Source organism: Lactuca virosa, chromosome 2 (assembly GCF_052849685.1).
Source record: "Lactuca virosa cultivar CGN04683 chromosome 2, Lactuca_virosa_CGN04683_v6, whole genome shotgun sequence".
Lineage (NCBI taxonomy): Eukaryota > Viridiplantae > Streptophyta > Magnoliopsida > Asterales > Asteraceae > Lactuca > Lactuca virosa.
This window is the reverse complement of record NC_136427.1, coordinates 212,423,331-212,495,419: the sequence shown is the minus strand read 5'-3', so window position 1 is coordinate 212,495,419 and position 72,089 is coordinate 212,423,331. Positions and strand designations below refer to the sequence as shown.

Below are 72,089 nucleotides of genomic sequence, written 5' to 3'. Positions count from 1 at the left end.
AGTAGGCCTGCCAGAGTGAAACCCTAATTTTTAGGGTTTGCATCCTATTTAAACACCTTAACACCCCCACTATGGCCTCCCTCACCGCCTCCCTTAGTCCAGAAAACCCTAAGTCGAAACCCTAACCCATTTTGAGTGTTCTTGAGCCATTTTTGTGTGTTTTTGGTGGTTTTGAGCTTGAGAAGGAAGAAGAAGCTTGGGAGTTCAAGAGGAAGCAAGTATATCCAGAGGGTGTGTTCCATTTTCATCTCTTTTGAGGTATAAAGTCTATACCTTGACTATTCATTTGTTAGATCTCTTCATGGAGTAGTTTAGGGCTTTAAGGAACTATTTTTGGAACCATTCATGGATGCAAGCATGTTTGGGATTAAGACTTCAGATTTGGAACCTTTGAGGGACTCCATGGCATAAAGGTGCCAACTTTATGGCCATAGGAGTCCCATGCACCTTGTGGACCTCATTTTAAGGCCTTTTGAGCTAGATAACCCATGCATGAACGTAAAGTTTGTAACTTTATGTGTGATATCGACCCTAGGAGGCCCGATCTATGTTTTTGATGTGTTAAGCCCGACTGAAATCGACTATATAGTCTTAGGATCAAGGAGGACTCGACGAGTTGCTCATAGGACTCGGCGAGTCGGGTCGTGGTTCCCCAACCTTCTCTGTTACTTAGCAACTTGTTGAGTCTTGAAGATGACTCAGCCAGTTAGACGTGTTTTGGACTTAAGTTCAAGGACTTGACGAGTCCAAGGATAAACTCGTCGAGTCAGTGAACAAATGTCCCAACTGTATGAAGGAGAACTCGACGAGTCCAAGGAAGGACTCGACGAGTTCAAAAGAAAAGTCTCGATTCTATTATAAGGAGAAACTCGGCGAGTTAGAGGGTAACTAGAAGAGTCAGATCACGAATTTGAGATTTCTGAATTCTGAAACTCGACGAGTTGATGGACCAACTCGGGGAGTTGAGTCAACCAGGATGTTGACTTTGACCAGGACGTTGACTTTAACTTTAACTTTGACCTTTATCCAAGATTAACCCTTAAAGGGGATATGAATATGAAGGAGTAACTAAAGGAGACTGATACGTGTAGGAGTTTGAGGGGAGTTGATCCCAGCACCGAGGACGGTTCAGTTGCTGCACGACATTGATGTGAGTTACCTTCCAGTAGAAGTGGGTCTACAGCCACAATACCGGCCCACTAATATGAGTTGTTTGATTAGATGATTGTCTTTGTGATAGTTATCTAGGTTTGCTACTACTTGATATGTTTTATGTGCTAGCTTGATATAATGTTATGTGATAGTGGTAGTAGGGGGAATAGTCCCCGTGTCACGGTTGTAAGGACCGAAGGGTAGGTCGGGCACCCAAGAACTGTCTGGCAGTATATTTATGCTATGATATTATATGGTAGTAGTAGGGGGTGAAATAGTCCCCGTAGCCGGTTGGGATAAACCGGAGAGTAGGTCGAGCACCCCAGAATGGTCTGGCAGGGTAGGTCGGGCACCCCAGAATTGCCCGACAGTATGTTTGTTATATGGTATGACGTATGATGGGGGAACTCACTAAGATTTGTGCTTACGGTTTACAGTTTTTGTTTCAGGTCCTTCTTCTTCAAAGGGAAAGGAGCCAGCACGGTAGCAGCGCATCACACCACTATCTGTCGCACTATGATGTTCTTGGGATTGTACTCTGACATTGTTATTTGATTATGACATGCTTTTTGAGAATTATGATCCATGGAATTGATGATATGAAATAACTTGATGATGTTTTCTCGAAAATGTTTTATGAATCGTTATACTAAAATGAAATTTTTGGTCTTGAAATTTGGGATGTTACATAGTTCGTGTGATGACGATTCCATGGATATAAAGTTTGCTGAAAACGGAGTCCGTATCAGAAAGTTATGGCTATTTGAAGTTGAGATGAAAGTAGGATGCTATTGTGAGAAAGTCAACGGAAGTCAAGTCAAAGGTCAACCTTTGACCACCACGACGTGAATCATGAGTGTCACGACGTGACATTTGACTCTCACGACGTGAGCAAGTGATTCTCACGACGTGAGATGCGATGAATTGACAAGACACGTGGCGGGAGAGTGCGACGCGTGACATGACCAGGTCTAGAAACTGCTCAAGACGTGAGCTTATAATGCTCACGACGTGAGAGCTTGCAGAGTATAAAAATGAGTGTTTGGGTGTCATTTGGAGGATTTTGACACATTTGTGCGGAGATGCTGCCCAGGAGTCGTTTACGTGATATTATATCGGTGGAGTTATACCAATATACGTGTGATACGGGCCGAGTCATGAGACCGTGAAGGTATAATTTACTTTGTTATTATGTAACTGTTTTATACAACATTATTGTTGGGATTGAATAGATTTGAGTATAGGATGTACATATACTTGTGTTTGTGATATGGTGTTGTTACTGTTGGATTAGTGTCTAAGCCCGTAACTATATTTGGTATGTACTTGACCCGGTTGTGCATGGTCCTTTTGGGTTGCCTTCACCAAAGCAACTTGACAAGGTAATTTAAAGAAAGAGAGAGGATATTATGGTTTATTAATATATTATAAGAATAATATATTGAAGGAGAAATCATATTTATTTAATTAGTATTAGTCATAAATTAATTAGGAATTAATTTGGTGACTAAAAAAGATTAATTAAATAAAGGGGCTTAAACTGTCAAGTGTGTGATAGTTGAGTTTTGGGCTGGGAAACCTAATGGACTAAGGGGGAACGAAATTATGATGAAGGATCATCATATTTTCGTCCAAGGCCCTATTCCAGAAGGTTCCTTGGGTTGCTTGGTCATTAAGCTGTCCATTAGGGTTTAGACTGAAACCCTAGCAGCCTACAGTATAAATAAGACCCATAGGCTTCAATTTTCGGCCACTTGCTTCCCAAGAGAAACCCTAGGCCGAAATTAAGCATCCTCCCTCCTCTCTCATAGTTGCCTTCTTGCTTGTGGTGTTTGTAAGCCATTAGAGGAGTTGCACTTGTGACTCTAAGCTCCAAGAAAGAAGATTTAAGCTTCCATTGAAGAGGTAAACATCTAGATCTGATGTCATATGTTAATTTCGAAATTATGTATGCTAGATTAGGGTTTATAAGTCTTGGATTCATTGCATGTTCAATAGAGAAACCTAGATCCAAGCATTAGGGTTTGTATGAGCACATAAGATTGTTCTTATGCATAAAACCCATCAGTGGTATCAGAGCCTTGATTGGTTTCTGTTGTATGTGATGTAATTGTCGAATCCTTGCTGAAAATCATTTTTCTTGCCTCTGCCCGACCCAACTCGGCGAGTCAGTATCTGGACTCGGCGAGTTGGCCCAACTCGGCGAGTCCAGTGAGTGACTCGGCGAGTCGGAGCATCAGACAGAGGGATTTTCGGATTTACTTGTTGTTTTGATGAAGGATAATTGCCTTAAATGTTTTTAACTGATAAAATTCGATTTTATTGTTATTGAAAGATTATCCTTGCCAAAACACAAGATAATTACCAATTGATTAGATAATAAATTCCTTATATGATTAAAATTGATTATTTGAATTAATTGGGTAACTTATCTTGCAAGAAAATTGAATTAGGTCAAATATAGATAATAACTAAATTAATTGTTTGATTTATATTATTTGTTATTTGATCCCTTGTGTTTTGAAAAGTTCAAAACTTGCCCTCAAGTTTTGAAATTTAATTTTTGATTAAAAGTTTAATTTTGAAAAATTTTAAATTTCAACCCTTAGAATTTTACAAGTTTAAAAATCAATCTTATACTTTAACTATTACAAGATTAATATATATATATATATGTATATATATATATATATATATATATATATATATATATATATATATATGTATATATATATATATATATATATATATATATATATATATATATATATATATAAGAATAAGCTAGTATTATCGCTAGTAGGCCTCATTCACGAAGCCAATCTATAAGGTGGGTATAAGGTTGCTGCCTATAAAATGGCGCTTAATGGGTGTACACTCACACCCACCGCTTGCTTGACTGGTGGAGGGTCGTTAGCCGAACGGATAGGATAGGGCACTTAATTCCTCATTATAAGTATAATGGAAATATTAAAGTAACTACATTGTTTTATAAATTCCCAATCTTAGTTACTTTAGGGTAAAATGTGAAAATGATGGTATTCCATGTAATTACACTTTGTACCCCTGTCAAACGTTAGTGGAGCATGCGTGGCTAACCGGCACACTAGTTTGGGATTGACATTGGTGACAAAGGGTGGCTCGATGTTTATCATAGATCAATGGAGCGTGCGTGGCTAACCGACACATTGATTATGTGATAGAGACATTGGGTGCACCATGTTGATTCGCATGGTTATTCACAACTTGTTTGCGATCCTCGGCATCCCAGTCGCAAATTTGAAGTGCATATCGAGATTTAAACATGTCATTGAAATGTTCCATGAATCTCAAAAGAAATCTAGGAATTTTCAAATACATTTAAAACTTAATCTCTTTTCATTTTTCATGGTGAAAATTAGTGAATCGTCATTCACTTACCTTCAAATTATTTACTTTTAGATTATGTCATCCCTTTTCTAAGTTGTAAATAATGTTGTTGGATCCTAGCCCTAATTTCTCATTTGGGTGTTTAATTGGGGATTCATTTCTAATCAAACTTTGTTTCTTTCTATTTCAGATGTCTAACGCAAACGCAAACGCAAACAACAACACTTCTGGGTCATTCTCGTTGATGAACCTGTGTCAAAAGGTGACATTTGATGGGTCGAACTTCAACGAGTGGATGAGATACATTCGCATGATAACTCGCTATGAGGACAAATAATATGTCCTCGATGAGAAACTAGAAAAGATCAACCCAGAAGATGCTACTCCTGAAGAGATGGTCGCCTTTGAGGCCCACGAGCGTGATGCTATGAAAGTTCATTGCATCATGCTGGCCACCATGAACCTCGAACTCCAAAAGTACTATGAGGACATGTATCCATATGAGATGCATCAAGATTTGCTGGACAGGTACCACCAAAGCGCGAGGCAAGAGCGCTATGAGATCATTACAAACATGATCACCGCTAGGATGGGGAGTGGAGAATCCCTAACCACTCATTTGCAAAGAATGCAAAGGTATGTTGATCGTCTTCTCAAACTTAATGTTAAGTTTGATGAGGATTTGGCTATCGACATCATCCTCCACTCCTTGCCTTCCTGCTACAACCAGTTCAGAATGACCTACCATATGAACAAGGAAGAGGTCACCCTGAGTAAACTTCAAGGGCTCCTGAGGACAGCTGAGAGCAACCTCAAGGACAAATCTATTGCATCATCCTCTACTGTAGCTGCTCCTGTGTTGGCAATCAGCCAAGGAAAGGGTAAGAAGAGGAAGGCTCCTTCTAAGAGCCACCAAAAGGGTAAGACCCAAGATGGTTCCTCTTCTAGTGGGACCAAAGCAGGTTATGTTAAGCCCTCTTCTGACCGCAAGGAAGCAGAGTGCTTCTATTGCCACCAGAAGGGCCACTGGAAACGAAGCTTCCCTAAATATCTGCAGGATATTAAGGATGGGAAGATAAAGCCCACCTTTGCAGGTATGTATTTAATTAAATCTAATAACTCATCACTTGCTACTTCATGGGTCCTTGATACTGGATGTGGTTACCACATTTGTTCTGATTTGCAGGGGCTAAGAGAAAGTAGGGAAGTGGAGCATGGAAGGATAAACTTGATCATGGGAAACAAGAAGTCTTCACCAGTCACCAAGATCAGAGTTTATTCCTCAGTGTTGAGTAGTGGGTTAGGGCTAGATTTAAATAATTGTTGCTATTCGCCAGATATGGCAAGGAACATCATTTCTTTTCATGGATTGTTTAGACAAGGTTTCAGATATTCGTTTGATAATAGTAATGGTTCTATTAATGCTTATTTGAATGGTGTTTTTTATTTCAATGCATTACCTTGTAATGGGATTTATGAATCTGTGTTAATTATAGATAATTTAGGAAATGGTGTTTTGAATATTGATTCGTCCACAAGTTTGGACAAAGCATGCTTGTGGCATTGTCGCCTTGGCCATGTTAACAAGAAACACATAGCCCAACTCCAAAAGGATGGAGTCTTGGAGTCATTCGACCTTAGGGACGATGACGTGTGTGAGTCTTGTTTACTTGGGAAGATGACCAAGTCACCCTTTACTGGCACATGTGAAAGGGGTGAGGGTGTATTGGATCTCATACATACTGATGTATGTGGACCCTTTAGATCCACCACAAGGGACGCTTGTCGCTTCTACGTGACTTTTACAGATGATTATAGCAGATATGGATATATCTACTTAATCAAGCAGAAGTCAGAAACCTTTGAAAAGTTCAAAGAGTTTAAGAATGAAGTAGAGAATCAGTTGGGCAGGAAAATCAAGATGCTTCGATCTGATCGAGGAGGAGAGTACCTAAGTCTTGAGTTTCACGACTATCTAAAAGAATGTGGAATAGTTTCGCAATTGACGCCTCCTAGAACGCCACAATTGAATGGTGTGGCTGAGAGACGTAATCGAACCTTGTTGGACATGGTTCGTTCTATGATGAGTCGTGCTTCGTTATCAATCTCATTCTGGGGGTATGCCTTAGAGACTGCCACCCATATCCTTAACTTAGTTCCCACCAAGAAGGTTGCCAAAACACCTCACGAGATGTGGACAGGGAAAGCTCCCTCGTTAGCACATATCAAGGTTTGGGGTTGTGAAGCTTTCGTAAGACGAGAGACTCACGACAAGCTAGAACCTCGTAGTGAGAAGTGTTATTTCATCGGCTATCCACAGAAGTCTTTTGGCTATCTCTTCTATAGACCAAGTGACAATGTTGTCTTTGTTGCTAGGAGAGGGGTTTTCAGAGAGAGAGAACTCATAAGTCAAGGAGACAGTGGGAGTCAGATTGACCTTGAAGAGCTTCAAGAGTCAGGAGATGAAGGAACCTCTGACACTGGCATTCAACCTGGGGAGGAAACTCCTGTTGAACCAATTGACCAGTCCTTACCTCTTAGACGTTCGAATAGAGTTAATGTTCCACCCTAGTTTTATGGTTTCCATATTACTACCGACGGGGATACGTTTATTAGTGATAGTACACTAATAAATCTGGATGAACCTAATAGCTACAAGGAAGCCATGGCAGGCCCAGAGTCTGCTAAATGGAAAGAGGCAATGGACAGCAAGATTCAGTCCATGTATGACAACCAAGTTTGGAACTTGGTTGATAATGTACCAGGTCGTAAGACAGTAGGGTGTAAGTGGATCTTCAAGAAGAAGACATACATGGATGGGAAAGTGCACACTTATAAAGCGCGATTGGTCGCGAAGGGTTTTACTCAAACTCCTGGAGTTGACTATGATGAGACCTTCTCGCCATTTGCCAAAATAAAGTCTATTAGGGTAATGCTCGCAATAGCTGCGTTTCATGACTATGAAATTTGGCAGATGGACGTAAAAACCGCTTTCCTAAATGGGAAGTTGGCTGAGGATGTTTACATGAATCAGCCAGAGGGTTTTGTCGATGCGAAGCACCCAAGTAGAGTGTGCAAGCTTGAGAAATCCATTTATGGATTAAAGCAAGCATCTCGCAGATGGAATCTTTGTTTTGATGAGAAAGTCAAAGAGTTTGGTTTTCTGCGAAGCGAAGATGAGTCATGTGTGTATGTCAAGGCCAGTGGGAGTATAGTAAGCTTCCTAGTATTGTATGTCGATGACATACTGCTCATAGGAAACGACATCCCAACCTTGCAGGAGGTCAAGTCCTGGCTTGGGAAGTGTTTCGCTATGAAGGACCTCGGAGAGGCTGCGTATATTCTGGGAATAAGGATAGTGAGAGACAGAAGTAAGAGACTGATAGGACTCAGTCAGGATACATACTTGGAAAAGGTACTAAAACGTTTTAGTATGGAAAATTCCAAGAAAGGGGAGTTGGTAATTCAATGCAATACCAAACTGAGTAAGACTCAGAGCCCGAGTACAGAGGCAGAGATAGCTGATATGAGCCGAGTACCTTACGCTTCCGCAGTTGGCTCGATTATGTATGCTATGACCTGTACTCGTCCTGATGTGGCCTTCGCTTTGAGCATGGTCAGCAGATATCAAGGGAACCCTGGTAGAGCACATTGGATTGCTGTCAAGAATATTCTTAAGTGCCTACGAAGGACCAAGGAATGGTTTCTAGTCCTCGGTGGGAGTGATGACTTAAGGGTGCGAGGGTACAGTGACGCTACTTTTCAGACGGATCGGGATAATTACCGATCGCAGTCGGGCTGGGTCTTTACCCTGAACGGAGGAGCAGTGACTTGGAAAAGTTCCAAGCAAGAGACCGTAGTTGATTCAACATGCGAATCAGAGTACATTGCAACAAGCGAGGCGTCAAAGGAGGCTATATGGTTGAAGAACTTCATAGGAGACCTTGGAGTTGTGCCATCCATAAAGGAGCCCATGGAAATTTTCTGTGATAATGAAGGAGCGGTTGCCTTGACCAAGGAACCAAGGGATCATGGCAGATCTCGACATATCGACAGGAAATACCATTTTATTAGACATCGGGTAGAAGAGGGACTCCTCGTTGTGAAGAGGGTATCGTCAGAAGATAACCCAGCAGATCCCCTTACGAAGGGACTGAGTAGGGTCAAGCATTTGAACCATGCTAGGAGCGTTGGGCTAAAGGACGATATTAGTTTAGATTAGATAGATAGGAAACTTGTAATGGATAATTTTGTATTCAACATTTGATGATTAAATAAAGGTGTGTTATTTATAAGAAAGGTTACTACCTTGTGTTGATTATTTATCTATTGTTTCAATTTTGCATGTTTTGACTTCCTGAATAATAAGATTGTTCGAACAGTCCACAATCGCTCATATGTTGGAAGTAGATATGAAAGAAGATTGTCATAAATTTGTTTGTAGATTGTCTAAAATGTTTTAGGCATAGCAAAGGTTTGCTACAAAGTTTATGAGTGCTTATGAATAATGTTTTGAGCATTGGAATAAACTCGCACTTGCTGGTATCACTTCATGAAAGTTATCATAAGTGATCGCAAGATGATAATATCATATAATCTTTAAACCTAGAGATATGGTTATTGTTTGCTAGTTGATTATGCATTGATAATACGAAAACACATCAGTAACTTGATGTTATAAAACGTATTATTGTGTGTAACTTAGCTAGTAGATAATAAAAGCATATAAGTCGAAGTTTTTATGTTCCTTTTATTCTAAGAGAATAAAAGCGATATCTAGGCCACTCGATGATTTGGTTTGACTTATGTGTCGGGCCCGGTCAGGATGAAGTTGATGTGTTCAACTAAATTCTATGCCGAGCAAATCAGAGATCGAGAAACAAAATGCTGGTCAATAAGTATCGTCGGCATGATATCTAGAACAGAGGATTATACGATCCCTTATCTGAAGGACAGGATTTTGATCAGAGTTGACAGAAGCGTATAAGAGCTACGATTGCCAACCGGATCCTGAAGTCGTATGTGAGATATAGTTACTAGACTTATCCAAGTGGGAGACTATTGGATTAGTGTCTAAGCCCGTAACTATATTTGGTATGTCCTTGACCCGGTTGTGCATGGTCCTTTTGGGTTGCCTTCACCAAAGCAACTTGACTAGGTAATTTAAAGAAAGAGAGAGGATATTATGGTTTATTAATATATTATAAGAATATATATTGAAGGAGAAATCATATTTATTTAATTAGTATTAGTCATAAATTAATTAGGAATTAATTTGGTGACTAAAAAAGATTAATTAAATAAAGGGGCTTAAACTGTCAAGTGTGTGATAGTTGAGTTTTGGGCTGGGAAACCTAATGGACTAAGGGGGAACGAAATTATGATGAAGGATCATCATATTTTCGTCCAAGGCCCTATTCCAGAAGGTTCCTTGGGCTGCTTGGTCATTAAGCTGTCCATTAGGGTTTAGACTGAAACCCTAGCAGCCTACAGTATAAATAAGACCCATAGGCTTCAATTTTCGGCCACTTGCTTCCCAAGAGAAACCCTAGGCCGAAATTAAGCATCCTCCCTCCTCTCTCATAGTTGCCTTCTTGCTTGTGGTGTTTGTAAGCCATTAGAGGAGTTGCACTTGTGACTCTAAGCTCCAAGAAAGAAGATTCAAGCTTCCATTGAAGAGGTAAACATCTAGATCTGATGTTATATGTTAATTTCGAAATTATGTATGCTAGATTAGGGTTTATAAGTCTTGGATTCATTAATGTTCAATAGAGAAACCTAGATCCAAGCATTAGGGTTTGTATGAGCACATAGGATTGTTCTTATGCATAAAACCCATCAGTTACAGACCTGTTGGTGAGATTTGTAAGTAAATCTCACGGTAAGATAGTTAGTTGGGATTGTCAGGGTTATAAACGCTAATCTACTGAAATGACCCGATATGGTAGATTTGGTTATTGGCTTATGGGGTTAAGCCTAGTATTGATATACTATTGTATTTAATGAGATTGGTGACAAGTAGTCACAGGGTGTAGTTAAGGGTAAATTATAACAGATTCTAAGGAACTTGGAAATTTTTGGTTAGGTACCGGTTTGTGACGGACGGGAAAGGTGTATAGGTCAAGGACCGAAGTAGTGTGTCAACCAAGTGATCAGGTGAGTAACACTACTCTAACATCCGTTGTTGTTGGTACCTGCACATTTTGGTATATGTGTATTGGTGATTATTATGACATTATATGGTACCTCAGGATGGTATAATTATTTGAATATGTTATCTCGGATTGGAGATATGGTACTTGATTAGTTAAATTTATTATAATGAAATATTGATATATTGGTTTATATTTATCTTGGATTGGAGATGAAATATTGATATATATTGGGTTATATTTATCTCGGATTGGAGATAGTATCATTTGACAGGTTTGGGCTTAGTGCTTTACTAAGCATGGGATTATTATGCAAAAAAAAAGTTTATGTTAGATCTCTTAGGAGATATTGTGAATATATCTGCCTAATGGATTATTTTTTATTTGGATTATGTGTTTATGTTATTTTGGTTGTGATTCACTAAGTCGCGAGGCTTACGTTGTTTGTTTGTAAAATGTTTTGCAGGTTAAAGATTGTAGCGTCCGGCTCGATCATATGCTTGCTGCCAGCACGATCCTTGTGATAGCTTCTTGTGCTCCAGTATGCCAGTATATACCAAAATTTTTTGTAAACATTTTTATAATTATGGAATGTATTTTGGGGTATAACTGGTGAGATAAATTTGGGCGTTACATATAAGGTGAAGTTCGTTGGTGGTGGTTTGAAGAAGGAGTTGGCTCGAGTGTAAAACAGGTAAAGAGGAGGTGGTGTTTGGCTCGTTTTAAAGTGGAAGGTAGTCGGTGGTTCTTGTTTTGATATCCGGTGGACTGAGAAAGTGGTGATGGAGGTGATGGGTGATTAGAAAGATGATGAACAGGGGAACAGATATTGGTTTATCAGATCTGACATAAACACACACACACACACACACCTGCAAATATATGCTTGTGTTTTACATCCATGATAGGATCCTTGAAATGAGTTCTCGATTTTATTCTCTATTTTCTAGATATGCAAAAAGAGAATCGAGACCATCCCCCTTTCTTCCATGGGTGAACCTTCATCAACTTCGAGTTGAGTTTCTTCAAACAACTTCAATTTTCACCGTAAAATTAATATTTTTACCGGAAAACTCATATAGTCACTGGAAAATTCATATATTGGCCGGAAAATTCAACTTGATCAGCTAAACCTACAATAGTCGGTCATAATGGTTTATGTGACCATAAAAAACAAGTTCAATGATAAGTAGTTATATGTACATTTTATGCACCTATTTTGCACATCTATTTCTATCTTTTCATTACATTTTACTTCATAATTCTTGCATTTAGTTAATTATTTGGGCACTTTCATGTTTTATTTGGAAGGCCTGGTATTTCATTATTTTTGATTAATTTTGTAGGCATTACGGAGCTTGGAGCATTGGAAGCATGGACGCGAGCTTGGAGCTTGGAGCATTGGAGCATAAAGAGCAGATGAACCGGTCATGCCATTAAAGAAAACATAAATACATAACCCGAGTCGTTGCACATCATCATAGCAAAGGACTACGTTTGAAATACGGTTCGTACACCAACACAGGTCGTGTTTGTCCTTTTTCATCTTATATTTGAGCAACATGACTCCAGGTAAAGCTAGACCGAAGACGGAGCAATAAGTTTGAAGACTTATTGGTGTTCTTGCAAAACACATGGCCATGCTAAAAAAACATGGTCAAAACACATGGCCATGCTAAAAACACATGGGAAAAAAAGGCATGGTCATGCTAAAAATGCATGGCCTTGAGTTAGGCACGTGAACAGTTATTAAAAAAAGAGGGAAGTTGCCATTTTTCACCGGGACGGTTTCTGGAGCAATCTTTGGCGATTTTGGGAGATTTCTTGGAGCTCTTGAAGACTATTAATAATTGCAAACACTTTTGATTTCCATTTTGTAAGCATTAAACATTTCAATTCCATCTTTATTCTTGTTTGATTTGTTCTTAGCCATGTGTGGCTAAGAAACCCTAATTTCTAGTTCTTGTTCAAAACATGTTGATTGCTTGACTTGAAGCATATGGCTTGATACTTGATTTATGATTCTACTTTAGTGATTATGCTCTTGTTTAAACTAGAATCCTTGAATTTGATTTATGTTTGATTGGCTACTTATATGAATTGAATTCTTGTGTAGTTAATTAACTTATAGGGCACCTAATCGTTCTATAAAGTTTATGATTGGTAACAAACAATTGTTTCTCTTTTTGTAGAACATATATCACATGTTTTCAAACTTTTGAGCGTATGAGAAAAAATGAACATTGTTGGGAAGCTTGTACAAAACTTAATGCACTTTTTGAATACAATTTAAGAGTGTGTTTAGATTGAATTAGTAAAGCTAGGTCTAGTCCAAGAGCATGTTTTGGTTAGATGATTTGGCAAGAGAGAGGTATTAGAGTGTGTTAATATCTTTCAGTACCAACTTAGAATACCAATCATGAATTACATCAATTCATAATCAAGTTAAACGACAACATTGAGAACTAGAACTAGAACCATTCCAACAAATTGTTTACAACCCTAATTCATTTTATGTATGTTCTTAAAGTAGATTGTTATTTCATTATTTAACTTTTGCAAACAAAACCCCCTTTGTGACCAAAGTTTCTTGCGCAAAGAGGTATAGACTTTTATCTCATTTCTTTGTGGTTCAAACCTGTTTTCTTTGTACTACTTTTTAGTGCATTAAAGCAGTGTATTTGGAGTCTATTGTACCCCTATCATTTGTTAGGTTTGACACCCTTAACAAATTGGCGTCGTTGTCGTGGACACGATGTTACTAATTGTTTATGCCTATATCTTTCTGTACATGTACACCATTGCCAATTGACACTGAGATAGAGAAGACTGCAAAGAGGTTACGGAAGTAAGCCAAGCTTCGTACGAGGCAATCGGGTTCCGAGACTTCTTCATCGTGTACCCCTCCAGTCATTAACATTTGGGAGGACATAGCCTTCTCAAGTGTGTTAGAAACCAAAACAGAAACCCTTTCACTCTCACCTCAACCATCCTCATCCAGAAATACCACTCCACCCTCTTCACCTACTCACAACATCCCATACTATATACCCACAAAAACCTCAATTCTTACTGCTACCATGGGATACCATGGAGGAAACGGAGGTAAAAACAACAAGAACACCCGCTGTCCACCAAACCCACCCGAACAAACCCTTCGCCAATGGGCGAGGCAAGAGGTTACTCAACAACCTCTTTGCATCACCTATCCGACAACCACAATTCTTGAACTAAAATCTGACCTAATCCACATCCTCCCAACCATCAGGCGCCTTGAAAATGAAGAGCTCCACAATTTCCTCACAGAGTTCTATGTTGTGTGTGTTGGCATGAAACCACATAATGTCACTGATGATCAAATCAAGCTTAGGGCATTCCCCTTTGTAGTGCAAGACTCAACAAAAGATTGCCTCTATGACCTTCCACTAGGGACGGTCAATACATGGGTGGACCTTGCACACCTCTTCTTAGATAAATATTTCCCATAAATGAAAGCCTCAGCCCTAAGAATATAGATAATTGGGATCAAACAACACAAGAGATAAGCCTTTCATACATATTGGGAGAGGTTCAAAAAGCTTTGTTCTCGTTGCCTAAAGCATGGTATTAGTGAGTATCAAATTCTCCAATGCTTCATTAAAGGCATGACTCCTTGGGAAAGAAGACTTATTAATGCTTCAAGTGGAGGATCCTTGACCGATAATACCCCTACCGAGATTCGGGATCTCATAAGAAACATGACGGAGGATTCAAAGCATATGAGGTGTAAAAGAGGTGCACACTCCTCAAATTGAAGCTCAATTATCCGAGTTGACTAAGGTTGTAATGATGCTTGATAAGGAAAAAGGTGTGCAATCCACACCTCGTCCTTGTGGTATTTGCACTCAAGTGGGACACCCAACCGATATGTGTCCTCAATTTCAAGAAGAAGAATATGAAGAAACAAATGTTATGGGAGGCTATTCTGGGCACAATCAAAGAACTTATGATCAACCCCAACGAAATAAAGGGTGGAACAACAACAAAAACATGGGATATCAACAAAGACAACCACCCCATTACCAATCAAGGACGCCATTTCTGCAACAAAATTACCAACCAAGGCAACCACAACCTCTTCCTCAACAAGTCGGATCCTCAAGCATGTCCTTAGAATTGTCAAAATATTATGAAAAGTCTTGCCACTAACACTCAAAGTTTTCAGCAAGAAACCAAGGAAAGCGTCATGAATCTTAAGCAAAAAATGACACAACTTGCTCAATCGGTGAGCAAAATGGAGAATTAAGGAAAGCTACCTCCTCAAACTGAGACAAACCCAAGGCACAACGTATGTGCCATCACATTGAGAAGTGGAAAGAGTTATGATGGCCCATTAATACTAATTGATCAAGAAAATAAAGAAGAGGAGATAGTGGTGAAGAAGCCGAGTAATGAGGAGGAAAATAAAGAAAAATCCAACAAAAAGAAGCCTGCCATCACCGAAGTCAAATATACTCCAGTCGCTCCATTTCCCGAAAGATTGGTGAGCACAAAGAAAGAATGATAGGGGAGTGAGATCATGCAAATATTCTGGAAATTTCATGTCAATATCCCACTCCTTGATGCCATTAAATAGGTACCTAGATATGCTAAGTTCTTAAAAGAACTTTGAACATCTAAAAAGAAACTCAAGGGTAATGAAACGGTAAAGGTTGGTGAGAACATTTTAGCGGTTTTGCAAAAGAGGATGCCCCTGAAGTGCAAGGATCCCGGTGTCTTTACCGTGCCTTGCAAATTGGGGAATCTTCATGTACCTCGAGCTATGCTTGACTTGGGTGCATCTATAAATGTACTACCATACTTTGTTTACAAATCAATTGGTGTAGGAACATTGAGCAAAACCGGTGTAATCATTCAACTTGCTGACCGGTCGATAGTACACCATAAAGGTGTACTAGAGGACGTGTTAGTTCAAGTCAATGAACTTGTTTTCTTGTCTGATTCTTATGTTCTAGATATAGGAGATGATAACTCCCCAAATTCTGGTTCCATACTTTTGGGTAGACCTTTTCTTAAAACAACAAAAACCATAACTGATGTCTACAATGGAAATTTATCGATGGAATTTGATGGGGGAAAGTCATTAACTTCAATATTTTTGAAGAAAAGAGGTGCCCAAGTGATGTTCACTCTTTAAATTTTGTGGATATTGTTCAGCCTTTGACTGAAGAATGTTTTGAGTTGACTAACCATGAATTTTTAGAGTTTGTTTTGAGTAGGAACTTTGATAAAAATTCAGTCAAGGAGATTGCAGAAAAATTCAAGCTAGATCATGAGTTGCTGAAAATTGTGGAGTTTATGGATGGCAAGAAGAACATCAGGTTCAATGAAATGGGTATTCTCCGGAAGGTAAAGTTCCATGAGTTGGAAGAGATCATAAATGAAGCATTCGAGAGCTCACACCTCTACAAGGACAAGACGAAAGCATTCCATGATAAGTACCTTTTCTGTAAGACCTTTGAGATTGGTCCGAAGGTATTACTCTATAATTCTCATCTTAAATGGTTTTTCGGTAAGTCACGGTCCCAGTGGGTGGGCCCATTCATAGTTACTGACGTATATGATCATGGTGCAGTCGAGATTAAAAGTAACAAAACAGGAAAAGTGTTCAAAGTTAATGGTCACACGTTAAAGGTCTTTTATGAAGGTTTCCAAGAGAATGACATGAATGTTGATAGCTTGGAACGCTCGGACTACATCGAGTAAAATCTAACGACAAGGTCGATCCAAAGACTTGAAACAATGGCAGCTATCCGAGAGGCAACTCGGGAGTATTTTCTTTCCATTCTTCTTTTATTTACTTTATTTTGTTGTGTTGCAATGTTTTTGAGTCTTTTTTGAGAGTTTCTTGCAAAACAATTTTTATATCTAAAAGATTCAGAGGGAGTCATGTTAAAAAAACGTTTTTTGTGAGGGTAACAGAAGAAAAACGCATAGGTGTGTACAAAAATGCATGGGTTAGGATTGAAAACGCATGGCCTGATTTTAGACCATGCAAGGCTATCGAGGTTTCAAAGAAAAAAAATTTCGCATGGGCTACACTCTATAACGCACAAGCAAAGGCAAAAAGGCATGGGCAAAGGTTAAAAACGCATGGGCTATGCATAGGCGACGCAACTCTCAAATTAAAAAAAAACACATGGGGCATGCTTGAAACGCACGACCTATTGTTGAAAACGGACGGGCTAGGTCAAAAACTCACGACCATTTATAAAAAAAATGCATGGTCTCGACTTGAAATCTCACGGTCACTGGATGGGTCGTGCTTAAGCATCGCAACTTCCAATTTTTCTAGAAAAATGCACGACTATTGTTGAAAACGCACGACCTTAGCCAAACCGTGCATTTCTGGGGCTGATAAAAAAAGGTGTTTCTTTTCTTTGTTCTCACTCTCACACAACTCTCTTGATCGTGCGTTCCCCTCTCCAATTCTCTTCATCGTTGATTCCTCCAAAACCCTAACAAAAATTTTGATTTTTTTGATTAATCTGAGATTCAAGCTCCAAGGTATGCTGTTTTAAATTCCTAACTCCATCTTCTTCATCATCTAGGTCGAATTCCCCCATAAAAGTGTAAAATTGAATTTTCATTTTGAAACCCTAGTTTTTTCTTTTTTGAATTTTGACTTGATTGTTGTATTACGTTAGAAGATTCTTGCAAAGGGTTTCAAGAGCAAGCTTGGGGAGGTGTTTTGGAAGGAAGATTGGAAGCTTTCACCTCTAGTTGTGCATTTCACCATTAAAGAGTTCAAGCTTTTCTTGAGGTTGAAGATAAAGTAAAAAAGTCAAGCACACATCATAAATTCAAGCATTTGACTGATACATTCCTTTCATATCTCAAGTTTGATGCATGAATCCTAAGATTGTTTGAATAGAATTGTTGATAATCAGTTCATATGCTCTATATAGTTATACATCTGTGTCTCAGTAGGTTGCCCTACCCTCTCCGAGCATCGAGGACGATGCTTAATCTTAAGCGTGGGGAAGGATCTTTGTATAGTAGGTTCTAGTTTCCTCATCCAAAACATTTCAAAAATTCAAAAAAAAAATTGCTTTTCTTATTTTCAAAAATCCAAAAAGATTTTCATTCTATTCTAATTTTTAAGTTTTTGCATCTCATTTTATGCATTGCATTAAAGAAAATTGAAAAATCTCAAAAATATTTCTTTTTTCTATTTTGTTTCCGATCCAATCCAAAGGAACCTAATCTTCTTGAATCAGTTGAGTTGGTAAATGAGTCGTGCCTCGAGATTATAACTTGTTCGTTTTTCATTAAAAAATTTTAAAGCAATCTAATCACACACGAACACGTCTCCCGAAGCTACTCGTGCAAAACTGGAAAATGATGAGGTTGTCAACACCGAAGCATAATAACAAATATAGGTTAGCCTTTGGAATGCACGATCGGTCTTATTGTTCGTAATGCTCAATTATAACAAAATCTCAAATTCAAGAAAAATATAAAATAAATATATAGTTCCAGTGACACGAACCTTCCAGCGCTCTAAAAACTCCTTTCTACCTATTCCCTTTTAAGTACCCTGCTTGGGGACATAGTTTCTAACTATACTTACTGGTCTTTGCGTGTTTACATCAGTCCCTCGAAAAATGTCTTAGAAGTATCTCATGGTAATAGACCGTGAGATGTCCCAACAATAGAAAAAGTCAAAGACAAAAATATAAAGAATTAAGCAAAAAAAAAACACAAAAAAATATATTGAGTTATCGAGTCAATAAGTGGACATTTCCACATCAACTTGAGTTGCATAAATAAATATATTAGGAAAAAAATTGGTTGCCAAAAGATCCCATTGGACTTGGACTTGAACTTATGACATTGAGATTGATTGTTAACTACTTTGACTGGTGTAAGTGGTGTGAAACATGTAACCAATCTGGGTAAATCCTAGGGAATTTTAAGAAAAGATTTAAAAAAAAAGATTGTTGTTGATGAAAAAATAGCTGGATTCGGTCATTGTTATGATTTTCAAAATCAAGATGATTGAACATATTTTTTTATTACATATGTTTTCATAAAAGTAAGACCATAATTTGTTCCATGTGCTAGCTCAATACCGGTAAAAGTGAATAAGTGTTGTGACTTTTGATTTTGTTGAGTTATGTTAGGGGTGGCTAAAAGTCTTGTTTTTAATGTTATATATCTTTGTGGGGTTAATGCCAAGTTATCTCAAGGCAACGACAGGTACATCTTTGACTCTGTGACACAATAAGGTTAATCGGATTGAATCACGTTTGTTTTCTTTTGTTTATTGCATTGATGTTTGAAAAAAATATCTTTGAAGCTTTGTTAATCTTTTTGTACATATGTTATTTTCATTAGTTTTTATTTTACTACATGCATTCACCATTTATGTCCTTTTCATTCTTTCCGTTCTTTTCATCTTAATTTCTTTTTAGTCATATATCGTCTTCTCTAGTGCGATTCTTCATTTTGTTCTTTCTTGAGTACAAGAAAGGTTTAAGCTTGGGGAGGTTTGATAGGTGCATTTTATGCACCTATTTTGCATGTCTATTTCTGTCTTTTAATTGCATTTTACTTCATAATTCTTGCATTTAGTTAATTATTTGGGCACTTTCATGTTTTATTCAGAATGCCTGATATTTCACTATTTTTTACTAATTTGTAGGCATTATGGAGCTTGGAGCATTGGAACTATGGAGGCGAGCTTGGAATTTGGAGCATTGGAGCATGAAGAAAAGATGAACCGGTCATGCCATGGAAGAAAACATGAAGACATAACCCGAGTCGTTGCACATCATCATAGCAAAGGACTACGTTTGAAACACGGGTCGTGTTTGTCCTTTTCATCTTATATTTGAACAACATGACTCCGGGTGAAGCTAGACCGAAGACAAAGCAATAAGTTTGGACACTTATTGGAGTTCTTGCAAAACACATGGTCATGCTAAAAACAAATGGTCAAAACACATGGTCATGCTAAAAACACCTAGGCAAAAAGGCATGGCCATGCTAAAAACACATGGCCTTGAGTTAGGCACGTGAACAATTATTAAAAAAAAAGGGGATGTCACCATTTTTTCATCAGGATCGTTTCTGGTGCAAGATTTGGCGATTTTGGGAGATTTCTTGGAGCTCTTGAACACTATTAATCATTGCAAACACTTTTGATTTCCATTTTGTAAGCATTAAACATTTCAATTCCATCTTTATTCTTGTTAGATTTGTTCTTAGCCATGTGTGGCTAAGAAACCCTAATTTCTAGTTCTTGTTCAAAACATGTTGATTGCTTGACTTGAGGCATATGGCTTGATACTTGAATTACAATTATATTCTAGTGATTATGTTCTTGTTTAAACTAGAATCCTTGAATTTGATTTATGTTTGATTGGCCACTTATATGAATTGAATTCTTGTGTAGTTAATTAACTTTTAGGGCACCTAATCGTTCTATAAAGTTTATGATTGGCAACAAACAAGGGCGAAGTTACGTTCAACGTAGGTGGGTCCTATGACCCACCTTATTCTTTAAGGCCTATTGTGAACTAAGATGGAAAAAATTTAAGAACCACCTTAAAAAGATTATAGGACCTACCTTTATAGCCTTGGACCAAAATGGATGACCAACTTTTAGTACTTGGTTAATTTATAACTTTAACTATACTTATCCCACATCGATATCGGAGTAAAACATATGTGGTATTTGTTACTTATAAAAAGAAAAGGTTATGGGAACTTATTATGGATTGTTCAAGTAATCAAACTTCCTAGCTTCCACTCCAAATTTGTTAAGTGAAGTTATTGACTAAATGTTAATGGTTAAAATCCAATACTTTGTTTACTTCAAGTTTAAACTAATTTTAGTTATTTAAATATTATTTTTGCATGTTGAACCACTTTATTGGTTTAACGTTGCTCTAGTTGAAAGAATGCCTAGTTTTTTTAGGTTAAATCGATTTGAGTTTGGTCAAGTTTTAAAAAATCCGAATTTATTAATCGAGTAGGCAGAACTTGCTTCAGTATAGAGTCGAGTCCAACTAACTTGTCTATCTCTCATCCGAGTTGTCATAGTTTTACAACACTGCATATGACGGACCCACCACTAGTATTTTTACATTTTCATTTTTATCAATTTCACTGAAATAGGGAGCCATGTGGTTGTATGCCCTAGACTCGCCGCTGGTAACAAACAATAGTTTTTTTAATTGTAGAACATATATCACATGTTTTCACACTTCCGAACGTATGAGAAGAAATGAACATTGCTGGGAAGCTTGTACAAAACTTCATGCAGTTTTTCAATACAATCTAAGAGCGTGTTTAGATTGAATTAGTAAAGTTAGGTCTAGTCAAAGAGCGTGTTTTAGTTAGATAATTTGGCAAGCGAGAGAGTAGGGGTGCAAACGAGCGAAGCTACTCGGGATCGGATCGTTAAAAGCTCGACTCGAAACCGATTTTAAACGAGCCCAAGCCGAGCTCAAGCTTATTATTAAGCTCATTTATTAAACGAGCTCGAGCTCGAGCCTATGTCACTAAGCTCGATTAGGCTCGCGAGCCTAAACGAGCCTTTATAAAAAATAATTTATTATTATTTTTATATATTAAAATAAAAATATATTTGGGGATTAGGGATTTAGGGTATTAGTAAACGAGCTTTTTAATGAGCTCGAGCCGAACTTAAGCTTATTTAGGCACGTCAGACAAAAAACGAGCCGAGCTCGAGCCCGAGTCGAGCTTGTATAATTATTTATGAGCTCGAGCCGAGCTTAGTACAAGAAGCTCGAATCGAGTCGAGCTCGAGCTCGAGCCTCGTATAACTTAAACGAGCCCGAGCCGAGCCTGACAAGGCTCGGGCTTGGCTCGGCTCGTTTGCACCCCTAAGCGAGAGGTATTAGAGCGTGTTAATATCTTTCAGTACCAACTTAGAATAACAATCATGAATTACATCAAGTCATAATCAAGTTAAATGACAACATTGAGAACTATAACTAGAACCATTCCAACAAATTGTTTACAAACCTAATTCATTTATGTATGTTCTTAAAGTAAATTGTGATTTTCATTATTTAACTTTTGCAAACAAAACCCCATTTGTAACCAAAGAACCTTGTGCAAAGAGATATAGACTTTTATCCCGTATCTCTGTGGTTCGACTCTGCTTGTCTTGTACTACTTTTTAGTGTATTAAACAGTATATTTGGAGTCTATTCTACCCTTATCATTTGTTGGGTTTGACACCCTAACAAATAGTGTACAAAAAAAATTGACCAAATATGAACAAAAACGATAGTTTGTTACCATCCTGGATCATTTTCTCTAATATAAAGGACAATATTCATATGTCAATATATTTTAATTTTTATCCGTTAGTTATTAAATATTTTTTGTTTAATAAAAACTATTTGATTTTCAAATTTAAAATTTTTATAAGGACTTGTTATTTATGGTTTAGCATGTATAAAAGTTGACATGATTTCTTTTTAACTTACATAACATTACATGTGATTTTCAAAATAACATTTAATTTTCTAAAATGATTTCTAATTTATCTATTTAGCTTGTATGTATAGCGGACAACTAGAAAATCATTTTAAGAAGGGTAAATTACACCGTTGGTCCCTCGTGCACATGCTAGAAAGCGTGTTTAGTCCCTATTTCCAAAATTTAACTCGGGCAGTCCCTCGTTGTTATTTATCTTGCACGGTTAGTCCCTATGCACGTTAACCGTTAAATGTTTCCGTTTAAGCTACCCACGTGCCTTGCACGCAGGGGCATTTTCATCTTTTCAGGGTTTGTATACATGAACCATTATGGCGCGACTTCGATAACCGATCATTTCTCATTTCATCCTCCGTCGACCCTTAGCTTTGCACAAGAAAACCCTAGTTTTCTACGATGGTGAACTGGAGGATTAGGCAAGAATGGGAGGAATACGATCTCCAAAGCTCATACGGTAAAATTTTCTACATTTTCAATTGATCATCCATTATACGTTCCTAAAAGGTAAAAAATTTTATTTTATTTTTTATTTTTTGGGTTCGCAGCTGATTATCCATCTATGTTCTCGATACGATTGAACTATGGTGGAGTTTTTACGAAGTTTCCAGGCCGCAAATACATAAAGGGGAAGATGAAATATATTGATGGCATTGATAGTGACTTGTTCTCGGTGCATGATATGGATGAGATAATGGAATTGCTTGATTGTGTGGAACCAGGTAAAAGTATTTACTACCATTTCAAACGACCAACCTGGGATTTAGATTTTGGGTTGTATGCTTTGGGCTGTGACGAAGATATAAACCACTTTAGGTCATACGTTTATGAACACAAGGTGATAGAAGTGTATACAGAGTTTTGGGAAACCAAGCAGCATACAACATACATATCAAATGTCCCCAAACCCTGCAAAGATAAAGATACACGAAATTCCTGAGTCCCTTTGTCGTAAAAGGTTGTTATTGACATGGTCAAATTCAGGGGATGGTCCTAGTGAAGAAGCCCCTGTTTTTGAGAATGTAGAAACTATGGACCAACTCCCTAGTACATTACCTGAAACAACCTTGGAACAACCCCCTGTTACATTGAGTGAAACAGTTGAGTCAACCCCTGCCTATATACCAAGAATTGAAAGCCCTTTGACTGAACCAATGATGGGAAGCACATGTCCTAATGTTGATGGGTGGGATGATACATTTGAATCGTGTGAACCTTTTGGTGGGACTCCTATGGAACAAGATGAACCAAATATTGAAAAAGCAGGTGAAGACAGTCAAGCTAGTAAAGACAGTCATGATAGTGAAGACAATGAAGATAGTGAAGACGGTCAAGATAGTGATTACATAGTTGATGAAGATAATTTTTTAGATGATCCAGAGGTTGATATGAAGAACTTTCACCTCAACATTGACAAAGAGGTGGAGTGGGTTGGAAGTTTTCCTGATGATCGAGATGAAGCAGTAAAAGGTGATGAAGAATTAGAGGTTATAGACACTGAAGAATTAGTATCTGCATCTTCATCAGATGAGGGTGAAGATAGTAAAAAAGGAAGAAGATAAGAGATTTACAAAGAGCACATAAGAATGAAGCAGCTGTTGTCAAAGATCCATTTTACATCCACCAGACTTTTAGCACAGCCAAGGAAGTTAAACAACAAATTTATCTTCATTCCATATAGAGTAGAAGGGAGTTAGACTTCGTCAAGAATGACAAAAACAGGATTAGAGTGGTTTGTAAAGGGACAATACCAAACCTTGGGATATTAGAAATAGGTGGGACCAGCAAAAGTAATGACAAAGTGGTACCAAGTCAAAAGAAAAAGAAAGTCAAAGATGGTTCTATTCATAAATTACCACGGGTCCTACTAGTGAGTAAGTGGAAAAAAGACATTAACTGGACTGTTAAGACCTATGAAAAGCAACATACATGTCTTCAAATAAGGAAAATTAGGGCATGCAACTACAAGTTTCTCTTTGAAAAGATTATTGACACAATGGAGTCAAAACCAGAAATACCACTTAGAGCATTACGTGAGATGCTTGAGAAGACATACCAAGTTGGATTGTCAGACATGAAAGTTCATAGGGCGAAAACAAAAGCCCTGGAATCAATTAGGGGAGATTTTGCTGCTCAGTACTCGTGTCTAAGAGACTACTTACAGGAGGTGCAGAGTAGAAATCCAAACACCACAGTCAAACTTCAAGTGCAAAGTGAACCATGTTATGCATCTGAGACTAGGGTATTTGAACGAGTATACATTTGTCTTGGTCCACTGAAAAGTGGCTTTGCAGCAGGGAAAAAAGATTTACTAGGGCTTGATGGTGCATTCATGAAGGGTCCATACCATGGTATGATCCTGACAGCAGTGGTATGTGCATAATCATATTTGATTAATGTTTGACCATAGTTAACTGTTTGCTTATTACTATGTTTGACATGATAATTTAGGGTTTAGATGGGAACAATTGCACATACCCTTTGGCATATGCAGTTGTTGAAGCAGAGAACTTTAATTCATGGACCTCGTTTTTAACTAACTTAGGAGATGATCTTGGTTTGTATGCAAACTCCAACTTCACTTTCATATCAGACAGACAGAAGGTAAATAAAGTTCTCCATTCATTTTCACCTGCATGTTTTACAATTCAATAAGCAACTTCACTCTTTTGATGATTTAGGGGTTATTGCCTGCACTTGAGAAACTTTTCCCAGCAGCAGAGCATAGATATTGCCTAAGGCATCTTCATGAGAACATGAAACGTAAATGGAGGGGCAAGGAATTCAAGGATTGTCTTTGGAATTGTGCAACATGTACCACCATACCACAATTCAACAGTGCCATGGAAGAACTAAAGAAACTTAACAGTGAAGCATATGACTGGCTTAATTCTATTCCATCTAAGCACTGGTCCAAATCCCACTTCTCAGGTATATAATATTATGTTGATAAGTGTATAATTTTTAAATATAATCTAATACAGTTATGTTATATCAGGGAGGGCACATTGTGATGCTTTGTTGAATAATATGTGTGAGAGTTTGAATAGCAAGATAGTGAAGGGTCGTGATAAGCCAATTATCAGTTGCTTGGAGTTTATTAGGGAGTATATCATGAGGAAAATTGTCATGGTTCAAAAAGAAATTGACAAAGCTAATGGCCCATTAACTCCTACAGCCACTAAGACCCTTCAAAAAACTAAAGAAAGGGCAGTACAGTGTAGGGCAGTGTTATGTGGCAATGGGAAGTACTAGGTTACAAGTGAAGGTACTAATCAGTATGTGGTTAATATGGAACAACAAACTTGTTCATGAAACAGGTGGGAACTGACAGGCATACCCTGCAAACATAATATAGCAGCTATATGGGATATGAGGCTCAACAATGAAAATGTTGGAATACCTGAGACATGGGTTCACCCAACATATTGGCTCAAGACTTGAAAAGAAATGTATGTCTTCAAAGTTGAACCTATTAATGGGAAAAAAGCACATGTCCTACCAAGTTGATACCACCAAAGTATCGTGTCCCTATTGGCAGACCAAAAAAAAAAAAGAAGAAGATCTGCAACAGAAGATGATGGAGTGTCCACAAAATGGAAATCTGTAACATGCACAAAATGTGGAAATGTGGGACATAATGGAAGGACCTGCAAGGGACAATCACAGACTGGGAATGGAACAGGAGAAGGTGCAGCAGGGAATACAACAGGAGAAGGTGCAGCAAGTTGCAATGTAGGAGTTAACAAGAGTGTAGCAGGTAGCAGTGGTGGTGTAAATAAAGGAGTTGGGAAGAAGGGAAAAAGCCCCATGCTTTGAGAATTTGTAGTTTGGTATCATGATCATGAAGGATAACTATGTTTTTATTAGGCATTTATTGCCATATTACTTTGTTGTTATGTTTTGTATTTTGATACTTTGTTGCTATCTAGGATAACTATATGTATGACATAACACTATGTTGCTATTTTGGATGTCCGTTTATGTTAATGGTAAATGGTTATCTTAGATATTTTAAGTTTTGTCCTTTTTTATTGTTATATTGGATGCTACATGTATTGAATGGTATATTGCATATGTTGCAAATACCACATTTTCATTAAATTTGAACACCAACTGATAACACCACATTATGATTACACAACATATTGTAACTGTAATTGAAGGTTTTTTCATAATACAAATAACAATACAAAATACACATAACAAAATACTAACAACTTCATTACTAAACCTACACTTTATATATAAGGACTGAAACAAAAAAAAACCCAGCTAATAACTAGGTAAAACTTCAATTTGCGATTTTGCTCTTCAAGTTTCATCCTAAACGCCATACAATCACAGTCCTGATCATAATCATTCACCCATCCTATGAACTTGCATAATGGTCCCTGAACCAATTAAAATAGATGAAGAATTAGGGCAAAATTAGAGAAGATGAAGAACAAAATTAAAATCATTAACCTTACATTTACTGTACAAGCATAGTAGAGTTTCCCAGGGTTTCTTTTGCTATAAGATGTGCGAATCACTGCCGTGGCTCCACAATTGCATTTAATATCGATCATTGTTATCTATTTGGAAGAAATCGATCGAACGAGGGGAGGAGACGAAGGAGAGGATAGCAGAGGAAAAGAGGGTTGTAGTGTTTTATAAGATTTTAAGGTGCAACGGCATTAAGAATGGACACAAACCCTGAAAAGACGAAAATGCCCTGCGTGCAAGGCACGTGGGTAGCTTAAACGGAAGCATTTAGCGGTTAACGTGCATAGGGACTAACCGTGCAAGATAAATAACAACGAGGGACTGCCCAAGTTAAATTTTGGAAATAGGGACTAAACACGCTTTCTGGCATGTACACGAGGGACCAACGGTGTAATTTACCCTTTTAAGAAACAAAATAACTTTTCATTGCATACATATGCTACACTGATAAATAAATGAAAAAATTATGTTAGTTTTAGGCTTTTAGCACATATTAAACGGACAAGGAAAATAAAAGGTTGCATTGGTTGTATCTGAAATTATTTTTAAAAAAAAAAAAACAGATGGTTTTTATTGAGTGGAATAGAATATAATAATTAAAATTAAAATGTTTTTGTGTAAGATCCCTAAAAATGAAATAATATTGTTTACTAGTTTATTATACATTTGATCCTTCATCGGAATTGAACCCCTAGATTCGAACCCTAATAACTTGCAAAACCCAAAATAATACAAAACCGTCGTTGTTGAACTTCAGGGTAACTGTCATAGTTATCTTCAGGTGTTCGATGATTCACATGCCATTGTAATAATCGCTTGCCTGCCTCCTGTAATTCGTTATTCGCGATCAGTTTGTGCATAGAAACCAGGTATATGTTCCTTTTAAATCTCAAATCCATTACCTTACATAAAACTAAATTCCTTTCGCTGCAAGATATGTCGATGTCTTACTTACAGTCTCTTCCTTCTCCTTCTGTTAGTATGAAGCTCCAGATCAGTTTTTTCTTATCCTTTTTTACAGGTAATTGATGAATTAGTAGTTATTTACTCGTCTCTGTAAGAATTAAGAAACAAAGTGTTGAATGTACATCAGTTTTGTTCTTTTTTTGAATGACAACTTCGTTTTCTTGTTTCATTTCCAGCTTTCCTCTATCAAACAGGCATCGTTGGTTCTGTGGTTGTACCTGCAACCAGTTGCTATGCTCTTGACAATTCTAGCCACATTCATGATTTTGTATCCTCCTCAAGTGACTGCAATTTGGAATTAAATTCTGTATTACTTGGTGACAAAAAAGTTTGTTTTCTCTAACATATTATACAGAGTAGCTGGTTTGGACACCCTATTGAGTATGATGGAGTGGTAATTTCCTTTAGTACATATTGATCTTGATCCCATTCTAGTTGTTCTAATTTGCGATAGTTTCTTTTGTACATATTGATCTTGATTTCATTGTATTTAGGGTACTGATTATGCAATTCGATTCTGTAAAGATGTGGAAACAAGATCACAACCGGTGACTCATCATACTTTCTTTAATGATTAAAATGTATTATACTTATTATCAGCATGATGGCAAAATTGTAAATGTGTGAGCTTACTGCAGGGGTATGTTGCTTTTGGCAGATTTGATGACTTCAATTATTTTGTTGCTGGTTCAGGACGTTATGATTTTGTTCAAGTAAGCTGAATTTGAGATTCTTTATATCTCATTCATGAAAATTTGTTCTTCAATATGTTTGATTAATAATAGTTGTTTTTATGCATTAGGAATTTTATAATGGTGACCTTCAACACTGTGAAGCAAGTCTTGACAAAAGGGGGCGTACAGCTCAAGTAAACATCATATGTGGTGATTGCCCAAATGGGCGTTGCAAAGGTATGTGAGTTTTTTTGGATCTTTTTTTATTTTTCTCTGAATATAAAGCTTTTTAAATGTTCCAAAGATATTTGCATGTTTTTTTATTAAAAAATTGTACCCAATTCTCAGGTGGACTTGAATGTGTATGCAATGTGACACTTGAGTCAGATTGCAGGTTTTCTCTAGCAAAACTTGTGTTTTTCATTGGCACTGATTTTTTCAATTCTACATGCTAATAATTTTTTTTTTTGAAATTATTTCTAATATTTGAATGCAGAATTATTGTTGAACTTGCAATTCCATGTGAGAAACCAGGTTTACGAGTGTTTGAAGGATTCACAGTGGGTTTTCATTCAAGATCATGGGAAATTGTAAGATATTATATTATATTTTAATATTTTATAAATCATCTGTAATTTGAAATTATGTTGGAAAATTACTGTTTTACCCTTGACTCACTGCTTAACTCCTCATAGGTTTACAATGGCATGACTCAAATCGGTTACGAAAAGGCTTATAAGGATTACAGGTGTGAGAAGAAGATGTACTTCCATTTTTTGGTTCTTAAATTAATGTTTTTCTAGAAAATTACTATTTTACCCTTTGTTTATTTTATTGCAGGTTTGATACAGACCAGAGTTATGTATCACTCTATATGACAGCAATTGCATCCCTTTCACATTTAGTAAAAAAACCATCCATAAAGGTATATATACTCATATCTACCCACTTTCTTTTGTTTCCATTGATTGGATTCTATTTTAATTTAATTTTTTAATTGTTTGTAAATTTTAAGGTTTCTCCAGAAACCGGTTTGGAGGTTACTTTGTCTGGTTCAGGGGCAACCGGGACTCCACCTACAACTTTGTCTCCAACATTGTTGAACATCGATTGGAGATGTACAATTATTTTATATATCTATTATTCTATATATCATCATGACTCGATTTTTTTTTAAATTTATAAAATTTCAGGTGAAAAAACCAGTGAGAATCCATATGAGGTTCATATAACTATCCCAGTGGAGGGTTATGATTCCATTCAGTTTACTCTTACAAAAATGTGCGGTAATACTCAATTTCTTATCTTCCTTCTGTTTGACCAAAGTGTTTGACTATTAATAAAAAATGTCTAAAATGCCCCTCAATATGAAAAATAATGGCATCATCTGATGCATGATTTTTCATAACATTGCAGAATCTAAGCAAAATAAAGGAGGGGATTCTACTAAAGGATGGGCTCTATTTGGAATTTTTTCCTGCGTGTATGTTAATTTAATTATCTCTATTTACAGAGCCTTTAATAAATTGCATATTTCAAAGGGTAAATTACTTTTTTAGTTTTATTAATGCAAAACACATTGTAAATGGAGCAGATTCGTTGTCATTTCAATACTATTCTGCTGTGGTGGCTTTGTTTACAAGACTCGAGTACAAAAACAGGTAGGATATATCATATGTGTCTAATTTCGTCTTTTATAAAAATATAAACATTATTTTGTTTATTTTTCTGATGAAAATTTATAAACTTTTGTTGATAAATGCAGCATGGGATTGATGCGTTGCCGGGCATGACAATTTTATCTGCATGTTTGGAGACTGTAAGTGAATATTTTTATACATAAAAAAAAAAGTTTTATAATTTTTGACACAAAATAAAATTCAAAAATCAGGTGAGTGGTGTTGGAGGGGGGTCAGGGTCAGGGTACCTACGGGTGGATGATCCTAATGATGTTTTTACAAGTCAAGCTTCATGGACACGTGAGCCTACTGAAGTGGCTTCAGGATCTTCAAGAACAAGTGAGAGAAAATATGGGACGTAATTACCCTTTTGGCCTATTCATGGTGATATACAATGGAAGGCATTTCTTTTTCCTATTTTGCCCTCCAACCAGATTCTAGTGTTCCCCACGAGAGTACAACCATTGAATCCACGTGTTTCTTGACTGTATTTGTTGTGACAAAATTACATTTATATTGTTTGGGAATAATCCTATGTGGGATCCTGTTCATGGAGTTTGAACTTATAGAGTTATAGTGCTTTATGTTGTTTACATATCAAAGAAGCAACCAGGTTTGTTGAGATTGTATTCTTTCTTAGTTTATAAAAAATTGGTTTGATTAGAAAAAAAAATTAACAAAGAGAAACTAAATACAAAAATGTGGTTTCAAGTTGGGTTAATGACTTATAAATTATAAGAATAATAAACTTTATCACGTGGCACATATTTAGTCATTTATATATTTTTTACACGTTTAATTTTTTTTTTCGCACACATGATAATTAACCTTGATTTTTTGTACACAAATAACTATTAAACTTTTTTCTTTATTCAAAGATGACCATTAGACTAGACGTTATTAAACTTTTTTCTTTATTCAAAGATGACCATTAGACTAGATGTTCATATGTGTACAAAAAAAAATAATAAAATAAAATAAAATAAAAACTTAAAGTAACAAAATGTGTACAATTTCTTTTTAATGGTCATGTGTACAAAAAAAACTTAAATATATGAATACAAACAAACTTAAATGAAGATAAAGTTTATTAGTCTTATAAGTCATTAACCATTTCAAGTTAGAACATAAACCGAAGACAAAGATGAAAAGATGTGGTTCCGGTGTAGATGTTGGTTTTCGGTTCCAAACTGGTCTACCAACCCCATTTAATCATTTTCAGCCCACTAAGTCATTTTGGCCTTACCGATTTGGTCCTGTGGAATCAGAATTGCTAGAACCGAGAACAATATTAAGCTATTTGATGTAATCGAAAACCGTACCATATAATGTAGGATCGGTCTGTTTTGGTTTGGTCTAGCTGGTCCATTTACTCATCCCCAAGTAAATTTATTGATAACTGGATTGAAAATATAAAATTACATAAAAATACATTTAAAGTTATAATTATAAAAGAGTTTACACCAAATTTGTCAAAAAAAATTATCTCAAATATCTATAAAAATCAATTTATATATTTATTACATCAAGAAGTAGTCGATCTTTAAAATTGTAGTTAATTATTCTCTTATTTTTCTTCATATGTATTTTTTTAAACGACCTTTTTATGATTTATACCTTTTTTTTAAATTACGTTTTTGACAAAAAGAAATTTACAAAAAATAATTACTACTAGTTTATATTTACAAATTTGTAAATCGAATATATAAAAAAAAATGATTTTTACATGTTTATAATCTTACAATCTTAAAAATAAATATATAAAGTAATTTAGAAAATGAATTTGAAAACAAAATACTAATTTGTACAAATTAAAAATCTTTAAGTTATAAAAACCGAATATGTAAAACGGCATTGTGAATAATGGCAAAATTGATTCAAAAAGTTGTAAAAAAACTAAGATCATGTTTGATAGTTTCTGTCTGGAAAAGTAATGTCTGGGAAAGTTTTCTGACTGGGAAAGAAACCATGTTGTTTGATTGTACATCTGATTGATTGTGTTGAATGATGAAAAAAAGTAATAATTCAATAAAAAATAAATTTAAAAAAATTAATAATCCAATAAAGAAAGAAAGAGGCGGGGTTTGGTGTATAATTGTCTTTCCAGCCCATTCAGCCAGAAAGATATGATTTTGGGGCTTTCTGGGAAAGACATATCTTACCGGGAAAGACCCCTTCTTTTGTGCAAATCAAACAGTCTTTCCGGTCCATTCAGCCAGAAATATCTGTTTGGATCTGGAAAGATGCGTATCAAACGGGGCCTAAGTTTTATTAAAACATAAAATTATAAAAAAAAATTGAAAATTTTGAACATATTATAAAAATTATTAATAAATTATATAACAATTTTTCTTTAAAAAACTACATTACAATAAACTCAAAAAACAAATTAACTTATAAATGTCATACATAAATATTACGCGGGATGTTGATGGTTCAACCGTTCAAGTTTCATTTGAGATATAGTGATATTAGGAGTAAAATAGAAGCGTGTTTGACACAACTTTTGAAAGCTTCTAACAGTGTTTAACAAAAAAAAATCTTTTATAATTTTGCAAATTGATTTATTTTTTTTTTAAATCAAATGGCATGTTTTAGATAAGTCGGTTTATATAATTTTAGATGTTTTAAAAATATCCAACTATATGTAAATAAAAACTATAAAGGTCTTTAAAAAAATAATAACAAACAAGAGATCAAAAAGTAACCAGAGACCCCCTGCTTTTTATCAGAAATACAAAGTGCCCCTATAACTTTTATATTCCCTAAAACCTCCTGCTGGTGCAAATCTTGAAAACCTATCGCCGTCGGACTGTAAAATCTTGTCTAAAACCCTGCATTCCTGGTTTTTCATTTTTGCCATCAATATTTTCCATGATCACGCAAGAATAAGGCTATTAACATGAAGAAATACTGCTACCAACGACTTTCCCAATCCCTCTCACGTCACCAATTTCGTTTATTAGGGTTTCGAAGCTCCATTTTGATTGAATCTCAACCCCCACAATGTACCAATTTGCATACCATCCGAGGATTCTGCGCTTCTCCACAACAATCAAATTCAAACCCTTCAACGCCGTCCAGTCGCGTCTCGGACATCGTTAACGAGCTAATGAATTTAACGTTGCTCGAATCCGCAGACTTGACTGAGGTTATGAGGAAGAAAATGGGTATAAATGAGATGCCGGTAATGGCGGTGATGATGCCCGGCATGGGGCTGAAGACCGGAATGAAAGGAGGCGCCGGCGGTGCGGTGAAAGGTGGGGAAGAGAAGGCGGCGGAGAAGACAGCGTTTGATTTGAAACTTGAAGGTGGATTTGATGCTGGGTCGAAGATTAAGATCATTAAGGAAGTGAGAACATTTACTGATCTGGGTTTGAAGGAGGCTAAAGAATTAGTGGAGAAAGCTCCTACCTTGTTGAAGAAAGGAGTACCAAAAGAGGAAGCTGAGAAGATTATTGAGAAAATGAAGGCAATTGGGGCTAAAGTCATTATGGAATGAGGTAATTGTATTTGAAATCCTTTAGAGTATCAGATTAATTAGTTGATATCCTGTTCTTTCATATGTATGATCTTGAACTGATGTTTAAGATATCAGAAGTGTTTTTGAACCTTTGAGTTAAACTTCCATTTTGAAGATACTAATCCTGAATTAAATGTTAAGTTGCAACTCGTTTATTTGATTTTGAATCACATGAACATATGGTTTTTCATGTTTTAGATCAGAGTTATTTTCAATTTATGTACTTTATTTCTGTACACGCTGTTTAGTTCAATACTACTGGTTTAATTTCATTTTGGTTGAATGGAGTCGACTCATGATGTACATGTACTTATATTTGACATAGCTAAAATCGACTTCCCCATAACATTTACTTTAATTTGGTTTACACAAATAATGTAAAATGGCCATTAGCAAAGGATTAGTTTCTTGATACATTAAGCCATGCATTAAGCCAGGTTTTAGAGGAAAAAAGAAGAATGGCAAATTGGCAAAGGATCAGTGTCTTGATACGTTAAGCCAGGTTTTTGTCTTAACTCATTATGTCATTGTGTCCAGATTAAGTCAAAAAGAAACAACCATGTATAGCTGAATCCAGATTAAATGCTTAACCCACTAAGCCACTTAAGTTAAAAAGAAACAGCCCCTTAATCCGATAAGTTATATATGAGTGCATCTTTTTGAATTTATGCAGAAAGAACAATTTAATAGAATTTTTTTGGAAATATGAGACTTTCCCCATAAAATACCAACCTTTTACAAACTTTCCCTGATTTTATTTTTTCCTTCCATTTTCCCAAGTGTGCCATTATTTTCTCAAATATTATTAATAATCCTTTATCCAAACAACACTTTATCCAGATAGCACTTAATAGGGAAAAAAGAGCAGGTTTCTCAAATGCTACTATCTATATCTATATGTTGATAACTAGCAATCATTCTTTACTTTTTTTTTTTTTTTTTTTTTTTTCTTTTTTTTTTTTTTCGCATGAGTAACAAGAAATCATAATCTTTTGCCCTTTTCTCATATTCAGGTAACTTTGGAGATCTTGGCAGAGTTTCTTAACCTCATACGCATACTTATGTTCTTTGTAGAAGTGTTCATTCATATTTCTATGCCAAAAAAGCAACCATTTAAGCTTTTAAGTTTTGGTACACTGGTATCATAGGAACTGAAGCTTTTTAGAAGATCATTTACCTTCTCTTTTTAATATTTTTCATCACAAAATAATTGTAACAGAGAGTTGTGATCCAGATTTTGAACAATTTGTGCATCATCATCGCATGTGCTAGTAAAATAGTCTTCATTTCTCACCTGGAAAAAACAATCCCGATTGATCTCCTCAAGCTTGTTTTTGTGTTTTTATTTAATAAAATTTGTTTTAAGTAAAATATCATGCAAAACATGAAAACAAGTTGTATATTACATTTTTTACATAAATAAAATCAAATGAAATTTAAGTGATGAAACCTCCAAGTACAAAATTTGAAGAGTTGGTCCAAAAACGATCAAAAGAGGTAAGTATGTAATAATATAACACAAAATAACAATTTTTTCAACATATTTTTATCACAATGACCAAATATATTTTGCAAAATTGTTTTTTCTTGTATCATAATTTTTCCAGAAATAACCCGAAACCAATTTTACTATACAGAATTTTATTTACATATCAAAAAAATATTGAATTATATCATTTGCTAAATAAACACGAGTTAGCAAAATATTATGTTTTGGGTTTGTTTGATATGTTTTTTATTGGGTCTCTTATTAAGAGAGTGGGTTTAGATCAATAATATTATGACAATTTGATACTACTATAACATATGATGTACCTCTTGCTAGCATGAGACAAGCTTTGACTCAATTAACCATTATCAAAAAACCTTAAAATGTTATTTTAGGAATCAATGGAATTCTATTATAAATATATAATTATTTTAAGATAAATATTTACTATAAATATAAAAATCGTTTCGTTTTACACAGTTTTCTCATTTTTTTTTTATCAACTCAAATTTGAAATTCCATTACCAAAAGTGGATCCGTATAGACGGGATCTTGTATGCTCTTCAAACAAACAGGTCGGTGTAACATTACGTACTGTCATTTCTTCTCCCTCCATAAACACCTAAAGTTGCATACTACTAACGCTAACTGTCGTCGGCAAAACTAAATTATGACTCAGTCGACGGATTGGCGATGGGAGAACGCCACCGCGGGATCCGTTGCCGGTCTTGCTACCGTCACGTTTTCTCATCCGCTCGATGTTGTCCGGACTAGATTCCAAGGTGCGTAAATGTTGATTTACTCAGATTGATCGTGTCTAGTTTCATACTCTAATAACAAATTTATTCTCTATATATATTTTCGTTGATTTCATTCGATTTAACAGTTAATGATGGTCGGAACCCTAACCTTCCGACCTACAAGCACACTCCTCATGCTCTCTTCACCATTGGTCGATCAGAGGTGCGTTTATTCAACACTATTCGTTGTTGCTAAATTTCAATTTCTCCTGTTCATGCAACGGGCGTTTTATAGCTCATTTATTGTAAACTTACAACTAGGAAAGGAATTTGATAATTCTATTGCGTTCTTGTTTCGTGCATATGGTGATTTGATACAATTTAGTGTTTCAAAAGCGAACTTAATGATTTTTAATTATTGTTGGTCTCAGTTCCAGATACAGATTAAAGCAATATGAAGGAAGCATGATGTATGATTGGTACGATAGGGTTTGGTTTTTACATACTACTTTGTATGAAAGTCCATTCTCTAATCTCTAGTGCCGATGACCCCATAGCTAACATGATTATTTCTCATGTTAATAAGCATTTATACAGATCGAGTCAACCCCGGCTTAACTTCTAATTTAATTTAATTTGGTACTAACAGATCAAGTACCATAAGCAGTGTTCTACATCCAACTCCATTGATTTTTTTATTAGTATTATCAAGATATGCTTAACTACTCACGTCTGGAATCATTTAACTCAACATAAAATCTCCTACCAATATAAACATCTCGTTATGTTGCCCTGTTGAGTATTTATGCTGCTGTAATTACTGAATTGAATTACTCCTATAACTAGATATGATATTGATTATTGACATATTGTATTCATCATTCCAACTAGAATTTTATTACATATCCCATGACACCTTTGGAAGTTGTTCACATGTTCTGTTTAATGTTGTCTTTTATGCTAGTAATTATATGGTTACCATTTTTTCAGGGTCTCAGAGGGCTTTATTCTGGCTTTTGCCCTGCAGTGCTAGGCTCAACTATTTCATGGGGTCTATACTTCTTTTTGTAAGTGAAGTATTGAGCCCTGCAGTACTTAAGCTATACTTAATTATTCTATTGAAGGTTTTATAATAGGGCACCATAGTGCATACGTTTCCATGCTTAGAGAGTTGTATTAGTTTCTCTTTTATTGAATATTGTTGAACCTGAGGGTATTTTAGAATCATGCATATCCAACTTCTTGACCTATATACCCTTTTGTTGAATAGCTATAACAGAGCCAAACAAAGGTACCTGAAAAATCAACAGGAAACAACCGTTCATATTCATCTTGCATCAGCTGCAGAAGCTGGAGGATTGGTGAGTTTCTTTCACTTTTTTTTTTTTTTTTTTTTTGGTTTATTATATCATTTCATAGATCTAATATGTAGGTTGTTATTAATATTATTGTTACTTTTTCAGGTATGTCTTTTCACGAATCCTATCTGGCTTGTGAAAACACGATTACAACTTCAAACTCCTCAAAACACCCGCGCATATACTGGCTTAGCTGGTATGTTCAATTCCCATTCTTCCATTCCTTTTTTAATAACTAAAAAGACAAAATTACCCTCACTGTGTTTCTTGTTGTTTCCTTGTTTAGATGCTTTGAAAACAATACTGAAAGATGAAGGATGGAGGGCGTTGTACAAAGGGCTTTTACCGGGTCTTTTTCTGGTTAGATTTGGTACTGTTATCTCTGTTGTTCAAATAAAATGTTAGACTAGAACATAATTGTTGGTTTTGAATATTAGAAAATAATATTATTATTAAAAAAAAAAAAAATACAGGTGACGCATGGTGCTATTCAGTTTACAGCATATGAGGAGCTTCGTAAGCTTTTGGTTGATCGAAGGGATAAACAAATGGCCTCCATTACTACTGCTGCTGATTTATTAGCAAGTTTTCGTAAGAAATTGCGCGACTTTAGGGATAAACAAAGAGGCTTGAGTTCTTACACTCCCGAGTCATTGGTAATTTCATAATTCATGATATTATTATTTAATTTAGGTGATTTATTAGTAAATTTTGATAATAATGATAATAATTTTGTGACAGACGACAGTTGATTACGCAGTTTTAGGAGCTTCCTCGAAACTGGCTGCCAGCCTGGCGACATATCCGTTTCAGGTCATTCGTTCTCGCTTGCAGGTAGGTTTTATAGCATCATTAAATTTTGAATTTTGAAGCGAAATATAGCAATGAAGTTTTTATTTATTTATTTACAAATGATTTTGACTTTTTGCAGCAACGGCCCATGGATGGGGTTCCAAGATACATGGACAGCTGGCATGCCGTGAAGGAAACTGCCCGGTCAGTTTTATCTTTATCCTTTTCCTTTTTTGAAAAATCTTAATTTTATAAATTAATTATGGGTGGGTTGCTGCAGGTTAGAAGGCGTAAGAGGTTTTTACAGAGGGATAACAGCAAACCTTTTGAAAAACCTGCCTGCAGCTTCCATAACTTTCATTGTGTATGAAAACGTTCTGCATGTTCTAAAACTTGCAAAGACAACAAGCGAAAGGGCAAACAACTGACTGACACACATGTATTTCTTTTATGGTACCACTTTTGGGATAAAAACAACAATTCATTCAATGCGCTTACTTTCTTCATCATTTTTTTTTTTTAGTTTTCAAGGAATGTATATGTAGGAACATGTAATTGGATATCGCTGTTATTGTCTGTCAAGAACAAACTTCCTTTTGAATCATTCATTCATTATAAGCATTCAGATATAAGGAAGGGGGCAAGCAACCTAACTAGTCTTCCAATCTCATCACACCCACGTGTGTGTGTATTCGAAATAAGCAAACCCAAAGCCCAACTTTTATGAAATGTTAGTAAAAATGTACCATAAAGCTGAAATTTCGTTACTCAACCCAACATAACACTTGTGTATAAATTATAATCAAAGTTAAAAGACTATCTATTAACAAACTAAATCTGATCTGTTGTTCCCACAAATAAACGATGCAGTATTTCTCATGGTATAGATTGACAAAATGTGTATAATGAAAGCATCCTTTAAAACAGGTTTGATCAATTACATAATAACAGCCAGCCCAGAGCCAGAAGAAGAAGATTTTCTTTCTGACCGAGTAAAAAAAACAAGAAATGTGACACCTGGCTTCATTTACAGGCATTAATATAATTACCACTTTACAGCTACATCCATGACATTAAGATTTCATTAAACTTTATCATCATGAAACCACCATCTTGTTTCTTTAGGAGATCTACCATTTCTACAGTTTCTAACATACCGATCATTATCTTCTGGTCTTTCCTGCATCCATACATAGGTTAAGTGTTTGTGTTATCAGTTATCACTAAAACACAATACAAAATGTTTGTTTTATTATCTATGTTGGAAGAAAAGAAAACGAACCTTGACTGTTGAACTTGAAAGCATGGAGAGAATACTGATACAGACAGAGCTAACAGTCATGGCTGGTGACCATGAGTCATATAAAATATCTACAAAACAATTCAACATTACAAGCAGTTAGAAAATATTAACAAAAATGGCATCATGGACATGAATAATAATTACTTACCTAAACAAATATGGCCATTGCTATAGATGTGTGGGTGTAAAGGAGCTGGATGCAAAAATATCACCTGTATCCTTCCACCAAACAAACCATAACATAAGCTTAAGCTAAGCTAAGGAAGTAAAACACATAATTTACTTAATAAATTCAGATTTCAGACACTGACCTGAGGTGCTTCCATAGGATAATTCTCAGGAAAATCAACTTGGAGTTGATACTTTTCATCAGCATAAATTGTCCCCTGAGCTCCATACACTTCAATCACCCACCTTTAAACAAGAAATACCAAATATCTTTATAAAAACTTTTCATGTTGAATGTTTAAATAGTTACAAAATAGTTGGTTGTGTCGATTCGTTCTAAGAGGGATTTTAGGTTTTTCAGATATAGTTATTTGAAAACAATAACTCTCACATATCATATGTTGAAAAAACATGATTTTTCTTTGATGGAACACATCACATGGGTTTTCACCAACTTTGGACACAATTACATATGGCCATTTTTTGTCCATTTATGTAGTTGATTCATCATTATCATTGCAAGAAAGTTAGATTTTCCATCGTTTTGGTTCACCAAGAGTCCTACTTTTGTCAAACTGAAAGGAAGTTCAAACCATTTCCATATTCTCAGAGGTTGCAATATGACCAAGGAAGTAATAGACTGGAGGAATAACATTGATTGTAGGTAATTATTAATGGTAGGTAATTTCACATTAAAAGATCATACAATTTCCTTAAATCAAAGTTGTTAACAAATTTCATGGAGAATTGTAAGAAGAAAATCATTACTAGACAGCGGATATGTGGATAATTTTAACATGGTCGTGGAACCCTGAATCAAAACTTACAGTTATATCCCCTTTTATTAGTATACCACGAGGAAATAATATCGGAAATCACACTTTGGGATAGATAAACCTTAGAAAATAATTGAAATGAAAAGTTAATAACCTCTGAAGATTGTCGGTGACTTTGTGTATAAATCCAGAAGGAGGATTGACCTGCCACTCTACCAGCTCCTTTTGAAGTCTATTGCTAGCTATTTTGCTCAAAACCTAATCAATCAACATCAAATTTTAGTCAAATTGACAACTGATCGCAATTATACTTCAATTTTCAGGAGACGAAGTCAGTGGAACGCGTAATTAAGATACGTCTCTGTTGAGAGATGGAGAGAACACCTTGCGAGAAGAAGTGGAAGAGCCGGTCATGACCGTGGTGAACGGCAGAGCGAGCCACAAAGTCGGTGGTGATGCCGGAGAGAGAGAGAGAGAGAGATTGACTTTTGTATGTGTGAGGGTGGTGATGCGGTGTTGTGAGTTTTGAGTTGTGACAGATACATGGATGGCTGGCTGGCTGCTCAATTTTATTTACGAGTAATTACATAAATAGTCCCTCAGGTTGCTGGTATATTTCAATTTGTGGTGTTTGAATTGTTTATTTTACATTATTGGTTTTTAAGAATATACAAATCTAATAGAACTTTAGTGTTATGAAAACATGTAAAAAATAAGGTAAAAATGTCATTTTCTTTTATGAATTCAAACCTCCAAATACACTTTTAACCATATATATATATATATATATATATATATATATATATATATATATATATATATATATATAGTTTTACTTCACATTCCTCATAGTTTATTACTACAAATGTATCACTTTCAACCAACAAATATATATATATATATATATATATATATATATATATATATATATATATATATAGAGAGAGAGAGAGAGAGAGAGAGAGTTTTACTTCACATTCCTCATAGTTTATTACTACAAATGTATCACTTTCAACCAACAAAAGTTCAAAATCACCATTAATGGGAATGGGTTCAAACCCAAAATCAAAGTAAATGTATGCATCTTTGATCAGGGTCAGTCCATTGGTTTTTCATGCCCAGAGCAATGTTAATTAAAAATGACCCTATATATGTACAATATAATTCAAGAAACACATACTATATAATATTATTAAACATAGTGCACTACATTATTTATTTATTATTTTCTTATCAATAACAACTACAACTATGTTTTCTTGAAAACATTAAACAATTTCATTGTTCTGGACAATGTAATTCAAGATTTCTATTTTGCTAATTGCTAACCATTAATTTCATCATATCCAATCTCATTACTCATTAGAATTGGAACTTCCATGGGGTCTGATACATCAACATAACCTGCAATTGAACACAACAAAGAACATTGTTAATACAAAATCTATAAAACTAAGTGCTACCATAAGTAACATATCTCATATGCTAATTACACCATAAAAACTAGTCTAGCAATACTCAAATATCCTAAATCAAGATTCATTATCTCTATTCAATCCAATTTTCCTTTTCTGGTGTGTAATTAGCTGTTTATACTTCTTTTTTCCAAAATCATAAAACCTTGAACAATTTGAAGCAACTACTCTTAAAATCAAGACAAATACTAATATTGAAAGAACAATAATTCAAATGGTGAAATATTACTCAAAAAGGTGATGTACCTGCATCATGGGGTGACCAACTTTTTTTTATGATGTTTTTAAAATGCATGTTACAACTTGCCATATCACAATTTCCATCTACAATGATATGTAGCTTTCTCATCAAATGTTGAGGAGTATACTTGAAAAAGAAATAGTTTTTATCAAAAAGTTGAATGATGAACACAACTCAAAAAATAACTAAAAATTAAAATAGAAATTGTATTCAAGCTAGTCTAACACAAAATCAATAATCAAGAAAAAAAGGAATATTGCATCAACAACAAATAGAGTACAAAAGAAACAATTGTGAATCAATATTTAACATCGATATCTACAAATATGTAAATTTACTCCAAACCTAAACTTTGAAATACCCCAATGCCTCAATGGTCCTCATCCTTGAGTTATCAGAGATACAAATAATTTAATCTCAAATTGGAAACCAAATATGGGGTATTTACAATTTCACGAAGCTAATCACTAAACAAAATCAGAAATCATGAAGCCATATCTGAATCAGAATTTACAAAGACTCAAAAAATTAAGTAAGCACACATCATAAAATTTTAGAACCAGAAATGGGAAACCAAAGTCTGATAAACTGATAAATAAATTGATTTCTTTTACCAGTGTCGGCTTACTGCACCACATTCAAGATTTCAATGTTTCAAACGACTGGGAGAATCTGATTGCGTGAGTGTCCGTCTTCTCATTTTCTAAATTGGTCGTGAAGTCTCCTCGTCTTCTGAAAATTTTGCCGCCTTCAAGATGCATGTGCGCACACCCTGTTGCGATGCCCTCATCCTTGATGGCTTGATGTGATACCTGTTGGTGGACTTGGACCTTTATTTGTATTAAAATTTGGGCCAAATGAGTTTTTAGACTTATAAGAGATGGACTAAAACTGATGCTCCCGTTGAGTTGATGCCCTGGACAGTGGCCCAGCTCGCCCTGCCCTTGGGGCGGCCCTGTCTTTAATGTTAAGTGCACCCACCAACTACTACCTCCTTGTACTTATGAGTTATGACCATTTAAATCATTTTGGTTTACGTTTCCTTTTTATAAACTTTGTAATCGTTTTTTCAACAAGAATAAAAATAATTATTTCAGGTAATACTATGAGTTTTTCTGTATTTCATTAAGCAAATAAAAAACCTACCTAGAAAACATCAAAAACAAATTTTTAAAAGGTCAAAAATAATGAAGTAGCTTTTTGGTGATAAAGTGTGACATAATAATAACTATCATTAATTTGATGAAAATTAATAACTTCAAAATCATCTTGAATCAGTATCTTCATGCCCTCTTACCTTCTCTAAGTCTACCACACAAAACTTACACAAACAATATGAACTATTTTATATTTATTGAATATGAAGTAATTTACAAAAGAGTTGTTGTTAATTAAAATTAAAAAGTAGTACCACAATTAACAAGATTGATATTAGGAGGATGAATTCAGGATAGGAGTGATTGTGGGATAACTTTGTAAGGATTCAGTATCCCATTAGGATCCAACATCTTCTTCATAGAAGCCATCAGCTCTACCTACAAATTACATAACAAATTATCATATCATAGTCTTTAGACAACATTTATAAAAGTAATAAATACACTTAGTGAAATTAATATTTACAAAACCAGACTTACAGTTGCAGTTGACTTGCTATAGTAAATCTTTTCAGCTTTCATAAGACCTAATCCATGTTCAGCACTTATACTCCCACGTTGCTTTGATGTCCATTCATACACAAATGGTTCAATTTCTCCCAAAATCTGTAAATTTTTTTATTGTAACAATTACAACAAAATATAATTTTATATTTTAAAAAAATCAAAATCACAAATCTTACAGCATCATCATACTGTGGAGCCGAGACATTCAAATGAAGGTTTCCATCTCCAAGGTGACCATATCCCACTACATTTGCTTTACCACCTATTTTTCTTTTTAAAACCAAATTCAGCAAATCATAACAAATTCACATCATTTTCATCATTTTTTTTTTTTTTGAGTTTTACCTAAACGTATCCTCATTTCTTCAACAAGATCATACATTTTCTCAACAGGAATTGATAAATCATATTTATATACAGCTCCAGCTTTCTGCAATGCTTCTGGAATTCCCTCACGAATTTGCCAAAAGGATGATGCCTGATTCAAATCCTGTGCTATGGCTCCATCACTTACTAAACCACTTTCCATTGCATCCACAAGAAAACCCTCAACCTTCTCTCTACAAAAATCAGATAATTATTTTATTATATATATAAATATATAAATAGGTAAAGTAAAATAGAAAAAACGTTACTTGTCATTAGATTCATTGCTGCCAGTTGTCTCGATAAGAACATAGAAGTTGTAAATTGAAGATGGTAATGGATTTCGGACACTGTCTAAATGATCAAGAACAAGATTCATTGCTTGTGCATCAAGAAACTCAAATGCAGATAATATTTCACCAAGTCGTCTTTTAGCTTGGAATAGAAGTTTCTAATACAAACAAAAAAAAAAGAATATAAGATTTTTTTTTTTTTTAAGAGAATAAAAAGAAAAACAATGTTTTACCTGGCAACTGATATAATCTTGACAAGCAAGGAAAGCAATGTTTACAGAAGACAGCTTTGGAGGTGTTAATATGGAAACTTTTGTTATAATACCCAAAGACCCTTCACTTCCTGAAAATACATATACATACATGAGTAATAAATCAGCTAAATATTTTAATATATATTTATAAAATAAAAGTTGATTTTTATGTCATACCGATAAATAAATGCTTTAGGTCATAGCCAGTGTTGTCTTTTCGCAAAGTCCCAAGCATATCAATCACATTACCATTCGCCAAAACAACTTCAAGACCTGAAATTATTATTTTTTTTAATTATATAAATGTTTAATTCCAAAAATTTAAATACTTGAATAAAATAAAATGAGAAAAAAAAAGGCTTACCAAGAACAGTTCCATGAAGAGATCCATAACGTACAAGGCGTAAGCCACCAGCATTAGTTGAAACATTTCCACCAATCTGGCAGCTTCCTTTTGCACCTAAATCTAATGGCATAATAAATCTGAAACAAAAATTAAATTAAATATGTTTACATAAATATTATAATTTTTAACAATATTATAAATTTTAAAACACTATTACCCTTGTTTGTCTAGGAAAGACATTAGATTTTCCAGTATGCATCCTGCTTCACATACCAGTACACCACTCACCTGCAAAATTGTACAACTTTAGTATATATTGATATTAATAAAAATGACCAAAAAGTCCTTTGGATTAGTAATATAAGAAGACTGACCTCCCTACCTCGTCAAAGGAAATGATATTATTCATGCGCCGAGTATTTATAATGACCTGAAATTGATACAGTAAATCAAAAACTAGAACAAAAGTAAACAATAAATTTAAGATGAAGGGATAGTAGCGTAGTGTTGGTGTTAGTGTTAGTGTTACCTCATCAAATACAGGAACACTTCCTCCAACAAGACCTGTGTTTCCACCTTGAGGAACAACTGCCAAACATCTGGAATTGCAATACTTAAGAATTTGAGATAACTGCATGAAAACACACCCACAGTGATTACTATATGGGATTAAAACCAGCATAAGAAACAACTTTGGAAAGAGGAAAGATAATACAAACCTGATCAGTGTTCTCAGGTAGGAGCATAAGCTTACTTGAGCCTTTGTATTTATGCATCCAATCTGTGTTTGCTGTTTGTAGTTCTTCTTCGTCCTGAATTACGTTTTTCACCCCTAATTTGTTTTCAAAATAGATGATATCATCATGATTTATGGTTGAAAACAAGGGGTTTCGTTGAATTATGGTGGACGTTGCTGAACCAAAAGTTCTGTGCTGGATTCCAGACATATTCTGTATGTGAATTAGGGAGGATTTCTGAAGATCCCATGGAAAACGTGCAAGAAAATTCTTGAGAGGCGCAGTGCCACAATGATGCATAAAACCTGTGGAATTAGTGTCAGATAATTCGCACTTTACCCTTTTCATTTGGACTTTCATTATCCCGGTTACTAACTCATCAAGAAATATTACAAACAATAAACAACAGTTGTGATGTATGACCTAAAAAGAGAATGTAAAACATTATTTCATGTCAATTGCGAAGTGAATTGGGATAATTATAAGCATAGGACATGAAAAAGAGGGGCGCATAACTATAACTCTACAAGTGTAACTGTAGAGCGATACCTTACCTCGTGAACTTGAAGACGATCGGTGAAGTTCACCGAAATTAGAGACCAATCGGCGATTATCCAGAAATCTTTTAGAGGTGTGCTTCTTTTGGTTGAGTAGACGATAAGAAGCAGAAGCAGTAGCAGCAGCCATCCGCTTCTCCATTTTTGATTTTGCAGTCGCTTGCCCCACCGGAACTCTAGAGCTTCAAAGTTTGAATGTTTATTGGTTTTGTGAATGATGGATAAGCACTCCCTGTATAAAATCTTAGGGTAAATTACACGGATGGTCCCTGTGGTTTGGGGTAATCTGCGCATTTAGTCCCTAACAATTTTTTTTAACTCGGAGGGTCCCTTAAACTGTAATTTGTTGCGTATTTGGTCCCTGCTAATCATAAAAATACACTTTTACCCTTATGATTTTATTTTCAGATTTATTTATTATTTATATGTTATTTAAATAGAGTAATTTAATAATAAAAAAATTCATCCGGTCCCACCATACAAACCCATTCCTTTACTTCTCTCTCTCTGTCTCTGTCTCTGTCTCTCTCTCTCTCTCTCTCTCTCTCTCTCGTTTGAATATGGTTCATTGTCGACTGCTTCCTTCTTCCCACCTCCATTTCACCATTGAGTAATATACCTTTCTCCTCCTCTCCACTGTACACATGCTTCATCGTCTCCCCGACCCTAGAATTACCCCCTTTGTGCCCTAAATATTTTTGCAAAATGTGATTCACGACGATGACCCGACCAAGTCGACTGTCGCTTGCCCCATCGTCCCTATTGCCCTCTCTCTTAGTCGGAGCACCTCCTTTTCCGACGTTCCGTTTCACAGGAAATCGGTGCTTTATACCGCCACTGGTCTCCGTCATCAAGCATCTGCCTCCGGCCTCAGCGACCTCCGTGATTTAAGACATTCGATCATTTCCTCTTATACAAACAAATAAATCTATTTCTTCCATACATCCATCGACGAAAAAATCAATTTCTCTATAACTGATTTACACGTGAACACTGGGTAAGAGTCGAGTTCACAGATCTACATAACTGATCAAAGTAACTTTGGAGTTATATAGGAGAAGAAAATTGTAGGTAAGAGACATCTTTTTTACATTAGAGTGATTTGGAGTCAAAGATGAAATGGAGAAGATGAAGTTAGGGGGTTGGTGGTGACAGGGCGGCAGAGGAGGGGAATGGGGGAAAGGATGACCTTTGACCTTCGTTGGATCGCCAGAAACCTTTGAACCATCACCATCTTTTTCACCTTCATGTTTTATCAGCAAAACCAAAATGGGGGTTAAGGAGGCCGGAGGTTTCAGGTCCGGTGCTGGTGTTGGTGGTGGAGGATACCATTCTCATTTTTGCTGCTGCGATGTTCTTGCAGATAGAAAGCGAAAGAGATATCAGAGGGAAAGGGAAGAAGATTTGGTGGGTAGGACCCACACATATTAGTCAATTTCTTTTTAGTAAGTTAATAATAAAAAATAATTAAAATAATAGGTAAGAGTATATTGGTCATTTTAAGTCGTTTAGGGACCAACGGCGCAACAAAATCAAACTACAAGGACGGTCCGAGTTAAAAAAAGTTGTTAGGGACCAAACACGCAGATTACCATAAACCATAGGGACCATCCGTGTAATTTACCCAAAATCTTATGTCAATTTCATAAGAGAAATTAAATATCATCCTGCTTTACTTATTTAATAAATAATTAAATAAATAAATACCACATGTCACAATTTCACATGGGTAGAGGATAAGAAGGAATAAAATATAGAGAATATTTAATTTCTCATTTCATAACGGTAAATCTACCCCAAACTTTTTGGTTACATGTTTTCGTATGGATTATTTAAAGGGGAAAATGATACAAATGCCCTCTGAACTTTCTACGGTTTACCCGTTGAGTCTCTAAAGTTTTGTCGGACTTTATGGGTCCCTAAACTAGGATACGATCTGCTCTTTTAGTCTCTGTCAACTTGTAATAGTCGGTTCAGTGACCTTTTAGACCAAAAAAACTCACATTGTGCCCCTATAAAGCCAAAAAAATAAGTTCGGGGATCAATTCGTACCAAAAAAACTCTTCTTTTCTTCTAAAGCCGATTCACACTCAATTCGTACTCTCCTGAACCAACTGTTCATCAACATTTTATTCGGCCATTACAGCCACCATAACTCACCTTAATCACCATCGAATCAATATCACAACAGCTCAATCCAAACACCCTTATTCCTCCCCTTTGTCACCATTGGAGCACCCATAACCCACAACTGCTCATCAACCTTAATCACCATCGAATCAATAAGCCACCATTGGAGCACCCATAACCCACAAAAACCACCAGTCAGCCACTATAACCAATCACCTGCAAATTGAAGACAAAAAAGATTAACTCTCGTTTTCTCTGTGAACCTCATCAAACCCACACATCCTTCTCAACCTCGCATCCATCAAACCTACAACTCGGAGGGAGAAGAGAGGTAGCTTGTGCGATTTTGAACAGAGAAGAAGGAAGGATGGGGTCAATTCCTTGAAGAGCTGAAATCGAATCAAAGAAAATAGTGGATGGGGGTTGTGATCGAGAATCGATTAGAATGGGAAGAGGGTTGTGATCTTCGGTGAGTGTGTGTGACGATTGAAGGTGAAGACGGAAAGAAGAGCAACGATCTATTTCTTGGGATGATACGAATTGAGTGTGGATCGGCTTTAGAAGAAAATGAGAGTTTTTTTTTGTACGAATTGATCCCCGAACTTACTTTTTTGGCTTTATAGGAGCACAATGTGAGTTTTTTTTGTGTAAAAGGTCATTGTCGCATGGTGAACCGGCTATTACAGGTTGACAGTGACCAATAGAGCAAGTCATATCCTAGTTTAGAGACCCATAAATCCCGACAAAAACTTTAGAGAGGTAAACCCTAGAATGTTCGTAGGGTATTTGTGCCATTTCCCCAAAAAAGTTGCATTTATAATCCAGACGATTGACTTGTTGTATTGTTGCATTTATAATCCAGACGATTGACTTGTTGTATTGTTGGTCCCTGTTTCCTTGTTTTATTGCAATTTGGTCCTTCGGGCTAACAATTTGTTACCTCGTCATGTTAACCCTCTTCATGTGTTATGAGGGTAAGCTTGTCTTTTCAACATTTAATTTCTCTTTTCAGTTTAAAATCATTTACGAATGGATAATTGGCGACTTTTCATTTTTTTGACTATTAACTAGAAAGGTTACCCCCGCTACGCGGGGGTCAGAAGCTTTCAATGTTGTTTGCGAATCGATAAATATGACAGACGTAGAAAGTGCAAAGATGAAAAGCCCGAACTTTGCCCCGGACCGTTTTTTTCATGTTTTTATGAAAAAATGTAAAAGTTTTGACTGCAAGGAACAAAAGTGTCAAAATAGCTAAAGAATTAAAGGGGTAGGAATTAACAACTTTTTAGAAAATGGATCAAAGTTGTCAAACCGTTAAAGTTTTGTGGCCAAACTTTAAAGATTAAAAGGTTCCTAAAAAGTGTAAAAATATTGATTGTAAGGACGAAAAGTGTCAAAATGGTTAAAGAATGAAGAGCAAAGTTGCTAAAAAACATCCAGTTTTTATGAAAAAATGTAAAAGTTTTGACTGCAAGGACCAGAAGTGTCAAAATGGCTAAAGAATTAAAGGGGTAGGAATTTGCAACTTTTTAGAAAAGGGATCAAAGTTGTCAAACCGTTAAAGTTTTGTGGCCAAACTTTAAATATTAAAAGGGTCCTAAAAAGTGTAAAAATATTGGTTGCAAGGACCAAAAGTGTCAAAATGGTTAAAGAATGAGGAGCAAAGTTGTCAAAAAACATCCAAATTTATTATTCCTAACTTTGAAGCCCAATAATAATACAGGGACCAATTCTGCCAAAAAAATGACAAGTTTACTATTTATTTTCTTCATCACTTTAATATATACTAGAAAGGTTACCCCCGCTACGCGGGGGCCAGAAGCTTTCAATGTTGTTTCCGAATTGATAAATATGATAGACATAGAAAGTGCAAGGATGAAAAGTCCGGGCTTTGCCCCGGACAAAAAATGTAAAAGTTTTGACTGCAAGGACCAAAAGTGTGAAAATGGCTAAAGAATTAAAGGGGTAGAAATTAGCAACTTTTTAGAAAAGGGATCAAAGTTGTCAAACCGTTAAAGTTTTGTGGCCAAACTTTAAATATTAAAAGATTCCAAAAAAGTGTAAAAATATTGATTGCAAGGACCAAAAATGTCAAAATGGGTAAAGAATAATGAGCAAAGTTGTCAAAAAACATCCAAATTTAGTATTCCTAACTTCCAACAATAATATAGGGACCAATTCTGCCAAAAAAATGGGAAGTTGAATGGAACACAAACAAAAGAACATGAATAAATTAATTAAAAAAGTACAGGGACCGAATATGTAAATCAAGGGGCCAAAGCTGGACAAAGTATGCCAACTTTACTATTCCTTTCTTCCACAACTTTAATATATATATAATAATATATAATAATTATATAATATGACTAAATACTAATAATATGTAATAAAATGCGAGGTTTATGAAAAATTCAAACCAAAGTGAAAGGTTGTTTGTGAACAAAAGCATAAAGGTGAAGGGTCAATCTTGTAAGTAGAAATACTAATAATATATAATAAAAGACGAGAGTTATGAAAAATTCAAACCAAAGTTAAAGGGTTGTTTGTGAACAAAAACATAAATGTGAATGGTCAATGTTGTAAGTAGTGGAGGACCGAGACCAAAAATATGCCACTTTACTGTTAACATTTTTCACAATCTTAATATATATATATAATAATGACATGTGTTAACATAACGGAACAACCACGAATTAAATAGAATTGATCCTCACATGGAAAATCTGAAACAGAAAGCACATTTTCAAAATACAAATAACACATATTCAAAATGATACATTTCATGGGAGGGACATCCGTCTAAAATGATTTTTTTTTGTTTACTATTTGATATACCAAACAAAGAAACATATGGATTTTGTTTTGAAGTCAAAATGATAAAAAGTAGTATTACCGACTCTAAAACATAAATAATATTTTTGAAATATGATTCATAAATCACAAAACTTAACAAAAACGAACGATATAAGGGTACGCAAATGTCATATGTCATTGAAGAAATGATAATATTCACATTTTAGATCTAGGTGTTGAAAAAGAATTTTTATTTTTTTCAAGTATTTTTTTCAGATGTAGGTGTAGAGAATTTTTATTTTTTTCAAGTATTTTTTCGAATGAAAGAGGATTACATATTATATATATCTAAAATCCAAATTAACTTATTTCAGGCATCATAGTCATTTTGAAAAATATAAAAAACTAGATTATTGACTATACTTATAATAATCATATGGTCATTTTTTTCCTTTTTATAGAATAATTAGAGGATTGTTTTGTTAGACAGATCATTCGGGTCTTAACATGATTCAGTAAAAATGTTTGGATGTGATAGTCCTAACTACAATATGGGCATCGTGGACTATTTCAATCATACACTCTTTGTAATTGAAAATAATAATAATAATAATAATAATAATAATAATAATAATAATAATAATAATAATAATAATAATAATAACTGACGTTTTATTTTATAAGATTGTGACACAATCTTATTCAAGATTTGTAATAGAAGTACCAAGTTTAAAATTAATTGGATCTGAAGGACACAAAACATGATCCTAGCTATTGCTTTGATAATTGTTATTTTAGTAGTTCATAGCTAGTTTTTAATATAAACGAAATATGAAATGCATCTTGTGTTCATATCACTAATCCGTAAACTATATAAATATTTTTTTAATATTATTTATCACTAAAAGTAATATTCATTACCATAAAGTGTGAAATTTAAGATGTTACGTATAAAATTATCAATGCATATAGGTACAAAGAATATATTCAATAGTTTACAATAATTCAAGTGAATTTTGGTGTCATAAATACATAATACCTACAAACTAATGGTATGGACCTCCATTCGTCACTATGGTACAATCCCATTCCACGCCAACATCAAGAAATGGCACACACAAATCATTAGTATTATTATGCATCCGTCATGTATCATAGATTCATATCTCACCTACCATATATTCTACTTTGTATTTATTGGGTCTTGCTCAAACATTTCTTCTACTCAATCAATAACGAGTGCATGTTTATATATTAACTACCAACATTATTTTCTAGCATGATGCTATAATGAAGTGATAGATACTGAATAATTTAATTATATAATAGTTTCATGATAGCTTATATTATATAATTATAATTAGTATTAAAATGTTGGTATTTTGGCACATGCGCAACTAATCATGTCACTCTCGACATTCGCAATCTTAAAATTGCAGAAGAATACACTGGTGGTGACAAAGTAAAGGTTAGAAACGGTAATCATCTATCCATTTCTCATGTGGGTTTCAATTCTTTGCATAATCTTAGCTTGCCATTTGCTTTAGTTGTTCCACATCTAACCAAAAACCTTCTTAGTGTATCGAAATTAACTGCATATAATAATGTCTATATGGAGCTTTGGCCTAAATATTGCAATGCTAAGACCTTACATGGACAAACAATCCTCCAAAAGATCGTTAATCAGGGCCTATATCGAGTTCCCAACATCAAGAATAAGCAATATTCAACCATGGCACTTTCAGGTGTTCGCACCTCTGCTTACGGTTGGCATCAACGCCCGGCTCATCCACCCGAGCCAAATCTCAGAAGACTTATCCCCTCCTATCAACTTCCTGTTTCCTCCAATAAATTACCAAATGTGTGTGATTCGTGTCAACTGTTCATATTCATGTTTCTCATGTTATTTCTACTTCTCCTTTTGATTTTGTGTACTTAGATGTTTGGGGACCATCTCCCTTGTTTTCTATTTATGGAAATCGATATTTTTTGCTTTTTTTTTATGATTGCACAAAATTTGTTTGGATTTATTTTTTTTCCCACAAATCACATGTTGTCTCTACTTTTGTACAATTCAAACGCAATTTAACCGCAACATTAAAGCTCTTCAATCTGATTATAACACTTGTTTTCCATGATAGGTTTGTTGAAGGCTTGAGAACTCTTGATCCAGGATTTTTTGCTTGTTCCTTGTTTGGTTGTGGCTCTAGAGTAGGATCACATATTCGAATGTTTATCTCACCTCTAGTTACATATAGTTATGCATTCCTTGGAGATATGTCGGTAGTGGCGTAGTGTAATCTATGAGGCCTGATATGCGGTAGTGAGTTGTCAGACAGGTAGACTAGTGTATATAGTTGCTTGTGTTTATGCGTTTACTTGATTGCTTGTTTGTTACATATGTCGACATATTGGGTGGTGGGTTGAGGCGGTCTTGTTTTGTGTTGTAGGCCAAGATACCTAGGCGGGGCAGCGGTGTGATGTAGGCCAGGTGTGGATCAGTTGTATGCTGAGAGAGAGCGGTCCAGGTGTACTGTAGGCCTTGTGAGGCGATCCATTCAGACTGTAGGCTCAGGATAGCGGTCCAGGCATGTTGTAGACCTTGCGAGGTGAGCCAGACAGACTGAAGGCTCATGTGTGCATGCATTGTATGTATATTGTGGTGTGTGGTATTTTGGTGGAACTCATTAAGCTTTGGCTTACAGTTGTGGATTAAATGTTTTTTAGGTACCATTGGTAATGTGGGAAGGCGAAGGCATGACTGTATACACTTATCAGCAACAATGGATATTATGCATTATTTATATTTCTCTAATTTTCAAACACTGTATTTTGGAACAAATGGGTTTTCATAACTTGGGTTTTATGTAAATGGTGATTTTACCTTATTTGAAAATGAAAAAAAATTCCTTGTGAAAATAAGACGTTTCAAGTTGGTATTAGAGCCATGGTTTGAGGGATTTGGAGGAACACTTGTGTGAATCCAAACTCAAACTAGGATTCGAGAATTTTCACAAAATGTTTTCGAAAAAGAAATTTTTAATAAAACGGTTGGGTTGGAGACATGGGATCGGTCTCTTGTCATGTTCTTGTTTGGATTGTTGGCTTAGGATCATGAACATGTATCTCTGACTCGACTTTGGTTTTACAAGAATATGCGATGTGTACAGTCAACTAGAGCCCGAACAGGAAAGTGATTCCCAAAATATCCATACTTGATATATATATATATATATATATATATATATATATATATATATATATATATATATATATATATATATATATGTTGAATTTGAGCTTGCTAATATGTGAATTGTTAGAAATGCATTCTAGTGGATAAGCTAAGGATCCCTTCAGGAATTGTATGATAGTATTTTCTGACTTCTGTGATGCCTTATAGCCTAAGGATTTGCTTGTTATGTGCTACTTGATTATCTTAATTGTTAAATGTATGTTGTATAGGTGTATACGATTAGGATTACATAGCCTCAGAATGATTGACTTAGCCTTATTTTATGTTCCTTGTTTGGTTGTGGGCTTAGGGAAGAGTCATTTATTCGACAGTCTAACTGATTTTGTATTGTGTAAAACTAGCATGCACGAGGCAACCAACAGTGCAGCAGCGTGATTGAGGAAAATCCTAGGATGAGCGCCTAGGAGATTAGTTGCAGCTCTTAGGAACATGTGGGTATTAGTGTTGGATTTGGTGTCTAAGCCCATAACTATAATTGGTATGTACTTAATTTGATAGTGGCATGGTCCTTTTGGGTTGCCTTCACTCATGTAACTTGACAGGATGACTATTGGAGAGAGAGTTGAATTTATTATTTGGAATAATAAATTGGTGGTTAAAATGATTTATTAATATATTATGAAAATAATATGTTAACTGGAAATCATATTATTAATAAGTAATTAATCAGAAATTAATCTGAGATTAATTTTGGGATTAAAGGAACTGATTAATAATACATGGGCTGTTTCGCAAATCATTGATAGTTGTGAAACTGGGCTCTTGGACCCCTTGGGTAGGAGTTGACGAAATTTATAGGGTGGCCCTATAAGATTTCGTCCAAGGGCTTCTAGAAGAGGAGTCTATGGGTTGCTTAAGCTCTAAGCAGGAAATTAGGGTTTCCACATGAAAACCCTAGTAGCCACAAGTATATAAGGAGTGTTTCTCTTGGATTTTCGGCCAACCTACCCCTTGGAAGAACCCTAGCCGGTTTTCCTTGTCTCTCCTCTCATCCTCTTACATTGGGTGTTTGTGAACCATTAGAGGTGCAACATTTGGGGCATTAAGCTTTCAAGAGTCAAGGATCTTTAAGATTGTTCTTGTTATTACTACATAACAAGTAAGGTAATCTTCTAACCCTAATTTATATATGAATTTCGAAATTATATGCTAGATCTAGGGTTATTGCTTTGGAATTTAATTTGCATGTTCAATTAGTGAAAAACTTAGATCCAAAGCAATTAGGGTTGCATAAACACATAGGTTTGTTGTTATGCTCATAACCCATCAGTGGTATCAGAGCTTTTTCAATTGAATTGATGCAATAGTGAACTGTCCAAGGCAGAAACAAAATCGATTTTGCTGTCTGCTCAAAGAACTCGACGAGTCAATTGCCTAACTCGACGAGTTGACTCGCCAGATCCCTGATTTTTCGATTTCGGTATCTTTGTTTGATTAGGATAATTGCCTTAATTCGTTTTTAATGCCTAAAACTGAATTTTCTGAAAGGTAATATGATATCCTTATCATAATTAAAGGATTTGGTTAAATTTGGTTAATGATAAGATTATTTTCCTATTTAAAATTTAACCTAGTATTTTCAAAAGTTTTAAAGTACACCCTTTTGGTTTTATAATTTAAATTTAAAATTAAAAGTTTAATTTTGGAAATTTAAATGGAAAACCCTAGAAGATATCGTTGTGGATTTTATTAATAATTTAATTAATAGATTAATTAAAAGAAAAAATAATAAATCCATGTGTGGTTTAAATTTAATTAAATTAAAAGTTTAATTTATTAAAAGATAAAACCTTAGTATTTTAAAAAGGTTAAAATACACTCTTATACAATATAAAATTAAAAGTCTAATATTATATATGTATAAGAAAAATTAGTTTTACCGTTAGTAGACCTCATTCACGAAGTTGGTCTATAAGGGGTGTTTAAGGAAGCAGCCTATAAAATGACCGTCATTGAGTATCCATTCTTACCCACCGCACTCTTGACTAGTGGAGGGTCGTTAGCCGAACGGGTAGGATAGGACTCTAAACTCTCATTAAAAGTATAATGAATTATAAAGTAATTAAACACTTTTATAAAATTCCCAATCTTAGTTACTTTAGGAAAAATGTGAATTTGATGCTAACCCATGAAATTGCACATTGCACCTTATTGGTCATTAGTGGAGCGTGTGTGGTTAATCGGCACACTAATATGGGACCAATATTGTTGGCAATGGGTGTCTCGTAAATTATCGTTGAGTCAATGGAGCGTGTCTGGTTAATCGGCACATTGATTAGACGAGAAATGACAACGAGAGTGCCAAGCTAATTTGTGTGGTTATTCACATCTCGTTTGTGATCCTCGGCATCCCAGCCACAAAGTGAGAGCATAATCGAGATTAAACATGCCATTGAAGAGTTCAATGAATCTCAAAAGATCTAGGAATTTCATCTAAAACCTAATTCGTTAAAATTTCGTTTTCGTGGTGGAATTGGTAAATCGTCATTTACCTACCTTCAAATAATTTACAATTGGATTACGGCATCCCTCTTCTGAATTGTGAATTATTTTGTTGGGTCCTAGCCTTAATATTTCATTTGGGTGTTATATTAAGGATCTAAATCAACTAACTTGAATTTTCTCCCTTTTATAGATGTCGGGTTCAGACAACTATGGTCTTCCACATCCTTTTGGAAAAAAACTTTCGTCTGAAGATGATCTTCCACGTATCGATCAAGGTGAAAGATCATTCCCTTCTTCGTGCATTGGTGGAACTGGATATCATACTTCTCTTCCTCCACCTCCTCCAGTGATTCTCCCTGACCCAGAATTTCGTCAACTTGAAAAGTTCAAGATTACTGAAACCCTATTGGCGTGCAAACACCTAGATGGAAATTATGTGTGTGCATATGTTCTAAACATTAAGTCGCACATTAACAGATTGGGAATGTTGGGTGTCGTATTCCCAGAGGAGCTGGCTGTTGACTTTGTTCTTCGCTCGCTTCCTGAGGCATATAGTCAGTTTGTTAAAGACTATTATATGACTGAAAACGACGTGACCCTTATTGATTTGACATATTTGCTTATTGTTGTTGAAGCAGAAATGCTTTGGCGCACTGATCAAGCAAATTTATTTGAAGGATCAATCTCCCAAAGTTCCATGGACGTTGGTAATGGCAACGGTGATAGTCCAGAAATGGTTTCTCCTCCTAAGAAAGAGAAATCGGCCAAGGTCAAAAAGTTTAATCATAAGAGAAATGTTAGTTCTGAGATAGTTCCATGTGTCGATACTAAAGAATCCATCTGCTTCTACTGTCAATTGAAGGGGCATTGGAAGCGAAGCTGCCCAGACTACCTGAGAGATCTTAGAGAAAGTGAAGTCAAATTGTGTGACTCTACTTTAGGTACATCAAATATCTAACTATGTTAAGTTCCTATTTATAGATTCTTATTACATGATGTGATAATCACATTTTGATGTTTTGTATGACTGAAGAAAAAGAAGGAAGCTTAAAAGAGGAGTATGCTGAGTCTGATCGTGAGAAATGGATTTCGTTCGCATGGTTCGATGATCAGATTTTTGAGTTGCTACTTAGGAGTTATGATAGATTGCTTAGGAATATCTAGAAACATAGTTTTCATACGTATTTTCATTGTAAGGACATGTTTTTTGCGTATTATCAATAAAGCAAATTTTGGTTTTATCTTATTTGCTTTATGATTACTTGCAATGACATTTATGAAAAATTGGTGTTTATATTTCTACTATTAGCAATGTTGAAAATGGATTTGATTCTTACTTATATCACTTGTGCTAATATCATAATTTACCAAGTAAGGAAGGATTCTCATCACCCAAGTTTCAATTGGACAGAAACTTGGAGTCATGCGATTTGAATTGTGTGATGTATGAAAATCTTGATCCTTGGGAAATTGAGACTAATTCCTTGTTCACATGTATATGTGATTCAAGTGAAGGACAAAATGATCTAGTACACATTGATGTGAACTGGTCAGATCCACCACAAAGGACGATAAGTCTATTCGTCATGATTTACTAATGGTTTAGTAAATATGGTTATGCTTATAAGATTAAGTATAATTCTAATACCTTGAAAAGCTTCAAGGTATAGCAGAATGATTAAGAAGAATCCATTGGGCAGAAAGATAAAAGTTTCTCCAATCTGAAAGGAAAGGAGAGAACTTTAGTATCATGTTTTATGATCATCCTAATGATTATGGAACCATGTCACAATTTGTAACACCTCAAAACTCAAGACAAATTTTTCGTTTTTAATTCTCAAAATACTACTCAAGTCATCACAGAAATTGTAATTTATTATCAAACAATATCAAAGTATCCCAAAATCCTCAAATCTCCATAAGCCGTCGGATGTGTACAATCATGCCTTCGCCTTCCCGGAATCTACAGAAGTACCTGAAACACATTTAACTCAACACGGTAAGCACGAAGCTTAGTGAGTTCCCCAAAATATCATACACAAATAATTAGCCTCTCGTGGCTATATCCCGATAAGGACGCTCCGGTCGTGTGTCTCAGTGAAGACCCTCCGGTCTCACGGCTCAGTATAGATCCTCTGGTCCTGTGTCTTGGTGAAGACCATCCGGTCTCACGGCTTGGTATGGACCCTCTGGTCCTGTGTCTTGGTGAAGACCCTCCGGTCTCACTGCTCGGTATGGACCCTCCGGTCATAGCTCAATAGATGCACAGAGTAATATACAACAATAATCACAAAGACAGGATGCATAATATCACATATCTCAGTATAAGCAAATAAGCAAATAAGACCCTCCAGTCAATAACACGAATACGACCCTCCGGTCGATGACACGAATATGACCCTCCGGTCAATAACTCCAATAAGACCCTCCGGTCACACATGAATTACCACTGAGGTAAGTATAGTGAGAAGACTCACCTCAACCGCTACGCGAGAAATCCTACACCGCTGCTGTTGTTGTACACTGTCTCCTGGACTGGCCAAAACAACCCAACACCATAATAAAAAAACTATGCAAGGCTACACCCCAACAATATGCCCCAAAGATGGCCCCACCCAATTAGACACATAATGACCCAAACCCAATGGGCCCACCAAGGCCCAACCAAGAGATCCACAAAGGCCCATTAATTTCCAAATTGGGCCCAACCCCCATATGGGCCTTACCCTAAGCCCAAGGCTTCTCTTAGCCCAACCATAATCTCAGATGGCACAGAGGCCCAAACAGAAAGTCCAATCAAAACGGACCAAAGATGCGAAGCACAAAACGCAACAAGCCCACAACGAGACTACGCGGGGAGTACCTCCCTGGTACGTGCTGGGTTTTAGTATAATACAACATCCTATGATGCACATACAACCCTAAATACCTTGGATCTATGTTTTCACTAATTATACATGCAAAGGTGTTTCCAAGGTATTAAGCCTATAACTAGCATACAAAGATGTAAACTACACAAGATACTAGTTAGTGTTGTTGGATATAGTGTCTAAGTCCATAACTATATTTGGTATGTACTTGACCCGACCCGGCATGGTCCATTTGGGTTGCACTTCACCCGAACAATTTACGGATAATCTTTTGAGAATAGTATAAGTTATGATTTATTAATATATTATAAGTTCTAATATATTAATATAAAATCATATTATTTAATTAGTGTTGATCTATAATTAATTTAGAATTAATTTAGAGATCAAAAGTATGACTAATTAAATATGGGCTCTTGTATTTATATAGTGTGGGCTAATGCTTATTTGGAATGGGCTAGGCTTGCATGGAAAGTCCATGGATACTCCATGGAGCTTTAACCCATGGATCTCATGGAAATGAAAAGACATGGGTATTAGGGTTTACATGGATGTAACCCTAATCCACCACACTATATAAAGGAGGCTTTGGTTCTTGAAATAACACTAGTTGATGTGTGTAAACCAAGAGGGCCGATTTCAAGAAGTTTGTAACTATTCTCTCAAGTTTCCAAGTTTGTTGTGATTTGTGACTTCCATTTGAGGCATCCACATTATTGGTGCTAGGCTCTCAAACTCCAAGCAATCAACTACTACTACAAGGTAAGTAATTCTACTAGTTTTATTTGATTCAAGTATCCCATGCCATGCTAGTTAGGATAAGAACCTTGGAAAAATAATTATTTGCATGTATCTTAGTCAAACATAGATCCAAGGTTTCTAGGGTTGCATGTACACCATAGGAGTGTTAGAATGCTCAAAACCCATCAGTGGTATCAGAGCCTGGTTTGTTTATTTGATACTTGATGCAAAAAAAAAAAAAAAACTTGAAAAATCGAAGTTTTGTTCAAAAGCTCGTATCAAAATTTCAAGTTTTGTATATGTACTTACGATTCTTGAAATTTTTGATATGAAAACTCATAAACATATGAGTTTAGAAGATCATAGAAATTATGTGCTAATAATTGATTAGATTAATTCTTGATCTTTATGTGTTTTAATGGAGTCCATAACTAGTTCTTAAGTTATGGATAACCAAAAGTCACATTTATAAATAACCATTAAAAGAACACATAGGTTACAAAAAATGAAGAGTCTTCATTTTTAATAACCATTAACTCATAAGTTATGAGAAATGAAAAGTTTTGAAAGTTTACAAAACTTGCCCTCAAGTTTTGGAACATGTAAAGTCATATTAAAAACTTTAGTTCCAACCCCTAGAATTTTAAAAGTTAAAATTCAACCCTTATACTTTATAATATTATAAGTTTAATAATATTTATATATGTATAAGATCAAGTCGTCTTACCGCTAGTACGCCTCATTCACGAAGCCGGTCTATAAGGGGGGTATAAGGTTGTTGCCTATAAAATGGCAACTTAATGGGTGTCCACTCTCACCCACCGCTTCCTTGATCGGTGGAGGGTCGTTAGCCGAACGGGTAGGACAAGGACTTATAAATTATCATTAAAAGTATAATGATAATACTAAAGTAACTAAACTTTATTGAATTCCCAATCTTAGTTATTTTAGGAAAATGTGAATAAGGTGCTAATCCATGAAATTACACTTTACACTTTGTTTAAGTCGTTAGTGGAGCGTGTGTGGTTAACCGGCACACTAACTTGAACTTAACAAGGTAGGTAAAGGGTGACTTAATGTTTATCATAGTATCGATGGAGCGTGTGTGGTTAACCGGCACATCGATTGAGGGGTAATACATTAAGGGTACCAAGTAATTTGCATGGTTACTTCACACCTTGTTTTGTGATCCTCGGCATCCCAGTCACAAAACTTGAAGGGCACACTCGAGATTGAAACATGCCATTGAAGAAAGTTCAATGAATCTCAAAGAATCTAGGAGTTTCTAAACCAATTAAAACCTAATTAAATATTTCGTTTTTCATGGTGGAAATTGGTGAATCGTCATTCACCTACCTTCAAATATCTTATAGCTTAGATTACGGCATCCCTCTTCTAAGTTATAAAATATTGTGTTGGGTCCTAGCCTTAATATTACATTTGGATGTTTTGTTAAGGACTATCTCTATATCTAATCTAATCTATTCCCTCTTCTTTTCAGATGTCTTCCAATAACAATGCTTCTGGCTCAAACCCTACTAGCTCCTTCTCTCTCATGAATCTTTGTGGGAGTGTCATCTTTGATGGGTCTAACTTTACAGATTGGATCAGAAACATCAGGATGGTCACTCGGTATGAGAACAAAGAATATGTTCTCGACAAGGAGCTGAAGGTACCCGAGCCAACTGCTACTCCTGAAGAGCTTGTTGAATATGAGGTACATGAAAGAGATGCTACAAAAGTGGCATGCATCATGATGGCCACCATGACAGCCGAGCTCCAAAAGTCCTATGAGGACTATTATCCTTTTGAGATGCACCAGGACTTGATGGACCGCTACCATCAAAGTGCTCGTCAAGAGCGATATGAAATAATCTCCTCCATGATAACAACCCGAATGAAGGATGGTGAACCCATCACAGGCCACATGCAGAAAATGCAAAGGTATGTGGACCGTTTACTGAAGCTGAATGTGAACTTCCCTGAGGAGTTAGCAATAGACATCATTTTGCACTCCTTGCCATCGTGTTATGATCAATTCCGCATGACATATCACATGAACAAGGAAGAAGTCACCCTCAGCAAACTTCAAGGACTCTTGAAGACCGCCGAAAGTGGTCTAAAGGGTAAGTCGGTTGTTAATACTCCTACTCCTACTCCAACTGCGGCCAATGTCTTGGCAATCGGGCATGGCAAAGGGAAGAAGAGAAAGAACCCTTCTAAGGGTACCAAGGGTAAGACCCTTGAAGGCTCCTCTTCAAGCAAAACCAAGAAAGGTTTTGTCACTCCTTCTGCTAACCCTAATGAGGCTGAATGCTTCTATTGCCATGAAAAGTCGCACTGGAAGCGAAACTGCCCAAAGTACCAGCAAGATTTGAAGGATGGGAAAGTAAAACCCAACCATGCAGGTATATACACTATATTGTCTAATAACTCACCTCATTCTAAGTCTTGGGTCCTTGATACAGGTTATGGTATTCACATATGTTGTGATTTGTAGGGACTAAAAAGAAGTGAGAATGTGGAGCAGGGAAAGATAAACTTGATCATGGGAAACAGGAAAGCTTCACCTGTCACCAAGATAGGAGTTTATTCCTTAGTGCTAAATAGTGGATTTACATTAGATTTGAATAAATGTTATTATTCGCCAGAAATGACAAGAAATGTTATTTCCTTTCATGCATTGTATAAACAAGGTTTTACCTTTTATTTTGATAATAATAATGGTAGTATTGATGCTTTCTTCAATAATGTTCTTTATTTTAAAGCATTACCTTGTGATGGCGTGTATGAAACTGTATCTGTTGTAGATAATCTAGGAAATAATGTATTGTGTATTAACTTTTCCACTAGCTTAGATAAAGCATCCTTATGGCATTGTCGTCTTGGACATGTAAGCAAGAAACACATAGGCCAACTCCAAAAGGATGGAGTCTTGGAGTCATTTGACCTAAAGTCAGATGATAGTTGTGAATCTTGTTTGCTTGGTAAAATGACAAAGTCACCTTTTACTGGCACTTGTGCTAGGGGTGAAGGTTTGTTGGACCTCATACACACGGATGTGTGTGGACCCTTCAGAACCGCCACAAGAGATGCTAATCGGTTCTATGTGACTTTTACTGATGATTTTAGTAGATATGGATATGTCTACCTAATCAAGCATAAGTCAGAAACCTTTGAGAAATTCAAAGAGTTTAAGCAAGAAGTGGAGAATCAGTTCGGCAGGAACATTAAGATGCTTCGATCCGATCGTGGTGGTGAGTATCTTAGTACTGAGTTCCTTGACTATCTTAAGGAATATGAGATTGTCTCACAATTGACACCTCCTAGGACACCACAGTTGAATGGTGTAGCTGAGAGGCGCAATCGGACCTTGTTGGACATGGTTTGTTCCATGATGAGTCGAGCTTCGCTACCAATCTCATTTTGGGGGTATGCCTTAGAGACTGCCGCCCATATCCTTAATCTAGTCCCTACAAAGAAGGTTGCCAAAACACCTCACGAGGTGTGGACTGGAAAAGTTCCCAATCTAGACCACATCAAGATTTGGGGTTGCGAGGCTTTCGTGAGACACGAGACTCACGATAAGCTCGAACCCCGAAGCGAAAGGTGTATTTTCATCGGCTACCCACATAAATCCTTTGGTTACATCTTCTATAGACCCAGTGATAGTGTGGTCTTTGTAGCAGGAACAGGATTCTTTCGAGAGAGAGAATTCATGAGCCAAGGAGACAGTGGGAGGCAAATTGACCTTGAGGAAATTCAAGAGTCAAGTGGTGAAGGAACCTCAAACCCTAGCCCTCAACCTGAGGAGGAAACTCCTGTTGAGCCGACTGAAGAATCTATACGTCTGAGGCGTTCCACCAGAGTTAGGAATGCACCTGAGCATTATTATGGTTTTCATATTACTGCAGAAGGTGAGACACTTATCAGTGATAACACACTGGTAAATCTGGATGAGCCTAACAGCTACACGGAAGCCATGGCAGGCCCTGAGGCTGCTAAATGGAAAGAGGCTATGGATAGCGAGATACAGTCCATGTATGACAATCAAGTTTGGAACTTGGTTGACAATGTACCTGATCGTAAGATAGTTGGATGCAAATGGATCTTCAAGAAGAACACCGACATGGATGGTAATGTACACACTTATAAGGCACGACTGGTTGCAAAGGGTTATTCTCAAACTCCGGGAGTTGATTATGATGAGACCTTTTCGCCAGTGGCCAAGATTAAGTCTATTAGGGTTCTGTTAGCCATTGCTGCATTTCATGATTATGAAATATGGCAAATGGATGTCAAAACCGCTTTCCTTAATGGAAAGTTGGCTGAAGATGTTTACATGGTTCAGCCAGAGGGTTTTGTTAGTACAGAGTACCCCAGTAGAGTGTGTAAGCTCGAGAAATCCATTTATGGATTAAAACAAGCACCTCGCAGATGGAATCTTTACTTTGATGAGAAAATCAAAGAATTTGGCTTTTCAAGGAGTGAAGATGAATCTTGTGTCTATATCAAGGCTAGTGGGAGTATAGTCAGCTTTTTGGTGTTGTATGTGGATGACATACTACTCATAGGAAATGACATCCCAACCCTGCAGGAAGTAAAGTCCTGGTTTGGGAAGTGTTTCGCTATGAAGGACCTTGGAGAAGCTGCCTATATCCTAGGGATAAGGATTTTGAGAAACAGGAGTAAAAGACTAATTGGACTTAGTCAAAGCACCTATGTGGACAAAGTGTTGAAAAGGTTCAACATGCATAACTCCAAGAAAGGAGAGTTACCCATCCAGAGTAACGCCAGATTGAGTAAGACACAAAGCCCTAGTACTGAGGCTGAGATAGCAGAAATGAGTCGAATACCTTATGCTTCAGCTGTAGGATCGATCATGTATGCTATGACGTGTACTCGACCTGATGTAGCCTTTGCTTTGAGCATGGTTAGCAGGTATCAGGGGAACCCTGGCAAGGCACACTGGACTGCGGTAAAGAATATCCTCAAGTACCTACGGAGGACTAAGGACTGGGTCCTTACCCTCGGTGGCAGTGAGGACTTGAGAGTTGTAGGGTACAGTGATGCTAGCTTTCAGACTGACAGGGATAATTTCCGCTCTCAGTCGGGCTAGGTCTTTACTCTAAACGGAGGGGCAATTACTTGGAAAAGTTCCAAGCAGGAGACAGTGGCTGATTCCACTTGTGAATCAGAGTATATAGCAGCAAGCGAGGCAGCAAAGGAGGCTATATGGCTAAAGAACTTCATCGGAGACCTTGGAGTTGTACCAGCTATAAAGGAGCCAATGGAGATTTTCTGTGACAGCAATAGTGCGGTTGCCTTAGCCAAGGAACCAAGAGATCATGGGAGATCCAGACACATTGACAGAAAATATCACTTCATCAGACATCGAATAGAAGAAGCAATCCTCGTGGCAAAGAGGGTATCATCGGATGAGAACCCAGCAGATCCCCTCACGAAGGGACTGACTCGGGTTAAGCATCTCCAGCATGCTCGGAGCATAGGGCTGAAGGATGATATTAGTTTTAGTAGTTAGATAATCTTGAAATTTGTAAAATGTAATTGACATTTGATGATAAATAAAAACTGTTATTTATGAGTAAAGTGTTGCTATCTCTTGTCAATCGTTTACTATTATTTCTTTTTGCATGTTTTGACTTCCAGAATAATTATGTTATGGTTTATATCATATTATTCAAACTCTCCAAAGTCGGTCATATGTTGGAAGTAGATATGAATCAAGACTGTCATGGGTTGGCTTGTAGAGGTCTAAGATGTTAGACAAAGCGGGGCTACAGCACTCATGAGTGCTCATAAGTTCTGAGTATTGGATTCAACCCACGCTCACTTGTATCACTTCATGGAATTTATCTCGAGTGATCGTGAGACGGTAATATCATATAAGTCTTCAAAACTAGAGATATGATTTGTTGCCTATGAGTTGGTTATGCATTGATTGCACGAAAACGCATTGGTAACTCGATGTTATAAACCGTGCTTTTGTGTGTAATTCAACAAGTAGTAGAGCAAACATATGAGTCGAAGTTTATTTGTTCCTTCTAGGATTAGAAGCGATATATGGGCCCCTCGATGATTTTGTTTTGACCTATGTACCGGGCCCGGTCAGAACTAAATTGATGTGTTCAGTTAAGTTCTATGTCAAACAAATCGGAAATCGGGAAACAAATGCTGGACAATAAGCAAGACCATGTTCCATGTATTTGTCCGGCCGATATCTAGAACAGAGGATTATATGATCACTTATCTAAAATGGCGCTTCATAGTTCAACAGAGTTTAAAGAGCTACGATTGCTGATCGGTTCCTGAAGTCATACTTGCAACTATAGTTATTAGACTTATCCAAGTGGGAGACTGTTGGATATAGTGTCTAAGTCCATAACTATATTTGGTATGTACTTGACCCGACCCTGCATGGTCCATTTGGGTTGCACTTCACCCGAACAATTTACGGATAATCTTTTGAGAATAGTATAAGTTATGCTTTATTAATATATTATAAGTTCTAATATATTAATATAAAATCATATTATTTAATTAGTGTTGATCTATAATTAATTTAGAATTAATTTAGAGATCAAAAGTATGACTAATTAAATATGGGCTCTTGTATTTATATAGTGTGGGCTAATGCTTATTTGGAATGGGCTAGGCTTGCATGGAAAGTCCATGGATACTCCATGGAGCTTTAACCCATGGATCTCATGGAAATGAAAAGACATGGGTATTAGGGTTTACATGGATGTAACCCTAATCCACCACACTATATAAAGGAGGCTTTGGTTCTTGAAATAACACTAGTTGATGTGTGTAAACCAAGAGGGCCGATTTCAAGAAGTTTGTGACTATTCTCTCAAGTTTCCAAGTTTGTGGTGATTTGTGACTTCCATTTGAGGCATCCACATTATTGGTGCTAGGCTCTCAAACTCCAAGCAATCAACTACTACTACAAGGTAAGTAATTCTACTAGTTTTATTTGATTCAAGTATCCCATGCCATGCTAGTTACGATAAGAACATTGGAAAAATAATTATTTGCATGTATCTTAGTCAAACATAGATCCAAGGTTTCTAGGGTTGCATGTACACCATAGGAGTGTTAGAATGCTCAAAACCCATCAAGTGTAACATACCTTTTCATATGGCTGGAAGTGTTGATGCATTTGGCCTTAAGAGCTTATCCCCAATAGTGTGGAAGCCTCAAATGAAGTCGTAACATATTAAGGACAAAGGTAGGACTTGAGAGAGAATCTCCATGCACTCTAAAACCTTCATGAACTCCAAGAACATGCACACACACTAGGGTTGGCGGTTTTAGGTCATCATATATGTATTTATATGTTTTGAATTCTAGAGTCATGAGTATAACCCAAACCCATACCCATGGGTTTTATGATCCATGATTCATATGGCCCAACTCTTTATGTATCCATACATAAACTTGGTCCAACATGGATCATAAGCCCAACACATATAAATATAACTAATTACAATAATTAGTCCCCATAGATTTAATTAGTATCTTTTGATCACTAAATTAATTCTTGATCAACACTAATTAAAACATACGATTTCATATTAATATATTAGAACTTATAATATATTAATAAATCATATATAACCTCTTCTCTCAAAAGTGTATCCTAACAAATTGTCCTGATGATATGCAACCCAAATGGACCATGCTACTATCAGGTCGAATACATACCGATAATAGTTATGGGCTTAGACATCTAATCCAACAGTCTCCCACTTGGATAAGTCTAAAACTATTATTGCGTATGACTCCAAAATCCCGACTAGCAATCGTAGCTCTTAAAAGCCGATGTCGAACTCTGACCAAGTCAATGACATGTCCATTAGATAAGGGATCATATATTCCTCCATTCTAGATATCATACGGACTGAGACATGGATTATAATCATTCTCTCTGTCCATTTGTTGTTTCCCGATTTCCGATTTATGATGAATGACTAATTGAACAAATCAAATCAGTCCAGGCCCGGTCGAGCACTTATGTTTGTCATCACTAAATCATCGAGGGGCCCACATATATCGCTTTTATCCCTCCAAGGGTAAAAGGAATGGATAAACTTCGAATCATATGCTTGTACTAACTACTTGTTGAATCATACACAAATGCATGTTTTATAACATCAAGTTACTGATGCGTTTTCGTACAATCAATGTAGAACCAACTCATAGTCAACAACTCATATCTCTAGGTTTGAAGAATATAAGATATTATCGTCTCATGATCACTCGTGATAAAATTCATGAAGTGAGTCAAATGAGTGTGGGTTTAATCCAATACTCAGAACTTATGAGCACTCATGAATGTTGTAGCAACTCTTTGCAATGTCCAACACCTTAGACATCTACAACCAACTTCATGACAGTCTTGATTCATACCTACTTCCAACATATGACCGACTGTGGAGAATTTGAATAACTTAGTCATTCAGAAAGAATAACCTAGCTATTTTGGAAGTCAAAACATGCAAAGTGAAACACAAGAATAATACTAATCACTCTATGGTCCCAAGCACCTTTGAGAGTAAATAAAACACCTTTTATTTAAACACCATATTGATTACTCATTATTCATTGTATAATGTTTCAAATAATCAACTTTATACTTGAATCAAAACAATAGTCATGCCATACTCCAAGCATGCACACTATGTTTGTCTATGATCCTTACTGTGTGAAATAGACCAATTGAACATGATTCCAATGATGCTTATTTCACAATCCCAAGTCCTTATTGTAAATGTAAGAATTCCAAATTCCTGCCACTTACTGAAATCTGTTAGATTCGAAACTTATATGCATTGATCCTCTTGTAATGACTATGCACAAAGTCACAAAGACTTGCAAACAGACATTACTGAGTATTCCAATGGAGAGCAATTCCATGGAAACGAAGTCTCAAATTCGAAGTACATTGCTTTGAACATCCTTCTTGCATTAAGTTTTTCTAATCTTCCACAGATTTAATGGATAACTTCCACCTATGGAAATATTTGCATATTCCCATTTTGACTATCACTTCTGAACAAGAGTTGCCTCTTTTCAGAATATGTCAATATGGTCCTTTCCAAAAATTTAACACTATACTTCCAATTGTCCATGAGCAACCAATCTTTGGAAACCTTAGATTATCCTCGAAAATTGCTTAATCATTTTAGTCATATCCAATTCTAGATCTTTTCCCCTCTTAATGCCTTAGGCATTCGGAAAATTTGGAAAGGATAAATATTATAGCACATGTAATCGATCCTATATCCGAAGCATATGGGACATGATTCATGATGTCTCACATAAAGACGTGATCATAGACCAGTCTTTTGCTATAATATTTTTATTTGCCATGTTTTCAAATTTTGACTATGAAGAGGGATGCTGTAATCATAATCGAATTTTGAGAACGCAATATATATAGAATTTCCTTATGTTGAACCATTCCAACATAAAATTCATATATATATATATATATATATATATATATATATATATATATATATATATATATATATATATATATATATATATCCTTGACTAAAGATGATCAAAATCTCAATCTAAGCTTTTAGAATTGAAATGAAGTATAATTTCCTCTCCCTTAATTATAGCAAAACAACTTTTCCCAATTGAAACTTTTTTTGTTTTCTATAATTAACACTTAACATAATAATCTTGCTCCCACTTACATGATAATTATTAGCATAACACTTATGCTCCCACTAGCTTTGACATGTATCCAGAAATCAGCTGGACTTCTAAAAATCAATACTTTATTGACTTACTAACCAAAGTTCAGATTTCTGATACAAGATGCTTTGATAAAACTTTATCAAAATCATACACTTTTCCTTAGACAGCTCATATGAGTGTCTAAACAATTTTTAGAACTATGAAAAGGGATGTCGTAATCATAATCTTAATTGTTTAGACCATTGTCATTTCTCACAAGTCCATGTTAGTGTGTCGGCTAACCATACACGCTCCACTAACGACTTTGAGAATGCAAATATCATAATTGCTATCTTCCTAAAATCTACTTAGTGAAAGCGTTTCCTCACCATCATTTTCATGAATCGAAGAGAAACCTTATGACATTTAGATTTTTTATGGTGTATGTGTTCCTATCCATTTGAATTTTTCATAACCATAAGGGAAGGTTAGTGACAAATCCAAACTCATATGGACCAAACTTGTACAATCTTAACTTCTGGCCACTTGGCAGCACAAGGGCCTACCATTGCTTCCAGGTTGTTATGCAAACAATTGAGAACTCACATGCATAGTCAACTTTAACTTGAATGAGCACAGAAATAAGAATCTGTCAACACGATAGGTTACAAGCCTCAAGTCGTGTGCTAGTGATAAACAATAGGTTTCACCCTTGATTATTTTTTGAAACTTTCAAGACCTTTAAGACTCTCACTGTCCTCTTGACATATAAGATTCTATTGTCAAGAACCATTCCTTGACAAACAAATATTCAAGAGTTAGTGCGGATTCTTATCAAGAAAAACACTTCACACAATTGGTCTTAGTTGGTCTTTGTCTTATCCAAGTCATCACAACTTGCCAAATGTACAATAATAAGAACCATCTCATTCTACATTTGCCAAGTGTTTTAAACCTTTCTTAAGATTTTGTCACTCAAATTACAATCTTGGAGTATGACTCTATGACTCAATTTTGGAACGAAGTATGATTCATCTTTTGATTTAACCATTTCAACAATTCACGATTCCTCTTCTTAGTCAAAGAAATGCACTAAGATGTCCTTAGAGAATCAATTGTTATATGATTTCATAATCACTAAGATAATCATAAAACAAGATACTCAAGTACTTTCCCATCTTTTCAGATTGGAGAAACTTTTATCTTTCTGACTAATTTGATTCTTCTCATCCGTTCTGCCTTACATTGAAACTTTTCCAATGTTTCAGAATTACACGTAAACTTGTAAGCATAACCATATTTACTAAACTTTAGTAAATCATGACGAATAGTTTTATCGTTCTCTGTGGTGGACCTGACCAGAGCACACTCAATTGTTCCCGATCCCCTAATCCTTCACTTGACTCACATATACATGTGCTCAAGGAATTAGTCTTAATTTTTCAAAGATGAAAATTCTCATTCATCATACAATACAAGTTGCACGATTCCAAGTTTCTATCCAACTGAAACTTGGGTGATGAGAATCTTTCCTTATTTGGTAAATTATGACACTACTACAAACGAAAGAATCAAATGTATTTTTCCAATATTGCTATCAATGGAATCATATAAACAACAATTTTTTTCCTCATAGATACCATTGTAAGGATATTTAAAATAAATAAAATTAAAACTTTTTTCTTTTATTTTAAAACTTGCAGAAAAACTTATCCTTACAATGCAAATGCATATGAAAAACATGTTGTTATTTATTCCTAAGCAATCTATCACAACTCTTAAGCAACAGCTCAAAATTCTGATCACCAAACCATGCGATCGAAATCCATCTTCGCGATCAGAATCAACATATTCTTCCTTTAAGCTTCCTCTTTTATTTGATTCTTAAAACATCAACATGTGTCTCAGTCACATCATGTAATAAGAATCTCAGAATAGTAACTTAATAGAGTTAGATAGCGGACTTTACCCGAAGAAGAGTCAAACCTTTTTGACTTTACCAACCTTATGATCTTTCATGCGAACAGGGAAGCTTCACAACCAATGCCCCTTCCTTTG

At 35.7% G+C, this 72,089-nt stretch overlaps 4 protein-coding genes and 1 pseudogene across 8 annotated transcripts; 3 read left to right on the top strand and 2 right to left on the bottom strand.

The window, feature by feature from the left end:
• Positions 1–27,340: 27,340 nt before the first annotated feature.
• Positions 27,341–30,616, top strand: LOC145160153 (G-protein coupled receptor). Of its 3 annotated transcripts, XM_079079262.1 has the most exons (17): positions 27,341–27,544; positions 27,656–27,696; positions 27,818–27,909; positions 27,997–28,035; positions 28,136–28,189; positions 28,280–28,354; positions 28,444–28,552; positions 28,664–28,709; positions 28,812–28,905; positions 29,011–29,063; positions 29,156–29,240; positions 29,331–29,433; positions 29,509–29,601; positions 29,732–29,798; positions 29,910–29,976; positions 30,081–30,134; positions 30,207–30,616. In XM_079079262.1, the coding sequence occupies exons 2-17, from the start codon at positions 27,657–27,659 to the stop codon at positions 30,354–30,356; spliced, it is 1,221 nt and encodes a 406-aa protein (XP_078935388.1). In that variant the 5' UTR covers positions 27,341–27,544; position 27,656; the 3' UTR covers positions 30,357–30,616. The 3 variants fall into 3 exon arrangements, with proteins under 3 accessions (XP_078935388.1, XP_078935390.1, XP_078935389.1); XM_079079264.1 differs by lacking the exons at positions 27,341–27,544; positions 27,656–27,696; positions 27,818–27,909 and having other exon boundaries at positions 28,300–28,354; XM_079079263.1 differs by lacking the exons at positions 27,341–27,544; positions 27,656–27,696; positions 27,818–27,909; positions 27,997–28,035; positions 28,136–28,189 and adding an exon at positions 28,197–28,222 and having other exon boundaries at positions 28,300–28,354.
• A 2,132-nt stretch (positions 30,617–32,748) lies between these two features.
• LOC145160152 (uncharacterized) lies at positions 32,749–34,707 on the top strand (annotated as a pseudogene). The gene is made up of 2 exons (XR_013738036.1): positions 32,749–33,497; positions 34,531–34,707. The product of XR_013738036.1 is annotated as an uncharacterized LOC145160152 (transcript).
• Positions 34,708–35,509: 802 nt separating this feature from the next.
• LOC145160150 (folate transporter 1, chloroplastic-like) lies at positions 35,510–38,544 on the top strand. The gene is made up of 10 exons (XM_079079260.1): positions 35,510–35,788; positions 35,893–35,969; positions 36,737–36,813; positions 37,017–37,107; positions 37,210–37,300; positions 37,391–37,464; positions 37,578–37,760; positions 37,846–37,938; positions 38,036–38,100; positions 38,177–38,544. The coding sequence occupies exons 1-10, from the start codon at positions 35,677–35,679 to the stop codon at positions 38,322–38,324; spliced, it is 1,011 nt and encodes a 336-aa protein (XP_078935386.1). The 5' UTR covers positions 35,510–35,676; the 3' UTR covers positions 38,325–38,544.
• A 253-nt stretch (positions 38,545–38,797) lies between these two features.
• Positions 38,798–40,690, bottom strand: LOC145160151 (putative ubiquitin-conjugating enzyme E2 16). Its single transcript, XM_079079261.1, has 6 exons — positions 40,528–40,690; positions 40,298–40,401; positions 39,511–39,613; positions 39,348–39,411; positions 39,179–39,267; positions 38,798–39,076 (listed from the first exon to the last, which is right to left on the bottom strand). Exons 1-6 carry the CDS (start codon positions 40,555–40,557, stop codon positions 38,981–38,983), a joined length of 486 nt encoding a protein of 161 aa, XP_078935387.1. The 5' UTR covers positions 40,558–40,690; the 3' UTR covers positions 38,798–38,980.
• A 2,491-nt stretch (positions 40,691–43,181) lies between these two features.
• On the bottom strand, positions 43,182–46,274 carry D2HGDH (FAD-linked oxidases family protein). 2 transcript variants are annotated; one of them, XM_079079259.1, is made up of 13 exons: positions 46,074–46,274; positions 45,502–45,824; positions 45,312–45,413; positions 45,165–45,212; positions 45,000–45,070; positions 44,801–44,919; positions 44,614–44,709; positions 44,416–44,525; positions 44,159–44,340; positions 43,869–44,083; positions 43,700–43,785; positions 43,497–43,622; positions 43,182–43,394 (listed from the first exon to the last, which is right to left on the bottom strand). In XM_079079259.1, the coding sequence occupies exons 1-13, from the start codon at positions 46,216–46,218 to the stop codon at positions 43,305–43,307; spliced, it is 1,713 nt and encodes a 570-aa protein (XP_078935385.1). In that variant the 5' UTR covers positions 46,219–46,274; the 3' UTR covers positions 43,182–43,304. The 2 variants fall into 2 exon arrangements, 1 of the variants encoding a protein (XP_078935385.1); XR_013738034.1 differs by lacking the exon at positions 43,182–43,394 and having other exon boundaries at positions 43,565–43,622; positions 43,700–43,793.
• Positions 46,275–72,089: the final 25,815 nt, after the last annotated feature.

Excerpts from the sequence above, each read along its gene's own strand:
- LOC145160150 (XM_079079260.1), top strand. The coding sequence starts at position 35,677 with ATGACTCAGTCGACGGATTGGCGATGGGAGAACGCCACCGCGGGATCC. Across the intron at positions 35,789-35,892 it reads TGTCCGGACTAGATTCCAAG|TTAATGATGGTCGGAACCCT; the intron begins GTGCGTAAATGT and ends TCGATTTAACAG. Across the intron at positions 37,108-37,209 it reads CTGCAGAAGCTGGAGGATTG|GTATGTCTTTTCACGAATCC; the intron begins GTGAGTTTCTTT and ends TTACTTTTTCAG.
- LOC145160153 (XM_079079262.1), top strand. The coding sequence starts at position 27,657 with ATGAAGCTCCAGATCAGTTTTTTCTTATCCTTTTTTACAG. Across the intron at positions 28,710-28,811 it reads ACACTTGAGTCAGATTGCAG|AATTATTGTTGAACTTGCAA; the intron begins GTTTTCTCTAGC and ends ATTTGAATGCAG. Across the intron at positions 29,434-29,508 it reads GTTGAACATCGATTGGAGAT|GTGAAAAAACCAGTGAGAAT; the intron begins GTACAATTATTT and ends ATAAAATTTCAG.
- LOC145160151 (XM_079079261.1), bottom strand. The coding sequence starts at position 40,557 with ATGACCGGCTCTTCCACTTCTTCTCGCAAG. Across the intron at positions 40,402-40,527 it reads CTTCCACTTCTTCTCGCAAG|GTTTTGAGCAAAATAGCTAG; the intron begins GTGTTCTCTCCA and ends TTGATTGATTAG. Across the intron at positions 39,412-39,510 it reads ATCCTATGGAAGCACCTCAG|GTGATATTTTTGCATCCAGC; the intron begins GTCAGTGTCTGA and ends GGAAGGATACAG.
- D2HGDH (XM_079079259.1), bottom strand. The coding sequence starts at position 46,218 with ATGGAGAAGCGGATGGCTGCTGCTACTGCTTCTGCTTCTTATCGTCTA. Across the intron at positions 45,213-45,311 it reads GTGTTCCTGTATTTGATGAG|GTCATTATAAATACTCGGCG; the intron begins GTAACACTAACA and ends TATCAATTTCAG. Across the intron at positions 45,071-45,164 it reads ATATCATTTCCTTTGACGAG|GTGAGTGGTGTACTGGTATG; the intron begins GTAGGGAGGTCA and ends ACAATTTTGCAG.